Source organism: Paramormyrops kingsleyae, chromosome 16 (assembly GCF_048594095.1).
Source record: "Paramormyrops kingsleyae isolate MSU_618 chromosome 16, PKINGS_0.4, whole genome shotgun sequence".
NCBI classification, from domain to species: domain Eukaryota; kingdom Metazoa; phylum Chordata; class Actinopteri; order Osteoglossiformes; family Mormyridae; genus Paramormyrops; species Paramormyrops kingsleyae.
The window spans coordinates 6,887,121-6,959,209 of record NC_132812.1 but is presented as its reverse complement, the minus strand read 5'-3'; the positions used below and the strand labels follow the sequence as shown (position 1 = coordinate 6,959,209).

The window sequence follows — 72,089 nt, the reverse complement described above, 5'->3', positions numbered from 1 at the left end:
GGCCTCATCTGTCCAAGCCGGCCTGCCTTATATGCGACGTGCAGACGCCTTGGTCAGGGTGCCCACACACACAGAGTGCCGCTCGCAGGTGTGTGAGGTGGGTGAGGCCTGGCCAGCACCTCCCACCACCTTCACCTGTGTCTCTACGCTTCCTTTTAACCCTCCCAGCTGTCATTTTACTGCAGAGTCTACGCAACCAAAAGCATAAAAAGCATAACGGTCACCCAGAAGCCTTTGCAAAACTTGAAGGCCCCCTTCCCCTGTGCAAGACGTAGTCTTTAACCATCGGTAATGCAATTACCATAAATTATACATTAGAGCTGCAGTTTATTTACATTGAATGTTGTTATTGATGAAATTTCACAATGAATTATGAAGACGGTCACTTCGCCGTGGAATTACAGAGCCACTCTAGAAAGCGGGTAATCAGGCTCAAAAGGATTTTAAATAATAACCAGGCAAATTTCAGCACCATTTCAGTGAGCCTGACGAAAGGATTTCCATGGTCCTGCATGCTAACAGGCAAACAGCACTGAGTATTAGCCTATTCCAACAAAGTAGCATTGATAAGGATGATACTGCCGACGGTGGATTTTTGTACTTCACACATAATATCAATGTCATTTTGCATTTACTTTCCAACCATCCATCCATCTATCCATGCATACATACCTACATCCATCCATCCATCCATCCATCTTCTTGGTCAGGGTCACAGGGGGTGCAGACATGAGGAGAACATGCAAACCCCACCCATTCCGAGCAGAAGCAGGGAAAGTGAGAGCAACTGTGCATGGAGCGCAGGAGACAGCAGGACCTCTGCTGGGCTGCTGCTGGGGCGACGAGGACGACCACACACCTGCGCTCTGAGAATCGTGGCCACCAGCAGGAGCAGAGGCGGCGGCTCCAGCGGCAGCCTAAGTACATCTAAGCGATCTGGGCGCCTCCCACAAAAGCAGGAGGTCTCGCAGTTCACCTCCCCGGTGGGCTGAGGGCCAGATGGCGCGCTCTGAGACGAGGGCAGCCCAGGGTACCTGCTTCGCCCTTCCTGTCCCCGTCACCTTGGATTATTGACCCCCGTTTAGGGAACACAAGCAGGAGAGCCTCCAAAAGTGTCAAAAATATTAAAGGGATAAAGGTTAGTGCTTTTTTCCGCAGCTCTTCCCGGCACATCAGCGAGTTAAATATTCAGCAGCTGGAGCGGCGAGTCTCCTGTGATGGTGTCTGAGAAGCTTGTCAGACATTTGTCACCCCCATCACCCAACAAAGTGATTTATGGAGTGGGATTATTGTTCAGTAATGCACTGCTGAATTATTAAGACTGACCAGCATGACAGATGGATACAATAGTAACACATTTATGCGCATTAGATGGATAAAATATATAAATGTAAACGTGCAAACAGGAGCAAATCCCTTGATTTGTATTCAGTGGCTGGAGATTTCTGCTAAAGCTGACAAACATCTTGCTTCCTGAGCGTGAAAGCAGCACCTACCGGCACGCTTCATGCAGACTCTCAGTCGGTAGGGTCTGGGTTTCAGGATTCGATTCATGGCTCAAACATGGGACAGAAAAGAGCCCTTTTAGGAGCAATTTTCCTGATGTTCTTCTCTGAAGCCAGTCACACATAGGCTTTCTGACAAAGACAGGAGAGAAAAATAACAGCCAACAGTAAAGTGTGCCCCCCCCCACCCCCACACACAACCCCCAATCCCACCCTGGTTCCCAGGAGGTACGGGCTTGGCAAACATGTGCTTTGGCATTCTCCATCACCTTTTTGCACCATGTTGCACCACCTGTGATTCAAGCGGACAAATTTCGTCTCACGGCTCATTGAAAAATAGCAGCGGAACCGTATTCATCAGACAAGAACAGCTTGATAATTCATATGCACACTGACTTTGTTTGCCTGCCTGACACACAGTCACGAGTTTGGCCTACACTGGATGGCCATTGTTGCAGGAATGCATCGATCAAGCCTCAATTTCATAGCAGCTCCTGTAAGCCAGGCTTTGTGCATCTGTCTCTCATGAATGCTGAGATAAACTGTCCCCTCATCTCTGTGTCCTGGGACATCGTGCCTTTCCCATGAGTAATGAATGCCCTTCCATCTCTAATTATTTCATATAATAACAACTGTAAAATACTCAGATTTATAGAGCCCTGGTTTTGTTATATACCCTGTTTGGAAGAACTTCATGGAAATAAATGTCTCTGTCGGTTTAATAAAATTATATAACTTAAAAAAGTTATGATAATTATACTGTTTGCCCATCAAAAACACGGCACATATAAACCACGACGCCAAGCCTCAGAAAAGAGCTGGGTAATAAGATACAAAGTGGGCCACATTGATAGCATATGATGGTGTTACCCGAGGACAGCCCCCCCCACCCCGAACACCCCCCCCCCCCCCCCCCCCTCGATGAAGACAGACACAAAGAAATCAAAGGGGGTGGCGACCCCTTCCCACATGGCAACAATAAAAGCAAAACTGAATTAAAATCAAATCAATGAATGAGCTCAAATTAATGAAATGTGGAACGGCTAATGGCTCAGTGCTGCCGGTGCCGAGGAGTCCGGGCCCCCGTGGGAGAGACAGGGCCCCCGGCCCCCATGGGAGCGGCAGGGCCCCCCTGGGAGAGACAGGGCCCCCGGCCCCCATGGGAGCAACAGGGCCCCCGTGGGAGAGACGGGATCCATAACAGCGCCTCAAACTCCCCTCATTCATGTATGCATTTCTAATGCAAACACTGCTGTTAATGTCAGGCGTCATATCCACAGATACAGCTCTTGCTGACGGTGCACAGAGGTTCCCTGATTGGAGAACAGATTTTTACCGAATGAGATGACTTTACCAGTTCTTTACAGCAGGATTACTATTTGGGGGAGGGTGATGGGACGGGACATCCCGCCTGCAGAGAGGAGGGACGAGCGCAGGAGTGAGGCGGGCATGTCACTCACCATGGATCAAAGTGGCTTCACAGGTGACACTCCTACATGGCTCCTGCCTGTAGACCTTGGACACGCATAATGAAAGACTTTGGGGTCTGTGAAGGACCAACCAAAGGGCGCAACTCCAAGGATGAAGATCTGGGTCTTCCTGCAATCCCTCCCTGATTTAGTATCCCGAAGCCTAACTTCTCCTGGCACCACCCACTTCTACAGCCAACGCCGCCTTTAACCCTACGTTAAGGAGATTGTTCTGAACAAGAGATATTCTACATATGCGTTGCCCTCCACAATTATTGGAACCCATCGTAAAGATTTGTAAAAAGGGTTAGAAAAAATCCACCTTTTGTTGAAGTAGCTTCATCTCACACTGAACAATATCCAACGTTTCATTGAAATATTGGAATGGGTATTTAAAAATAGTTACTCACCTGAAAATGTCCATTTCTACTGTTAGGACAATAATAAGAAAGAGTACATGAACTGGAACTGTTACAGACATGCCTGGAAGAGAACCCAAGTTTATTTTGGCCCCACGTACAGTGAAGAGGATCGTAAAAGAGGCAAAAAAAAATCCCCAAGGAACAGTGTTGGAGAATTATGAGACAATGTAAAATCTTGGGGTTACCACGTCTCCGAAAAAACCACCTTCATGCTAACAGATTATTTGGAAGGTGTGCCAGAAAGAGACCTTGTCTGTCAGTTAACCACAAACTGTACTACAACTTTGACATGGTTTGACTGGAACCAAGTTCTATGGTCTGATGAAACTAAAAGGGAGTTTTTTGGCAATAAATATTCAAGGTGGGTTTAGTGTAAATGGAAGGGTGGCTGTAATGAAAAGAACCTTATCCCAACTGTAAAATATGGTGGAGGGTCTGTGATGCTGTGGGGTTGTTTTTCTTCCAAAGACACTGGAAACCTTGTTAGGGTACATGGTATTGTGGAGATTTTAAATCAGAATTTGGCTGCCTCTGCCAGGAAACAAAAACTGGGTCGTCATTGGATCTTCCAGCAGGACAGTGATCCTAAGCACATGTCCAAATCAACACAGAAATGATTTGTGGACCACAGAATGAAGCTTCTGCCGTGGTCATCTCAGTCCCCAGACCTGAACCCCACTGAAAACCTGTGGGCTGAGCTGAAGAGCAGAGTGTACAAGAGAGGGCTTAGGACCCTGGATGATGTGGAGAAATTCTGTAAAGAGGAATGGACTCAGATGCTCTGCTCTGTATTCTCCAACCTTATAAAATGAAAAGGAGAAGTGCTGTTATACTGGCAAAGGGAGGTTGTGCAAAGTATTAAATGTTTGCGTGCCAATAATTGTGGAACATGCATTTTTGTTGAAAATAATTATTTCTTGATGAAGGATTTCTTTTTCTTTTGAATAGATTTATTTCGATGAAAGGTTGGAGTTTTCTCATTTTTTCAGTGTGAGATGAAGCTACTTTACCGAAAGGTGGATTTTTTTTCTAACCATTTTTACAAATCTTTACTAAACGTTGTGGAGGGCGCTGTATGTACCACACGTCCCAGTTTTGTATGACACCCCAAGTAATGTGCAGCACAGCTGGAGAGAGGCCCCAGCCCCCCCACGATTCTGACCAGTATGAGAGATTAGAAGGCAGATGGATGGATGGATGGATGGATGGATGTTTTGCATGACAATCTCACTCTTTTGTGAGATCTGAGCATCTGGACGATCTGGCTTATTTGATATGTTATGCACAACTAAAATAAAAATGATATAATTTCCGACGTAGGTTTTCCTCTCCAGCTCCATCTTCATCTCCATCCAAATGACAAGTGGGTCCCCAACGTGAAGATGACACTTTGTTCTCTTATTGATGGTTTGTGCCTTTTGCAACAGCTGAGAAGCTTTTGATGAATCATTATCTTCAAAAAATTATAATGAAAGAAAGAATTAAGATGAAAACATGATCTGTTTTTCCCAGACTTTGTCCATGGTGAATTAGCATTAGCATGGTGATGTTGCTGTCGCAAGAGGAACCAACAAGAACCAGAGACAGCATTGAAGCCAGATCCCATGGCCGGGTCACAGATGCCGTACGGTGTCACCAAATGGAAGCTGAGGAACCTCTACTACAACTAGCCTGGTTTTCACTTGGGACTCGCAACAAAATTTACCCTGAAACCATGACCATCGATCATCGAATCAGTGTTACTCTTCCGCATTAATAATGTGTCAGTAGCAATGTGTTGTCAAGCATCTGTAATTCCAACTTTATCCAATGGCTTTGCTTTCCCCCGTCGAATATCGAGCAAAAAAGACCATGTTGTGGTATTTGCTATACATATATGTATTTATAGGGGGTCAATATGAGATCATCTATGCATCTGAGACAGGCTACAATTCATCACAACTCCCTCTGATCTAGGGTTGGGTAATATTAGCATGTCTAAAAGAAAAAATTCAGGTCAGTACTAAAAATCTGTTCTCAAAAGATGAAATTACTCATAAACGTCTTTCGTGTTTATTTTCTCATTTCTTTCTGATTAGGTCGAGCACATTTAAGGGATCAAGAGCAATATCAGACCTTCCACCTGGCAATTTTTTGCTCCCTTAGCATGATGGTGAGCATGCTAATTACAGTCAGAAGTCACTCACTGGAGCTGATGTCATACCACCTGCACAAGCGGCCACTAACCACCCCCCCCCCCCACTCTCCAAGCAGGCTCCGCCCCCTGCCTACGCTACCGGGCACAGCATGTCGAACACACATATCGATCATAATATCTATGGCACTCTGCTGAAGGTCAGGTTATGATCAATAGGAATTGACCATCTGCAGATAAATTTAAGTAACTTGTATCACGGCAGCGAGTAGCTCTGGTGATTAAGGTGGACTGGCTGTCAGGCAAAGCGAATCAAATGCAGAATCTTAACAGCAGAGACATTGCTAAGTAAAATATGGCAATATATATTTAAAAGAATGAACCCTTTATCTGATATGCAGTTTTGATTATAAAAATAAGCATTTTAAATTTTAGACAAATGCGGAAGAGTGATGTGAAATTTGAGAGCGAATGGTTACATCATGCAGAGACTGCACTTTGGCTTTGAAAAGACTGCCTGTGTGACCTTTCTGCCTGCGCACTACCCAAACAGCACCTGAGACCTACTGAGATGTTCAGAGAACCCAGAAACGATCACATGTGCCCTGGAGCCAAATACTGCAAACAGCTATTGGAAACATTTGCATTTCGAGGAAAAAAAATTACCCACATTAGACTAATATGGTTCTACAGAGGAGCACCAAACATAAAAAAGCATAAATACAGATGCTTATTTAAATTTATGCATCCGGCCTCATAAAAGGCGGCAAGCCCGGAAAAGAAGCTTTAGAATCACTCACCTGAATTTTAAAATGTAAAAAAAAAAGAATCATCATCATTATCCTTGTAAAAGCGTAACCAATGCATTTTCCCTCAACAGATCGGACAATTACAGGCATGTATTTATGCAATATTCATCCCCGCTTGCATAAGCGATAGCATAGCCGCTACAGCGGCGGCACAGCGGTCTCCACCTTAAATGTATTGAGTACAGTAGCCACAGCACTGGAAAAAAGGTGGTCAATGCAATTTGATTCTAGACCTGGGTTTATTGAACGTTCTGCAATTATACACGGGTCATGTCTGAACAATATGCGAGCCATCTGGTAGCATCTGTGCTCACTGGCGCTAAGAGAGAGGCCTGTGTTGCTCGAGGCTGCTTTGGGGAGCTGTAAGCGGGTCATGCCTAGTGTCCTTCAGCCATATTCAGGTCAGGCTTATCTCTTTGGACAGGGTGCTGCTTAAGCCAGCAATGGAGACATGGAAGAGACATAGAGGGGAACCCCCCCCCCCCCCCCAAAGAGATATTTAGTGCCACAGTAACATTACACTTGCTTGTCTGATTTTATTCCCAAAGGGGTTTGGGGGTGCAGGATGGGGAGGGAGGGGGCATGATGTATGTATCACATTTCAGTAGCTGGTAGTTAATGGAAGTCATACTGGATGGGCTTCTTGTAACACTTTAATAATCATGCAGACAGGCTAAGATGGCAATCCCATCTCTGCCCATCGATGACACTGGGAATACTAAGCAACTGGGGGGGGGGGGCAACAAGCAGGGATCCAAAATGATAATAACAGCTAGGGTCCAAAAAATAAACATAATGAAGCATATGGAGTCCTTGGGCCTTGACTCCTGCCCCCTGCCACACCCCACCATCTCAGCCCAGTAAGTGTAATTCATACAGCAGGACACGAAACAACAAAGCAAGCCACGATGCCTCAGGTAGTCAGTGGCACCAGGGAAGAGGCATTTATGAGCACAGGATGAGCTGCCCTGAGTCAGGCCACGTCTCAGAGCAGCGTACAGAAACTCCGACCCTCCGCTGCCGCGCTGCATGGTACCAGTCCGTCTCCCCATCAATCAAACACGACGTCAAAGTCTCGCACTGAATGATAGGACAAAGAATTATTAAGACTACCCACAAACTCACAAACTCAATATGTTGATCACCTTTATCGCTAAGGGGCTAATGATTAAACAGAGCCATGCTAAAGATATCAAATCACCAAGACACTACTGTGATGTCTGGCTGAACTTCTAGGAATCAGCGTGAGTAATTTAACTGCAAAATGTCATAAACAAAAGTGGACAAAGGAAGACAGAGAGAACAGCAAACAGCCGAACGGCTCCATGGAAGCAGCGCGTGGGATTTCACGGCGCTCGGAGTCGCTTTGATTAGTTTAGGTGCGGGGAAGGAATAGACGGGGGCGGGCGGAGGGCATTCGTCTAGGATCAGCAGAAGTTCTGAAGTCGCCAGCGTCTTGCTTATCTTAACAAGGACGTGGGAGCAGACAGCCCGCCGCTCTGAGGCTGCAGTCACATGACAGGCAAAGGAGAGCGGGTGCGTAATCGCCGCACAAAATCCTTCTAAAAGTTAGACTCGCTGCTGCCTTTATTAAGATTAGCGAAAGGCAGAAGCTGGAGTGCGCCGGGAGCGAAATGTGATACGTGCTGCTATCCGGGCCTCTTTGATGGATTCGCTCTATTTTCACAGTTTTAATGCCTTTCTTTCCCGTTTAAGCACAATGGGCCTCGGGTTCAACGTTAATCTGGAACACAATTAAATTCAAAGTTTGACCGAATCGAACACATACTCTGAAAGTTCAGCTGAGTGTACGCTAACTTCGTTAGAGGGCATGACCGCTGTTACGGTATCCCTACCCTTTTTATTTTGCTTATTACCCCTCTAGAAATATCCGGAATGTCGAGGGAGACTCTTTAGGATGTCGGGTCTGGAAAGCAAATCGATTCTCTGGTGTAATTAATAATAAATGCTAATTGACAGCCAGCAGACGTCGGTTACCATCCGTTTGTGGCCCAGCTGCGGAACATCCACGCGCTGTGTTTCCATGGTGATAGAAGCTAGACAACGCTCACCACTTTGAAACATTTTAGCAAGAAGCATCTCCCCCTGACTGGTAAACTAGAGAGAGAACTTGGTCCTGGGGGGGCGGAGACAGCACCCTCACACTCGCTCACAGCGCCACTCACTCTCACAAGTGCTTTTATGACTCTTTGCTAGAAAACTTAAGTGTTTATTTTTTAAAAATGTAGGCAACGGAGAGTCTGTTAAATTCTTTTGCCAATTGTCCCACAGGTGTCCCACAGACATGCCACAGGTGTGTCACACGTGTATCACAGGTGTGTCACAGGTGTCCCACAGAGCTCACACCCGCCCCGCGTGGGTTCGGCTCTTCCCCTTTCACATGGCATCATGCAGCTCATAAATTTCACACCGGGAAGGGCAATAAGACATATACTTTATGGGTCTCAGATTTGTTACATAAATAAATGTTGCTACAGCTCTTCTAGCCTCACAGGTCAGTGGGAGTGTGGGGTGACTCCCCTGCCACGTGGCATGAGGCATTTTAGAAGCACGACCACCCTGACCACACTAGGGTACCCCCTTCCTGCAGTCCGCACGTCATCACTGAACAGTTTAAGCGGCTTCAAGCTCTCAGAAAATGTCTAGGGCGATCCCGACTCTTTGTTCTTGAAAATGAAAATGGAGGGTGTCCCATAAATTGTTATAACTGGGGTAAGTGCTGGCCTAGGGAGTGCGCAAGCTAAACCCGAAGGCCTTGTTCTCCAAATCGACGGCACTGTCGAGCATGTGGACCCTGTGGATATTCAAAGGGAGTTTCCTTATTCCTGCACATCCTCGCTTTGTAGGCGAGGCAGCCTGACATCTGCACATCCTCGCTTTGTAGGCGAGGCAGCCTGACATCTGCACATCCTCGCTTTGTAGGCGAGGCAGCCTGACATCTGCACATCCTCGCTTTGTAGGCGAGGCAGCCTGACATCTGCACATCCTCGCTTTGTAGGCGAGGCAGCCTGACATCTGCACATCCTCGCTTTGTAGGCGAGGCAGCCTGACATCTGCACATCCTCGCTTTGTAGGCGAGGCAGCCTGACATCTGCACATCCTCGCTTTGTAGGCGAGGCAGCCTGACATCTGCGTGCCGCAAAACGTGCAAAACGTTCTACTTTGGGTTCCATTCAAATAAAACGCACAATGTGGTTTTTCCCTCCTACGCAAAGATGCTATATTATCACTGAACGAACAAATAAACAAACAGAGCCATGACCAGACAGAGTTTGCATTTCATGAAGAATTACAGGGCATTGTGTAAGTTCATAGAGTCACCATCTCAAAGGTTCCTGTCGGTATGTTTGTGGATGGACTCCCAGATTTGATCAGAGTTATTTGGAAGCCAGGAGATTTATACTCAACACCTGCCACTTGTTAGACTGCATAGATTTAGCCACGTTTAATCTGGGCCTGATAGTCAGATAACAGAGATCTGCTGGATAAAGGACAGATCAATCTAGGGATTAAAGTCTGGTTTTCAGACAAGCATTTGGCAGAGTACGTCTGATTGATTTAAATAGGTATGTCTTGACATGAGTTTTTCGTTTAAGATATTTAAAAAATTTTCTCCAAAATTGAATCTTAGATTTCATCAAATTAATTTTCTCTAATAGTCTGTAAACTTTTTATGTCTACTTGCCCCTCTGAAGTGTTATTAGAAAAAATAACTGGGTTTGGACAAATGTAAATATCAAATGTAAGTCAGCATATACTGTTGTAACTGGATAATTCAGTTTTCCAAATCAAAATAAACAAAATGAACCTCATACAGACTTTAATTCTTTATTGAGTGTTTATACCTCACTGTAGAGAGCTTTGATTTACTTGTCAAAATGAAATTCTAAAGGGTATAACTCCAAAAAGAAGTGTTTTGGAGTAACACTGTAGAGCAATAACTGCGAGATGTCTGGCAGAATTAATGAAGAGTTACTGACGGAATAAGAAATGATTGCCTTTGTGTGCTCAGCAGCAGCAGAGAGCCACGGTACCCCAGTAATGACACTTGATGAGAGCATTCATAAAAGAACCGATTAAAAGTTGCAGATGGAACTTCTGACATTTGTTTCCATTCTCTAAATCCCATTTAAGTTATCTTCAGTCCCACAGTGTCCCCATCCGTCCATCAACAGCTTAAACTGCAGCGTATTATGTTAAACAGATTCAAATAAATAAATATGTCAAGTGGATGTAGATAAACTGGTATCCAAAGACCATTAAAAGTTCCATTGGTCCCACAAAGGCTCGTTTCCACGAGTTGGGTGAGATGGGTGTGGCCTGCCCCAGCCCTGTGTGCGAGACGTCCAATCGAATTCCACACGCGAACTTCCATTGCAAAAACCCCGTGATAATGTAACGACGGGCTCCCAGGTCCCATTGACCTGTGGCACTGGGCTGAACATGCTTCTCCAGCTGAAAACCTCTTCAGCGCATGGGGCAGGTTTAGAAAAAGTCCCCCTGCTACACAGTCTGCAGTTATTTTTCCGTCGGTTACGTTGGGAGGAGGACAGAGGCTGGTGGAAGACCGGTTGAGTTGGATTCACTGCAGAGAAATGCGGAAACATGAGGCCTGTCCGCCATGGCTGCCACATTCCAGCTCCCTTTATCTCATCCTTTGTTACACATAATTCTCCGTGGATTAGAAAAACAATCAATCCAATCAAGGAAACATGGGAAATAATGAACATACTGGAGGGGAAACCTCTCCAGAAGCGTCTGGAATTTAGAGGAGGGAAAAGAGATCCTGGCCTAGCAGCCGAATATATATTAGTCATGAGTAATTCGTTTATGTCCTCAGAAGTATTTCAGAGGACACAGTCGTGGCGCCTTTGTTGTGCTTAAAGGCCTCTCCCCTCTCTGTGAGAGAGGCCAATAAGTGCTAATTACGAACGCCGGTTAATTACAAAAGGCAGCGGCTGTACAGGACTGGGCCAGGGAAGCCCCCCCCCCCCCCCATATGGACAAGTTAGTGAGGATCCCCCCCCCGCCACAGACCGCTAACCTGCAGCCGAGGTAAACGGGCTGCCTCTGCTTCGTGAGAGACGGATACACTTCAGATGCACAAAAGCAGAGTCCAAGTCTGCATTCCAAGTTTCAGCTGGGAACTGGAAAATTCTGGCCTTTTCCAAATTAGCATGCAAATTTTCCTGTAGCGTACATTAAACCCCCGACCCTGTGTCACTACTCACCTGCTATAATTCCCCCCCCCACACACACACACAAAAGATGCTGGGACAAACTCCTCAGGCCAGATTTGGCTCAGGGCTGTTCCCTGTTTCCCAGAATGCAACGGCGCCCCACCTGGGATGGCAGCAGAGAACGGGGGACAAAAGGTGACCTGGGCCCTGTGGAAGAAATGCAGACCACCCCCCCACAAAGAGCTCCGATCACTCCCAGCGGTGGAGAAGTGGACCCCCTTCAGTAAGCGCCTTTGTCCCACGGTGTCATGCTCAAATGCCGCCATCTGCATATGAAGAGAGCCAGGGGGTGGCCACAGCGCCCCCTAATTGACATTCATTCAATTATGCAAATGAGACGGCCCGTGTTCACGCCAGTCATTTTCACCACGGTGTCACCATCCTCTCACCATAATAATCACACGGCAAGCAAGCGAAACCATCTGAGGACGGACAAACTTGTGAGGGCAGCACAGGGATGGGGGTGTGACAGTGAGGACATTTGGGGGGGGCGGGGGGGTGAAGACCTCAGGCTTGCATTCTGAAAGACCACGACCTCACTGGTGTGGCACATGGGGGTATGCGGTGGGCGGAGGCGACCGAGATCCGGCCCAGATGCCGAGAGGCGGCACAGAGCGTATCACTGAGCATCCCGCTAGAGCTGCTGGCAGCCAAAGAAGTTTGGAACTTTAAGCTAATTAATGCACCTCAGAATGTGAAATATGGAGGCATGTAATAATTAGAGCAACAGCATGATGTACTAACGGGCTCTGCGGCTCAGACAGCCTCCCCCCCCCCCCGGTCAGAGGGTCAGGTTTTAATCAGTGTCTTTCAGAAGTGAGAGCTTTCAAGGGCTTTTAAAGAGCCCCCATTCAGAAGCCACCGAGAGGCCCGGAATCATCCGTGGGAGGCCAGAAGGCAAGGTAGAGCAGCACACTCCCTGCTGGCTAGGGGGCGGGACAGGGGCTCATGTGGGAGTGAGTGCCCGAGCTACTGGGGGGCAGAGCCGGGGAGGCCACACGGGACAATTTCTGCACCACACAAAACCACAACATTAACCAGTCACCCGCCATGAAGAAGTATGGCTGCCATGATCAACCATGTGACATCAACAGTGGGCGTGGAAGTCATGTGACATAGGGATGGGCTGGGAACAAGGCTAAATGATGTCGATATCAAAAAACCAGGCGGAGAAAAATCATGTATGACCCCTGTGAAGGAGTCCAGGCAAACGAGTGGCCTTCTGGAAAGAGATGCCAGGAAAGCTTAAGCCTTGCCTATTTAAGGGAGGAGGGAGGGAGGGCAGAGTGGTGTATGGGTACCTGTGCGAGTGGGGCATGGGGGGCAGTCCCAGGCCAACCGGAGTGGAGTAAAACATGAAGCCCCCGCGAAAAAAGCCACAAACAAACACTGATAAATATACAGCTGCACACGCACACACATCTTCAGCGGTGTCTCTGATTCAAAAAGCAAGGAATTCCTCAAACCATAAAGGAGGCAGATTATATCTAAGTGAAGACAGGGTGTGTCCTGGGGGGGGGTGATTTACCCGCTCCCCCATGTCTGGCGTCACGCCTCATTCAAGGCCGCCATAGCCGCCCCAGTGAGATAGCTCCGCCCACCGTGTCTTACATGGCTGATTCACAGCCTAATACCGAGCTAATGCCTTTAATTTAATGTCTGCAGTTGCTGTAATTGGTATAATATCACAGTGCAATATATTACAGGGGCGGCAACGTTAGGCACTAAATTGAAATTTTAAAGTGAACGGCAGAATGTGTGTGTGCACATGTGGGGCCGGGCGCCCTATTAATCGTGGTTTTCTAGTGGAGGGGGTCCTATTTGACACGGTTTTCCAGTGAGGGGAGCCCTATTGGACGCGGTTTTCCAGTGAGGGGAGCCCTATTGGACGCGGTTTTCCAGTGAGGGGAGCCCTATTGGACGCGGTTTTCCAGTGAGGGGAGCCCTATTGGACAGAGTTTTCCAGTGAGGGGAGGACAGGTCTTGAATGGACTGCAGGATCCCTTTGTAAAGATCTTATGTCCCACAGGTAGCGGGAGCACAGTGGGATTCCCTCATTGGCATTCGCCATCAGAGGCACGCTGAGTCACCCCTGTGGGTTATGGGGGAGGTGATGCACCAGCATTCCACACCCAAAGGGTCACAGTAGGTGCACAGGATAAATGGCTAACCCTTGGTCTGACACAAAGCTTTGCTCTCATCTATATGTATCTGTGTACGTCTTTAAAGGGAGAGCATGATGAGATATTTGAAAACTTACACATTTCAAAATACCTGTTCTTGTACTTGTATAAAATGTTAAAGTTTCATTTCATTTATAATCACACTGCCCGAAAAAGGAAGTCACACTTAAACATGACATTTCCTGCTCTAAGAAGCCAGCAGTCATTTCTGTGCTGATTATATAAATATCAAACATGTAGAGAGATGTAGAGCATTTGCCTTGTTATTGAGTTGTTGACTGTGAAAAAGATTAAAGCTGTACGTCAGCTGCGATGAACCGGCGAACATTTCGGGGGCCTCGTTCCAGACGGTTAGTTAATCTCTAACAAAATACACGCACAACTGTTGTGAAAACAGTAAATCCTGGACCCTTACAGCAGGTTTAAAGACTGAACGGGTGCGATTATTACCGTTATTATAATTGAATTATTTGGCAGATGCTGGTGTCCCAAGCAATAGGGCGTAAACATAATGGAATTATACAATTAGTAAATACACCCCCCCCCCCCCCCCCCCGTTTACACAGTGCAGAGAGGAGAATGGAATGAACGGCTCATTCTCAGCCCCCCGCCTCCCGTAACTCTGAGGGTGGGGCCCCCGCTTGCCTTCATTCGCAGTAAAGATGCTTTTCTGACAGTACACAGGATATCTTAGTGGTTACGTTTTGAAATTAATTTGTCTTTTGTGCAGGTACATATTACTGTGATTGCTTGCGCATAACCCATCATACTCTACTCTATAAGGCACTCACATACATTTAGAGGTGAGAGTGAGGGTTGAGGTCTGAGGGCAGGGGGTTAAGGGCCTTGCTGAAGGGCTCAACCGATTGGCGAACATGGGGTTCAAACGGTCGGCCCCCCAATGAAAGGCTCAGAGGCTTAGCCCCTACAGTGAGCCCTAGTGCTTTGAGGTAAGCAAGAGAGGTTCTCTGGTGCCCTAAATTCAGATTCATTCTCTGGTTTCTCGTAGTAATTGCTAGGTGGAAAAGACAGTAACGGGAGCTGGGGGGGTCACTCACGGTGTTGGGGGGCTGCCACCCCTCATTTGCCAGACGTCGAGGAGAACGCACCTGTCTCTACGGCCACAAGCTGCATTATCAGGGGAGGCGGAGGACCTGGCAAAGCAGACACCCCCACCGCCCCTCCATAGATCCTGGCGATGGCCATGCCGTCATGGAGGGGGGGGGGCATCGGGGCGGGGTCACACTGGCGGTGGGAGGGCAGGTGGGCGAGGAGGCCAAACAGGCGGGGCTAACCATTCACCGCACATGCGGATCTTTCTAGCGGAGCGCCGGAAAACAGATGGAAAACTCTCAGCCATGGCGTGCCTGTGGAATTCCGGTCCAGGGAAAGTGACATCAGAGCGTGACCGCCAACATGTCTGCAATGGCGCCCCCCAGAGCATGTGACGGTAACAGCAGCTGTTAGCGGGCAAAGGTACTCAGCCTAGCTGAGGTGTCCCCGATTCGCTGCATGAAGGACGAGATGCGTTTGGCAAGAGTAACAAACAGATTCACTGGAGAAGTGCAGGGAGGGTGGTGTCTTACCCCGGTAAAGACAGATCATGTGCTTTGCAAAGCTGCATCGTACTCAGCACACCTCAACAGGCACTGCATTAGCCTAGTTTGCAGAATTCATGTTCCATGCAGAAGAATTTTAATAAGTTGCCCTGCATTTTTTTTAAACCAAAGGTGGGGTCACTGTTTTGCTTGGGATAACTCGCTGGTTCTGAAGTCCCTTCCAGACATTCTGCATCTCACCAAGACACCCCCTTAATATTTTTACACCCCTTAAACCTCTGGAAATTTTTAACTGCTCCAGAAAGTGTCACACGTAACCGATAACTGTTGGATCTGACATGCCCTGCAGCAACTTTAAACAATAAATAAAATGTAAAAAAGACAAAGCATGAATTCAGTGTCCATTAATAACGGCCGGCACCAGCGACGCGGAGATCAAAACCAACTTTTCCCACATCTGCTCCGAGATCAGCAGCACACGTGTGGCGTCGCGGGGAAAATTCCAGCCTGGATGTACTTCACATGGAATTCCGCAGAGCCAAGAGCCCGACTGTGACACAATAACCCGGCCCGTTAAATGTTCCGGGGTTGGACTTTACCCGCTCCAGGCTGCATGAGCGAGAGCTTGGCCCCTATTGCTCTTAAGAAGAGAACAGGAATGAAGTCTTTCCTGCCTTGTGGTATAAGCACAGCAGAAGCGAGTATAGAGTATAAACTGCTATTTCAATGTACCGTGGTGGAAATCTAGGAAAATACTGGAAAGACTCAATCACTAGGTGGACTGTCACTAAAAATAAACAAAACATTTTTAAACAATAATAAAAAACTAAACATTTTGAGTCAATGTAATTACAAAAATAGGTTTGAATATTTTATTTGGAAAAGGAATACAAAACCTTTTTTAAGCATGCTTTCAGAACAATTCATTTATTACAATAACAGTGACAGTGATGTTCCGGGAACATTCTGGAAAGTTCGAGACGCAGGGGGTATGAGAATCAGGGCAGAGAGCCAGGGCGAGGTGCGTTGCCCAAACTGTGGCATCATCAGGGGCTCGTGGGACAATGGTAGCAATATTAGTCATGTGAACAATGCGCAGTGCTGCCTTGGTAACGGAGTCGCGCCACTCCTGTGCACTGGCGCGATCCCGCGGTAATGTGTCACAGCGACGGTGCCGTGCTGCCCCTACACAGAATCCCTAATTACAGATTAGAGACAACCAAAGCCTGCACTACAGCTTCCATGTGTCAGCTGACGCGGGGCACAGAGTGAACAAAGGGAGCGAGCCCCCCCCCCCATCTGCGAGAATGTAAAATGCATTAGATAGCGGCTGCGAGTAGGCAGGTGTGCCCGGGGCCACATCACAGCTGTGCTCTTGATTGAGTAGGAGGACAGTTTGAGATGCACCCAGAGGCCTGTGTAACCTCAGCAGAGCTATTAATACCAACTCCACACAAACAGCACCTACAAACAGCCAAAATGCCAAATCGCTCATTAACCATCTCCATCTACCCCTCCCCCCCCCGTATGTCAGTACATGCTGTGTGATATGTGTGTGTTTGTGTACACACTGTATGTGTGTACTCTGTGTGTAAGTGCTCTGTGTGTACACTCTGTATGACTATGTGTGTGAGGTTACTGTGAGTGTTTATGCTCTGTGTGTGTGTGTTTGTGTACACACTGTATGTGTGTACTCTGTGTGTAAGTGCTCTGTGTGTACACTCTGTATGACTATGTGTGTGAGGTTACTGTGAGTGTTTATGCTCTGTGTGTGTGTGTTTGTGTACACACTGTATGTCTGTACTCTGTGTGTAAGTGCTCTGTGTGTACACTCTGTATGACTATGTGTGTGAGGTTACTGTGAGTGTTTGTATGCTCTGTGTGTGTGTGTGTGTGTGTGTGTGTGTGTATACGATACAACAGGCGGGTCAGAGTAAGAGCCAGAGGGTGTAGTGACCAGGCCAACAGAGGCAATGGTGGTGGTGGGGGGGTACACAGTGCTGGGACGAGGGACTGGAAGGTTCCACTTATGAGATGCTGGGCCGCGATTCGCTTTGTTACTTCCCCCCCAAATCGGATCCTAAATTCCAACGTGGTGAGATCTCATTGTTCAAAACAAAATGGGACAGTGGAGTGGGGGGTGGGGGGCATGTTCAACCCCCCAGCAGCGAAGACGTCACAAGACACACAGGATGGTGCCCTCCTAAGGTGCCACTGTGACACACAGAGCAGCCAATTACAGCTCGCTGGCTGTCCCAGTCCTCCTCCGGTCTTTGCTGGTGGTGCAATGCATCCTGGGTGGGTACACACACACACGGCAGTTCCCATTTCAGCAGACAGGTGGCGCCGTGTTGCAGGGCCCTGAGCGGCTCTGAATTACAGCTGTTTATCTTCCAGCTTTCTTCAAGATTAATGAAATGCAAATGTGACACTGTGAATCATGGGAGTATCTGCCAGGCCCTTATTAATACCTCCGCTTAAACACCCCAGCACTGAAATGCATGGTGGGGGGCGGGGGCGGGGGGGACTGGGGATCACCTCACGCCTGGAAAACAATTCATGGATGACTGCCCAATTAGACCAGGAGCATGAGCTCTGGAGGACGCGGCAATAACCTGCCGACCCGGACGGCATGCAGGGAGGAGGGCCAGCCAATGGCATGCGTGTGAAGGCGGGGCCTGAGCCAGGGGGGTTGGGAGGGGGGGGGGGATTCCGGCAACGTCCTCCCCCAGTAAAGAGAAGAACAGCACGACGGAGCGGAAATTCAATGTGGCACTGCATATGGGAGGCATAAGAGCGGCTGAGCAGCGGCGTGTGAGGAGTTGGGCAGCCATCTTAAGGTCGGGGCATGTCTGCGTTTCATTTGCCCCGGGGGGGTGGGGGTACAGCCACAGGTTTGTGGCAGATGGTGCAGTGTCAGCTACATTTCCCTCCGATCCTCTCTTCCAATCCTCCCCCCCCCCCCCCCGACACCCGCCATACCCCCCTCCTCCCCCAGTTCCCTCTGATCAGGTAAATATGGCCATGCTCCGGAAAGTTATGTGGATTCCGTCTGGGGCTGGAAACTCGGCGACTCCCCAGCCCCCATCACTGATCTTTGCTGGTGGAGGCTGACAGGACAGAGATGAAGCTGGACCGGAGGCTGCTCCAGGAGAACTGACCAGTGTCCACCTGCGTGGGTGGGGCAGGAGAGTGAGGTCAGCAACACAGAGACAAACAAAACACACATATGACGCTCTTATTACTGTATGTATCTGCGAGAACCTCCATAAAAAGGTGAATGGCTCTGCACTGGCACATAGACTGATAGGCCGTTAAAGTAATTAATACGTTTACAGCAGACTCCTCCATACACACTTCACACAACCAAATAGAGAACAATGTTTTTTGTTTTTTTTTTTAATTAGACGTCGATTAGTAGGTATTTCTCAGGATAAGCTCTAGACACCCTTGAAAAACTCAAAGCTTTTGGCTAATGTGTGCAGCATCGAATCTATGCAGAGCTGGTGCTCTGTGTCCCTGTCGCTCTGCAATTACACCGACAAAGTGCAATTTGGCTGAGGGTGGGGGCATTCAAGTTTCGTTAAAACATTTTTTCTATGCAACAAATCCGAACCAATCAGAATCATCTTTGTCCTTGCTGTCTAGACGATAGACTGGTTTGTGGGAAATGTATTCATCTTGAACTCAACTTGAACTTTTTTTGCTTTAGAAATATCACAATATTTATCGCAAAGAAATCACGTCGCGATATCTGAAATTTTACAATATAATGCAGCCCGAGGCTGCATTATATTGTATTTTTTAACAGTGTGAATGGCAGCAACCGTGGCAAAAACAGCAGGCTTGAAATGAGGCAAACACAACTTGTCCCACACTAAAATTCCCACCAGCGGGAAACAAACAACAACAACATTGCTGGGGAGATGCGTGTCAGGCTATGGCGTAGGGTAGGTGGTTACTCTGTACCAACAGCGTGGATTCTACACAGAAGTACAAGTCAGCCTTTATGGACGGCTCTGTAACAGTGACTGGGACTGCGACACAATCAAAAGCTCCGGACGGTGTTCAGGTCGGTACAGACACCGCAGCTCACGACCGACGGGGTCCAGATCGGCGGCGGATGGGCAGCATGAGCTTGCAGCCGAGCATATGCAGAGAGTGTCTGCTCTCCCCGTGCCGTGTGGGTGATGTGAAGTTTCCCTGGGAGCTGGGAGCTGAATTCCTCGTAGGGAGCTGGGGAGGAACATAAGCCCTCACATGTGACTCTGAACGGCACCCCAGGGGCGACAGGGTCCCGCTGTGATGCGGGGAGGGGTGGGGAGGGGAGGAGCCAGCCAGCCGACCTACCAGGAGACGACCACCATCAAAGCCGGGAGGTGGCAAAGCAGGAATCTGCTTAAAATGGGGGAGGGGCATAAAGCTGACTCTTACTGATGTGGGGGGGGGGGGGGGCAGGGGCTGTAAAGCTGACTCTTACTGAGGGGGGAGGTTGTAAAGGTGACTCTTACCGAGAAGGGAGGCTGTAAAGCTGACTCTTACTGAGTGGGGGCAGTAATGCTGACTCTTACTGGAAGGCGGGGGGGGGGGGGCTTTAAACCTGACTCTTACTGGGGTGGGGTTATAAAGCTGACTCTTACTGAGTGGGGGACTGTAAATATGACTCTGACTCTTAAAGCTGTAAAGCTGACTCTTACTGGGAGGCGGGGGGGGCATAAAGCTGACTCTGCTTGAGGTGGGGGGGGGCTGTAAAGTTGACTCTTACTGGGAGGCGGGGGGGGCATAAAGCTGACTCTGCTTGAGGTGGGGGGGGGGCTGTAAAGCTGGCTCTTACTGGGTGAGGGGCTGTAAATCTGACTCTTACTGGATGGGGGGGCTGTAAAGCTGACTCTTACTGGGTCACTGGACCTCATTAAAGCAACGTTTCATGGGTGGAGATTAAGCTGACAGGATCCATAGGAAATACCTACAGTATGCAAGACGCCATATTCCCAGAGGAAAACAACACACCTTTCTGAGTCAAAAACATATATAACTAAATATACAGTTACCAATGATGGAAGCCGACAAGCTCTGTTGGAAGATATTTGGTTAACGAGGCTGTGATTGGCAATAGATTGAATTCACTGGAAACTAGACCTTGGTCAGTAGGAAGCGGCCTACAAAGCTACAGAATTCACTGGAAACTAGACCTTGGTCAGTAGGAAGCGGCCTACACAGCTACAGAATTCACTGGAAACTAGACCTTGTTCAGTAGGAAGCGGCCTACACAGCTACAGAATTCACTGGAAACTAGACCTTGGTCAGTAGGAAGCGGCCTACAAAGCTACAGAATTCACTGGAAACTAGACCTTGGTCAGTAGGAAGCGGCCTACACAGCTACAGAATTCACTGGAAACTAGACCTTGGTAAGTAGGAAGTGGCCTACACAACTTCAGAATTCACTGGAACCTGGATCTACGCCAGCAGGGAGTGGCCTGCTTAGCCTCAGAATTCACCGGAAAGCTCTCTTCGGTGTCCCTCATTGCCCGCTTTCAGGAGCACACACACCGGCGCCTTGCGTTCTTCTGGAAGCTGCAAGGTGGCGCTGGCCCAGCCCTGCGTTCGTTGTGACGCCATGAAGGGGCCCCCAGACCAGCCTGCTAAGGCACCACTGCGTACACAACAGAAATGGTGACACACCCAGGGCACGACTTCAACCGTCATACTTTTGACTATAATACTTCCTATCAGCTTAAATTAGATCTAACTTTTCGTTATGTATTTTACACACACACCGTGAATGCAAAGCTTTCAGCCCTCTGGCTACACATAGCTAAAAACAGACGTTCATTTACAATTGGCTGGGCAGCATAATGCGTGGGTCTGTCGCGGCCCTGCGCTCCCCCACAATACTATTGCGATTTGGCCTCATTTTGCAGCAGCAGCGGTGGCAGCAGCCAGGCTAAGATGCGATGAAGCACGCATTCCCCCCTCGCTGGCGTTTCTTCTACCTACTTCTCGAGAGCGATCAATTATTTAGCCATCAGCTGCTGACCCGCCCTTTTTCCCAGGCTCCTCCTCCTTACAGCCGTGCGCCGCCTACATGTGACTCGCCTCGAACCCGAGCAAAGCAAGCGGCCTGCTCCATTCGCCTGCCTGCTCCATTCGCCTGCCTGCATACGAAGCCAAGACTGTAATCACCAGGCTGAATCCTGACAAACTTTTCTGCATACACTAACCCTACGCCTATCTGCTCCTACATCTCTCTTCTACACTGAGTGAGGGTCACATGACAGCGACTTTTTAATGCGATGGGCGATTAACTTAGCAGGATGATTTTAGGAGATTAACGGCTGGTACTGCTAACAGTAACCGGTCACGATTTAACCTCAAGCCCTAAGCACGATACCGTAATAAAACACAGCGCACATATAAAGTCAGACACTATCAGCAGAAGCTGTGTCACTGTGGCAAAAGTCTTTAAGGGAAACTGCAAAGGCATCACTGCTTTGCTCTCGCTTTGATTTCACACTGTCAGCAAACTGTAAAACGCTAGTAAATTTAATTGTGCTTATTTCTTACGCCAATCCCCCTGAAAAAAGTCCTGGATCTGCCATTTACATACATTGCGTCCGTTTTATTTGAGTCTTCTGTTCTAATTAAGAATAAAGCCTTAAAAATTTACGATAATGTTTTAGATCAACCTGAAGTCACGTCAATGTAGCGATGGATCCAGTGGGGTTTTTTTTTTTTTGATGTCGACGCCCTTAACTCTCGGAAGGTCTTGTATGACAGCTCAGCGTACTCACCAAAGTGCCAAAGAGCTCTCAGACCATCCTATCTAACCATTTCCACGGAGTACAGAGGAGGGTTAGGCCTCCAACCAGACACCGGCCACATTAATACTGTGACCATCGGCACCTTTGTAAACAGCCAGACATTTCCACGTCCAGTCCAGGGATCGACATTTTAATTTAATACTCGAATCCCGACGCCATCTGAAGTCCGGCTGCGCGCCATCGACACACCCCCAACCACCGCCACCACCCACCGAAGGTCCGCATCCTCCTCCCTCAGAACGTTCCATTACAGTTAAATATTTTTGGACAATTCACCGCGGGATGGCTTCCAAACTCCTCATTCATTAGATCCGTATCCCCCGGACGGCGCCACGGAAGTAGGACGTGAGTCTCTGATGGAGAACTGCTCGCTGGTAAATGGGATCAGAGAATTACTAATCTGCCCCATAGCTAGTGCTTGAACCTCTAATCCTGAGCGGCTGACACAGGAGTCAGACCTGATTATTTGTTACGTGCTAATTGGAGGAATCCTCCTGTCTGCATTGAGCTCCTTAAAATGAAATCAAGCTTCTGAATATTCATACCTGAAATGCTACTGATGCCACATATAGCACTCAGAATGATATACCATCAAAATTTAAGAAAATGTTATATGATTTATTTTTTCCAAAAATGACTGGCAAAGAGGGATTCCATCAGCCCAATTTATCTTTTTCACTGACGTACCAGAAAAAAAGTCCTTTTCTTCTTTCCCTTATAATTCACTGTTGCTCCAGTCACATTCTCCAGTCGCGAATTGATCGCCGTGCCCCTCCATAATGGGTGTGGGGGCCATCTGGCAGTGGTGTGACACCCACCTTAACGCGATGTCTCCTCAGCCGGTCTGGCCTCCTGCAGAAGTCTCTCAGTCTCTTACGGAGCTGCTCAGGTGTGGAGTACAGATACTCAGCTAGAGAAAGAAGCAAAACACATACATATTTCATGAAACAAAAACCTCAAAGCTGAACCCAGATATTAGTCACTTCAGTAATTAAAAATGCATATTGCTCTGTGCCACGCTGTACATTATTAAAGCGTGATTTTTCCAAGTTACCTCACCTCAAAAGGATTTTTAATGTAAAACAGACTCTTCCCAGTGACTGCATGCACGCCCTCACCTCCTTGGGGTAAATTAACTATCTTGTACCAAATAAATACTAAACACTTATATATGCAGACTTACAGCGATTATAGTTCTTTTAGGCAACAGAACAGTGAAAGAGAAAAGTACCTGAAAACACCCAGAATTATTGAAGAAGCGGTAGTCATATTTGCCTTGGCTTTTTGCACTCTATTTCGAGTGCCGAAAATTTGGATCTTTCTACATAAACAAAAAGACACACTACGCTAGTGGACATGTTGATGACACGTATTACGGTATTTACCAGGGAATATCTCGGGATAGACCAGTGCTTTCGGGCATAGGGGATAGCACCCGCAGTGAACAGCTTCTAACCTGAAATGAGAGAGGTGGTTAGCGTTCCCTGCTAGCGGCATTTAAGGCGTCACAGGCCAATCCGGGGGGGCTGACCAGTAAACGGGGGCTACGCCAGCCGAGCCGTTTCACACACACATAAAAACAAGCGGAGCGCATCGTGGCAGCAGTCTCCCCTCACCTTCGCCGAGAAACTCCAACCAAAACGGACTGTGTGGGAGAAGCAAAGCCGCATTCTGGAAGAGCGCGTCCTGCCCGCGACGCGGCAACGATGTTTATGCAGAAGGAGGCGACACCAAAATCTGGTCTCCATTAACACCCGGGGCAAAAAAAAACACTAGACTGTAAAGGCCTTATTAAGAAAGCGGCATGTGTCATCTTTTGAGGATGTACAAAGACCGGATTTCTGCAGCTTCGAAACAATGTTAATGTTTTAAATAAAAGTATTTTATTTCACGCATTTTATGTTCATTCTGCTTTTCAAAATATTTTGACGTTGGTACAGTTGTCTGGACCAAATAATTCTTTAGTATGCAAAAATATGCAAAAATGTATGCAAAAATACAGTAGTAAATAGTAAGTTAAGTTGTCAAATTGCAGAATAACACAAGAATTGGGTATTAATAAATGGTTAAATTGCAACATAAAAATAGCATGTGACTTTGGAGTCAGCGAGCATCCAGAGTAGCTGGCCCATAGGGCTAACCGTGATCTGATGATTCTGCCGGCCGTGAGATTCGAACCGACGGACAGGGGCCTAGATCCTTAAGCCACAGGTCCACATGCCGCCTCCGAAAGCGACACTGGGCACATTATGGGACGTGCAGCACAGGTGCAGACCTACGGCAAAGGTAAGGTGCAGCAGTGTCCCCGCTGAGAACGCGTCCGCACCCTCGGTCTGCAGCCAGTTTACTCGGAGAACATCTCCAAAGCAGAAGAGACAGAGGCAGCCTCATTAAAAACACTACAAAAATAGCCTGTGACACATCATTTTCTTTATTTCTGGGGGGATTCAAACTAACTTCAGTACCTACACACACCCCATTTTCAAGGCTCCTTTTAGGCTGTTAATTATACGGCGCATAAAACCCCCCGAATGAATATGCAGCCGGTGCAGGCGGGCATCTCTCATGCTAAAACACAAATTAGTGGAGAGAACTGCAAGACGGGGCCACATTTCGCTACATTTCTAATTATTTGTGGATGCAGACGAGCAGACAAAACGACCGCCACTGGGATGTAGCCGAATTGTTCTCTGCGATAAAAAGGCTGACTGCGCTCTGTACGGCTTACTTCCACAGGAAACCTTCTCCTCGTCTTTTTTGTGCAATTACTCTCAGAAAAACAGCGTACCTCACATGATCCATTAAATCCCAAATAGGATTCTAATTGATCTCCAGTCAAAACGGCCAGACAATGTCTGCTCCTCTCAACTTAATACATTGTTGCCGGGATCTATGAAGCTTAATATCAAGTCCTATTCACTTCAAGGGCCATAAATTGTGTGTGTGCGTGTGTGTGCACGCGCGTGTGCATGCGCAAATAGTTATGGGGCTTTTGATTCTAAATATAATTAGCTGATAATTTTGTTTGGCTGAGTTACTATCACCGGAGGGCTTTGAGAGAGGCCCCGCTCACATTATTCAGCAATAATGAATCAGACAGGTTAAATTCTGCCGTAATGAGCCTCAGGTCCGACTGCGACACCTCAGCCCGCTTCTCCAGGCACCCCCACTCTTAGGGGCGAAAGCACAGCTCGGAAAATTAAAAAAAAAAGGAAAAAGGTGGAGTGTGACCGCAAGCAGTAACGAAGAAGAGCCACTACAAAGAGGTGATTAAAATAGGGCCCCCTTAAATCAGCCGCTAATTAAATGGGTATGCTAATGCTGTCATGCTTAGCAGACAGAATTAAAATTACTTACTGTAAAATGCACACCACGCTTTTATTAACATGACGTATTAAGTATTTACATCCAATTGTGCTTCTGCACTCATACTCCAGTGATGTGTGTTTCATGACGCCGTCCTGTCAGAACTTCATATCACAATATTCTAGAATATTCTAAGGGACGCCAGTCACGGGGGTCCGTTTCCTGTCATCTTTGGCCTGACCCCCCCAGGAATCATATCCCCTCGGCAGGGTGGGTGGGCGAGCCACTGTCGTCTGGGCAGCAGGGCGGTGGGGATCAAAGGCGGATCGTGGCTGGTGAGCACTTGGCAAGCAGATGCCCCCCCTTCACCCTGGCCCACCCCTCAGACTTCTCAGAAGGACGCCATATTCCCCACGCAGGAGCGCACACACCTCAGCCGGGGGCCCGCCTCTGTCTGCCAAGGCGGGGCCAATCAAGCCAATTAAAGCCACTTTTCACTTTCATTAGTTAGACTCTCAGCCCAGAAGATGACCACCTGCCCCCCCAGGACGGTAATGACACCAGAATTCAGACTGCAGCTTCTGCCCTCAAGAAAAGCAGAGTGCTAAAACTCTGCAGTTCCTGCTGCGTGGTGCTCAGGTGGAGGTGGAGCAGACATGCAGGGGGCGCTAGATCCGGATGTGGAGCCGGTGTGTCAACAAACCAGTCACGCATAAGGCGCCCTTTTCTGGGACAGTGTGTGACCTGGAGGTTTAATGCTCCCGTAAGCCATCATTTACCCCACCGCCCGGCTTTGTATGCGTAAAGCATCTGGGCACTCGAACCCATGACCTTGTGGTTGTCATGGGGAATAGTGTGACGTAACCTGAGTCTGACCCAGAACTCAACCCGTGTCCTTGCTGGTATCAGAGGGAATGGCATGGCGTACCCTGAGTCCGACCCAGGACTGAAACTAGAGACCTTGCGGGTATCAGAGGGAATGGCATGGCGTACCCTGAATCCGACCCAGGACTCAAACCCGTGACCTTGCGGGTATCAGAGGGAATGGCATGGGGTACCCTGAGTCTGACCTAGGACTGAAGCCCGTGACCTTGCGGGTATCAGAGGGAATGGCATGGCGTACTCTGAGTTTGACCCAGGACTCAAACCTGTGACCATGTGGGTGTCACAGGGAATGACATAGTGTACCCTGAGTCTGACCTGGGATTCGAACCCATGACCTTGCGATCATCTTCCCTCGCTGGCACCTGCTGCCCCAGCGTCCATGGGGGGGGGCACAGCGGCTCCCCAGCCCATTGTGTAAAGCAGCTAATTACGCCACATTGTGAGGTGGGGCTCCAGCTGGGGGCCCACAGGGACACTCGCATACAGAGGAATCCAGTTCCCATTATCCCATGACCTGGATTCAGCCTCAAAGCCAGCGGGTGACAGAGGGAGGGGCCACGGAGGGGGGGACTCAAGACCTTGCTGGTGAACACCGCAACGTACACCTAGATCAGACATGCACCCCCGCACCCCCGCACGCACACACTCATGCACGCATACGCGCACACACACCATCGCCCCGGAGCCTCGAGAGCTGCTGCGTCTGGGGAGGGAGGCTTTGCAGCCTCCCCAGTAATTAAACGCTGAGAGGAGCCATGGAGAGGGAATGCTGGGTAAGTCGCCAGGGAGCGTAATCCTGCGGAGGCGCCAGAGCAGAGTGACACCGCCCTGCCACCGGGGGCGCCAAGAGGCACAAGAGGCCCCTAAGGCAGCCTGGTGCCTTCTCCGGATTAGCCTACACGCCTGTGCACTGCGGGACGGTGAGGAGAACAACCACAAAACATGTAGAAGGGATCACTAACAGTGGGTGGACACCAGGGAAAACTAGACATCTTATCAGCCGACAGACCAGGGTTCTTCAACTCTGGACCTCGATTCCAAATCCAGGCCGTGTTTTCAGTCCTCCCAGGTAGTTGTTTAATAATTACTGATTCTGATTGGTCAGAGGCTTCACACCTGACTGACAGGTAAAGGAAGGCTGGAAAACCAGCAGTGCTCGGACCTCGAGGACCGCGAGTTGAAGAACCCTGCGATAGACCATCATTAAGCAAGAAGGCTGGAGGGGCGTCTGGCAGGGCGGGAACCGGCGAGCGGGAGGGACTCACATGGCCACGCCAAAGAACTCGTGCCGGGCGGTGGAGACGACGACATCGGCCTGGCAGAGAACCTCCAGGTACTGCTCTCTGCTGGACAGGAAGCCCCAGTGCAACACGCGGGCGGCCAGCTCCTCCCTGGCACCGGAGAAGACATCTGGGGGGGGAAAGATGGGGGGAGAGCAAGCGAGTGAGTGAGGGATGGGCAGACAGACAGGCAGAGGAGGGGAACGGCCAGCGATCCGTCGTGGCGCCAGGACGGCCCTCGGAAGTTCAGCTTTATTAGCCGCCGCTCATTTCTTAACGAACTTTATGCCATCGTTTGCTTGTATAATCAGGGCGAAGGAGCAGAACGGTGAACGGAGATGCGGAAATGCGCTGACAGAGCCGCCACCGCCGCTCCCCGCCCAAACGGCCAACCGCGCGCAGGAACCGGCCAGCCAGAGCCCGTTTCATAAAAGTCGCTTAGCAGACACTGGGACAAAATGGACTGTAAAGTTCGTTAGATGAAAATATTAAAAAAGAATTAAGCTAATGGAGATGGAATTAAAAGAAATGAGGCAACAAACACATCACGCCAAAAATGGCATCGGCGTGACAGCCGCGATTCCTTAATGACGGAATACGCCGGGAAAAATTAAATGGCATTCCGCGCTTAAATTTCTTTGAAAAGTAATGATCTGTGAACGATGTTCACTCCAGGCGGGGGTGGGGGGGGGGGGTTGAGAGTGTCAGGGAATAACCAAGGGAGGGGTCCCATTGGAATAGAGGGGTCCTGGAGACTCCCTCATCCGAGGGGCAGGGAGGAGGAGAACGGACAACAAGGCGGCCCCCCGCGGAGCGAAAGAGCCGCCCTGAAAGAGGCCCCGTACCCAGCAGCTACACAGGGTGTATACACCGGCAAGAGGAAATCAATACCGTGCACCTATTAAGAAAATCAAACTAGATTAAAATGGTTTAAATGTAATTACCTTTCGAGTAATCTTAACTGTAATTCTTAAATATGACTTAAATTTACGGCCGCACTTCCTACAAGTTTATGCTGCTATAAAACTCAATATTCCAATATACGAGAGTACACTTCCTGGGCGGGGTACGGATGCAGACAGTGGCCGGGCCGGGCGGTATTAATTAATGAATGCGGCGTCAGAGATATCCGTGTGCACCCGGAGACATTATAATATCATCAACCACTCTAATGGGGGGTGTATTTTATAAAAAAACATAAAATTTGTCCTTAGCACTGAGCGTATTGGTCTGCCAGGTGAACCCAACCTCTACAACTTATTAATATAGAAGGAATTTACTAAATTATATGTCACTCTACTCATCATTACTGCTGCATACTGGTGTAAATATATTTGAGTTATTAAAACCCCTAAAAATGAATAAATGTCTGTCGGCTGTACGGGCAGCTTTTTCGGGGATCGTCTCAGAGAGAGAACTCGGTGTATCGGAACAGACTCTGTAAGATGCCGATTGTGGAAAATGAGCAGGATCCGGGATTGAAGGAGGCCCTTTCCGTGCTGGGAATCCGCCTCTTCGGGGGAGAATGTCAGGCGACAGAGGAGGCGCTCTGCCAATAATTGGGTCCAACAGGCTTCACTCGGTGGAAAACAGGCACTGGTTTCTCACCGCCGTCTTTAAGAACCATCCATTATTTCCACGCGGTGTAACAACCAGCCTCCCAGAACATTAGAAACCCCAAAACGCTCAATTAAAAATAAATTTAAAGCATACGCCCCTCGCGCTCGAACCCCTCGTACCTGGGACCTCGGTGAATGTCTCGCCGAGGACGGACACTTGAAAGCTCAGTCCCTCCTCCTTCAGCTTCAGGAGCGTCGTGAGGAAGAGCTCGGGGTCTTTGTCGTGCTCCCTTGGAACAAAACAAATAGAATTTGGCTCTTTTGATTGGGTGGCCCCGACGCACGGCGGCAGTGGGCGGGCAGCAGCGGCGTCCTACGAGCCGGCGAGGCAGCCGACTCCACTGTCAAAGTCGGCTTCTCCAACTCTGCATTGAAGTAGCTAAACATCTGAGAGAAGCCGGGCCTTAAGAGGATCCAGCCCAACTTTCCCCCACGACGTCGTTACTTACGCTGAAGATTTTACGGAATAATTCATCATACCCCTTACCCATAACCCCCCCACCGCCTCTCAATTACTATTTTATGGCAGGTGCCGTGTTACACTGCACTGCTGGTATCATTATTGACGTGACATTCCTGTCATTCCTGCACACAGCGACCAGCACCTGCTGCATGTTCCTTGTCCATCACGTCAACACCCGGAGCTCTCTGAGTGCATAGTGGAAACCTTGCTGCCCCCCCCCCCCCATTCCTTTCTCCAGTGGCCGGAGGGAAGACAAGACCACTGGCTTGTACTCGTCCATTGTTGCCTGCGAATGTGTCTCCGCAAAGCCGTGTCCGTTTTCTCTCCTCGCGTTCCCATGTAAACGCCGTGATGGCTTCATCGTCTGCAGGCCTCCTCTCTGGCCTGTCAGCGTCCATCCCGCCAGAGTGTCGCTGTGGATCAGGACCAATCGCGGTGCTGCTGCTGAAGTCCGCGGCCAATCATGGATGGCGACACCCACGTTATTTACTGCTTTCACCTAGAGTTCATATGACAACGGCTTGCTTTAGGCTCGAATCCTGCGGCTAGCTTTGCCCACGGCACAGAAACGAGCAGGAGTAAACTCATCCCGGATTGGACATAGACTTCACCAGCAGTGATGCAATTGGTCCTGGTTCACAGTCTTGGCCTAAGATAACTCATAACCCATCTCCCACACACTTGCTTAAAACTTTCCATCACTATTGTCTTCATTCTTTAAAATTAGGACTGACGAGGACACGGTTGCCCTGTAAAGGCTGGATCTCTGCCATCTCGAGTTCCAGGGTAGCTTCAAGTCCACATTTCTGCAGCAGCCTTCCCTACAAAGCCGACCCACACCCCGTAAAGGTCGGGCAACAAAAACAGATGTACCGGCAGTTAAAGTTATATAGGCACATAATAAACACAACCAGTTTTAATTAGCATATGTACAATACTTTCCATCTTTACCGCCTAACCAGTGATGAAATTAATTGGAGACTTTACCGCAACAGCCATTTAAGAATCTAATTAGAGTTCCCAAATTATTGACTTAATTTCAAGGTGATCTAGGGATATGAATCACCAAGAAAGAGACATGATCCAGTTATTTCAACCTTAAACTACAAAGACAACAGCTAAGGTCTTGTGCCGACGTTACAAAGCCATGCTGCTTCCCAAACCTCGCGCTGGATTTTAAAAAACGGCCTCAACCAAAAGGTCTTCACAGATTTGAAATTCAAAATCAGTTTTGACTGATAAATTAGTGTCTCTAGAGATATTAAACGAAAGATGGGGAAGAAAGAGTATTGTAATATGAGCTGCAGTATGTATGACGTTTCCATAAAATCATCACCCATGAACCGTGTTGGAGCAGCCATTTTATTTACCACTATGTATGTGATGTATCGCCAGTTCAAGGCATCTCTGTGATGGGAGCCCGTGGTGAACTGATAATCAGTCAATGAAATTTCTTTTTTCGTTTACTCTGATGGCTCCAATTAGCAGCGAGCTAAAGTCCTCGGCAGACTGGGGAGGGCTAGAGGGAAGGGTGGGCAAACATGAGCACCTTCAAGGGGCGGACTCTCGTGGCCATGTCGGCCGGCGGAACCGCGACCCTCACGCTCAAGAAACATTGCCATTGTTTATGGATCGGTGTTTTCCATTAAATAAAGAAGAAAAGCACAAGATCCCTCACGGAGAAACGTAACGATAAAACGATCCCCCTTGTTCCAGAAGAGCCGACGGCTGAACTATCGCATTAGGATATCAAGACAGAAAGATAATATGTTAGATTAAATATGTATGGGGAAATTAGGATATCTCAAGCATTATATCATTTGAATTCAAATCACTCCATCAGAGGACAATGTCTCATTACAGGGCAAGGGAAATTAGTAGATTAAAAACACTATCACACTTGCAGATGATATAGATAATTTGGTTCTTGAATTTTAAAGTTCTTAACACAGTATTAAAAAGGCGGCGATACAGTACCTAACAGTGCACTAAATTAGGTGCAGAATATGTAAGATAATAAAAGATCCCATCGTTCTGTAATGGTGGGGGCACATTAAGCTTTTGTACAAGATCTAAGACGCCTGTCAGCCAGTGTGTTCAATCACTAAAGATTTGTTACCTCATTTATTTACGTAATTATGTCTCCATGTATGCATTTTAATAAACGTAATAAACGGTTTTCTCACTGCTTAAGCCGCAGTGGTGGTGATGGCGGGCGGGGGGGGGGACCACACTGCTCCTGCCCCCCCTCCCCCCACTAATGAGGATCCATGGGCAGGATTTACCTTTGCCTGAATGATGAGTGGTAAACGGTTGGATTTTAACCGGCAAGGCCAATTATCTGCTCCCCCTGCACTGCTTAGGGGTGTTTCAATGGGCAAACGCATGGCTGGAAAGGGCTAGGGGGTAACTGGGAAAGCGGGAAGGTTACAAAGGTCATGCAGAAGCGATACTCCAATACTCAGCTGGTTCTCAGCCGAAGGGGGCAAGGAAGTAACTGGGAGAGCGGGAACATTACAAAGGTCATGCAGAAGCGATACTCCAATACTCAGCTGATTCTCAGCCGAAGGGGGCGAGGAAGTAACTGGGAGAGTGGGAACGTTACAAAGGTCATGCAAAAGCTATACTCCAATACTCAGCTGATTCTCAGCCGAAGGGGGCGAGGAAGTAACTGGGAGAGTGGGAACGTTACAAAGGTCATGCAAAAGCTATACTCCAATACTCAGCTGATTCTCAGCCGAAGGGGCGAGGAAGTAACTGGGAGAGTGGGAACGTTACAAAGGTCATGCAGAAGCTATACTCCAATACTCAGCTGATTCTCAGCCGAAGGGGGCGAGGAAGTAACTGGGAGAGTGGGAACGTTACAAAGGTCAAGCAAAAGCTATACTCCAATACTCAGCTGATTCTCAGCCGAAGGGGCGAGGAAGTAACTGGGAGAGCGGGAACATTACAAAGGTCATGCAAAAGCTATACTGCAATACTCAGCTGATACTCAGCTGAAGGGGGCGAGGAAGTAACTGGGAGAGTGGGAACGTTACAAAGGTCAAGCAAAAGCTATACTGCAATACTCAGCTGATTCTCAGCTGAAGGGGGCGAGGGGGATAACTGGGAGAGCAGGAAGGTTACAAAGGTCATGCAAAAGCTATACTGCAATACTCAGCTGATTCTCAGCTGAAGGGGGCGAGGGGGATAACTGGGAGAGTGGGAACGTTACAAAGGTCAAGCAAAAGCTATACTCCAATACTCAGCTGATTCTCAGCTGAAGGGGGCGAGGGGGATAACTGGGAGAGCAGGAACGTTACAAAGGTCATGTAGAAGCTATAAACAGAGATACTTAGGGGGGGGGGGGGGGTACAGCTTGCTCCCCCATTTAAAGTTGAATTCCCCTGTAGGGGTTGGTTTTCCGGGCCTTTCCACCATGTGTACTTTGCTAACATTCCCTTGTCTTTGTTGTCTTTCAGAGAGTCGCTCCCGTCGAATAGGACGCATATTATATCCTGGTGAAATGCACGGATTTTTCGGCTGAAGGTCAAAGCCCTGCATGACGGCTTAATAACACTGTGGAGCAGGGCAGGGCCCGGCCCGGACGCATCACCCTGTCCACGCAGAGAGTGTGCTGCATAGGTGAGGCATTAGCTAAGATTATATATTTCCATTTCCGCGGCTCTTATTCGCCTGTTTCCCTGTGGAAAAGCAGATTTCTGATCTCATGATTCCCTTCTTAATTTTGATACCCTTCTCGCTCATCATCCAGGCGTTAGGATGTCCTCCCCCTCCCTGAAATAATAGACCCCCCGCCCAGGAAGACAAGGCGACCACAGGGATGACAGTAAACCAGCTTCTTTTCCTTGCGATTAATTGGAGTATGGCCATGTGAGTACGTGATAACACACTCTTTTTTTCCTCCGACGAGAAAAAGGGAGGTTAATTAATGTAAGAGCTGCGTTCATTGGAGATGCAGAATTTACTGTGCCCCCCACCCGTCTCCCTCCTAACAGCGCCCCCCCCCCCCACCCCAATCCTGCCTTAACAGCCTTGATTCCGCACTAACGACCCAGTTCTTTTAATGAGCGGCATTAACCCCTGGCTACAGTCGCCCAGGCCCTAATTGTCAAAGCGGGCAGGAGACACCAGCAGGTACGGCCACCATTAGCATGTGTCACGCTAATAAACAACCATCTGTATGGGGTCCCAGGCACCTCCCAGTCCTTTTGTAAAATCGCTCTTGTTATTATTATTATTATTATTATTATTAATATTATTTTTTATGAAATGTCTCCCAGCTTGCATATGGGTGCTGTGGCCCCACCCAGCGGGCCACACTGCAGAGGGCGCGCCGCCCCAGCCAAATAAAACAATAATTAGAAAACGAATCTGCTCTGGAATCTGAGAACTCATTAGAATACATTTTTAAAGCAAGAGACGCTGGATCCTTTTACTGCGAAAGAAGAAAAAAAAAACTATGATTAAAAATTCCCCTTTATGTTTCACCCAAGAGGTGTGTTTTAAAATTCAAACACTATTTACGATAAAGTACAACATACTACATTTAATAACAAGATTCGAAAGTATAGACACATAATTAAAAAGACAGTAAATCCCAGGAAAAGCTGCTGGGTTTAATAACCAAAGCCCAAATAGGACGGAACTGGACAGCTCAAATTAAAGAAAAGAAGGGGAAAAAAAGTCACTGCTCTGAGAGCGTGGAAGGCTGTTTAAAGGGTAACGGGAGATTCTAACAAGGTCACGATGGCAGCCACAGAGAAGTCAGCGTCCAGTTAACATGAACGGAGCGGCGGCAAAGCGAGAAGACAGAGAGGGACGCCCCATACGCATTACTGGGGGAGAACAGCCTTCGGGGGCGGGGGGGCTGCCCAAGTGTTCTATAAACCAGGCAAACTGGGTTTTGAAGTACAGCTCGGCGGCACATTCCAGAGGTAGCTCGGGATGGGGGGGGGGGGGGGGGGCGCCGCAGTAGACATGACAGAGGATCAGGGTTGGGGGGTGTCACTCTCGCCGCCATAGGCTGGGCCACACGTCAGAGCCCAACAGGTGTGCCCTTTGCAAACACTCACAGCTTCAGGGCAGCTGGAAACCCCCCCCCCCCCCCCCCAAAAGAAAAAATAAAATACCCCTCGCAGTGAACCATTAAGGTGTTCACACTCACACACCGTGCGGGGACAGACATGCAGAGCAGCGGAGTGGCGAGCGGCACGACTGCAGCCTACTGGGGAAAAACTAGCAGGAAGCATCGGGCAGCTTTTCTGCAGAGTAACATTTCACACGTGACGTGACCAAACACGCAGTGCGTTAAGTGCCATGAACCCACACTGTCCAGCCCCATCAAACAAGGTCCATATTCATCACAGCCAATAAAATACACCCTAACACACACACCTCTCAGTAAAACAAAAAACAAAACAAAAACTGAACAGCTTTGTTAACCCCTTTGGCACTGCGATTTTATGTAGTGCAGGGATCATGCTTGTAACCCCCCCACGCCGCTGCCCGCCTATCTGCCGTCTGCACAGGTTACAGGCAGTAATCCCAGCCGCCTGCGAAGGGGGGGGGCTTCACCAACATGGTGTGGAACACCCGGTATTGCCGCTAATCTTCCCGCATCTCCAGGCTAGCCGTGACAGATGGTTACAGGCACACAATAGCATTAAGAGTCTGTCCCCCCTGCTTCCCCCCCACCTTTTCACGGTGACTGCGTTCCACGTTCAGCTATCAAATGCGGTGAGTGCCCCCCCCCAAGGTAGTGCCAGCACAGCCACCCCCCCCCCCCCCCCCGCCGAGGTAAACTGCATTAACCTTGACGACAGTTATTAAAAAGATATATTTACAGGGCCTGCCGCCCCGCGACCCCCACAGCACCTCATCGTCCTCCGCTCTTTATTCTCGCTCTCTGGAGTATCCGCCACGCACAGAGCAAACTAACGCCGACCCCAACATAAATGTTTTTTTTTTATGTCGTGTGTCACATTGCCGGCTGAGGGCTCACAGATGATGCATGCCGGTAAATAAGGCAGCGGTTGGGGGTGGGGGGTTGTTCAGTTCCCACCTTCAGGCTTCCTGAAAATTGACTGCATGCTAGATTCTCAAAATGAGCCCCTAATGTTAGCATGACAAATGGTGCCCCCGGAATGCTGCCCTGTGTCACCAGGAAGGATTAATTACCACCCCACCCCCCACCAGCCATGGTAAGAATCGGATAAAAACATAAACAATTCCATTCCACCTGTTTTTCCTGCTCTATGCAGGACTAAATTAATGTCAAAATATGTAATGTGAGTCCTGGGCAATTATTGAATTGTTGAATTAATTTGCATCGATGGATATACATTTTCAAGTGTCCCCTGCTTTGCAAACGTGTCCTTTTCTCCACTTCACTCTTACAAAAGACCCACAATAGCACCACTGTTCACTAACCGAAAAATGAAAAAAAGCAGAAATAGCATTTGTTTATCAACAAGCTAATTCTAGCTATACAATCATACATCACATAACAATGTTTTGGATACAGATCACCTACATGATGGTGGTCCCATAAGCCTAGCGATGTCGTAGCAGTCGTGATGTCATAGCCCAGTGCATTACTCACGTGTTTGTGGTGATACTGGTGTAAACAAACTATGACACTGCTTTATGTATTTACTATACTGTACATTTTATTGTCATTTAGGCTAGACCCTATAGCCTAGGTGTGTAGTAGACTATCCCATTTAAGTTTTATGTACTATTTGGTATGATTTGATAAGTTTTTTTTAGAACTCTGGGAACACAATATTTCCCCATGTAAATGAATGGTAATTGGTTCTTTTCTTTACACCAGCAGCGGCCAATCTTATCTGCAAAGGCCCAGTGCATATGCATATACATATGTGTGTGTGTATATATGTATATATATATGGATATGTGTGTGTGTATGTATGTATATATATATATATATATATATATATATATATATATATATATATATATATATATATATATATACACACACACACACACACAGCTATAACATACATATACAGCTATAATGCACACATACGTACTCGTGCGACGGGCAGCTTCAACTAGAAGCTTTTCTTTTGCCAAATGGCCCCAAATAGGATTTATTGAAAGCAGTACTGAATAAAAGCAGAAAAGAAGGGAAAAGAATCATCTGCAAGCTTTGATTCTGCAGAACTGACGCATCATTAAGCTGACAGAGGAGCTGGCTCTCTTCTTCTATGCTACATGGAAGGTTCCGGAAGGTACCGGTCGCACAGATAAATAAATGAACGCGTGCCTGTCTTTTTTTGAGGGTGGTGAACTGTTTCAATGGGAGCTAATAAACACACAGAGCAGGCTCTGGCGGGCTCACATGTGTTGGCCCTGGCGAAGGGGTGTGGGGGCCAATGAGCAATGGCTGACTGTGGCTCCCCCATCTGCAAAGTAGCAACGTGGTCAAAACGTGGCCCCCCATCACTCCCTAAATTTATGCTCGGCACCCAGCTCAATCAAGTGAAGTGTGCAGTGGGGACAAGGGAGAGGCTTGGGATTAGCAAGCAGAGCGCTAACCTGCATATGCTAACCGCTCTGGGAAATGATGAGGGGGGCAAGCCTTAATCTGTGTCATTAAGGGGAAGGACACACTTCCAGACTCCAGCATGTGACCACAACAAAACCAGCACTGCTGCTCCCAGCTGGGATTTCGGGATTTAAGGCATGGGCTGCTTAGCTGTTTACACCCAGGCTAACATCGCTATGGCTAACATTGCCTTAGTCTTAGCTAAACGCGTCTTAGCGCAATGCTAACTTCACGTCATGAATACTCATTGCTAGATGTGTCTTGGCACAATACTAACTCAACGCGATGCGCAAAGGACAGAAGAAATAGCCAGTGTATGTTTCATGCTCCCATTTTACATATAATTCTATGAATCTTATGTATAACATGCGGAACGCCAAGGCCGCGTACCTTGCGGGTACCTACATGCCTCCACTGCCTATTACTTATTTGGATTTTTAAAATTAAATGTAAAAATCCCTTTAGACAACAGCTGCATCCCATCAGCCTCTAGGGCTCACAGAGGTCTAATGTGGTGTTGGAAATGGACGGCCTACAAAGGCCATTCGCGGACGTCCCTGTGTCATGCTGTCACCTGGACTGCCCCCCGACTCCCCTCGAACAGAGCTGCTTGCCGCTCTGCCACCCAGCCAGACCCTAAAGTAATGTAGGGGATGAATTTGACCTCAGGAAAGGCAAGAAGGGATGGGGGGAGGGGGGGGCTTTAAATGTCGGCTCCCGTGAGACAGGAGATTATCAGACGGCGTAAATCCCAGAATACCTTCAGAACAAGGCCTGAGTTTACAAGGACGTTGGCAGCAATAATCCTGCCATGTTCCGGTGCAGTTTTGCGGTGATTACAAGGTGGCGCTGTTACAGGTACCGCAGTGCGGTACTACCCCAGACGCCGGTTCAAGGACACGGCACAGAAGAGGTTCTGTCGAGAAACAGCCAGCGGGATACTTCATACCTGCCGCCAAGCCCAGAGACCATGCATCCTCTTCATGACACACTGGCACACTGGCAGGAATGTATAAACGAGTCAGATGACAAACGCAGATGATGTGCTCAGGACGGCCAGGTGCAGGTGGACGGTCACGCTATTCCGGGAGGTTCTCTGACACCTTTTATCAGGTGTTTATGTGACACACTCCTCTGTCTGGTACTGACTTTCAGAGGATCTGCAGTAACTTCAGGAGGCCTGTATGCCTGTAAGTGAGCGAATTAGACATTTCCAGGATGTTCTCATTAGACGGCAGAGCTGTAACATCGTTTTCCTATCAATGCGACCCGACAGCCTTTCCTCAGCGGCGAGGAGGCATACCAGCCTGATAAATCGGCGAGCGCTTCTCTGCCAACGCCCGGGTTGCGAATTCCCAGGGTCTTATTGACACAAGAAGGAACCTGCCACATAATTAGCGGCAGGCAGCTTTAGCGCATGTCTCCTTGAGAGTTTGACCCTATTTGTTTGCTCAGAGGTAATTTCATTTCACAGTCGATTCCCGGGAGTTTTCCGAGCTAATGCTAAACGTTCACATGAGACGGGATGAGCGCTTGGCAGAGGATCCCAGATTAAAAATAGAGCTGATGATGTTCAACTCACGTTGGGAAAATGTCACACAGGCGTGCAGGGGTCGGACGTGCGCTACTCACCACCTGTGGGGCCAAACGATGTGCAGGGGTCTTTGCTGGCTGGCGGTGTCATCACACTCCTCCTCGACCTGGCAGTGTGAGGTGTTGCTCTGCTTCCCTCCCCCCTCTGTAGGGGGCGCTACACTTTCTCGTCTCTGGTAATTTTCTTCTGGGGACTGGGGCACGCCGGTATGTTGTGGACTTGGGGCCCCATGCTCAGAATCAGGTCCAGGGGATGCTCTCGGCATCGTGTTCTGGGCTAGTCCCTCGGCAGAATGGGGGCAATCTCCAGGGGGCCCCAGTTCCTGGGGGCCGACGGGGCCCACCACTCCTGCGCAGCGAGCACGCTTATGCTCGGGAAGCAACCTGGAAAATGGAGAAACCAGGAGAGCTGAGCTGCGGGCTACGGAACGGCATCCCACTCTGACCGGAGACAAAACGGGCAATGCCGGGGGGCGAGTAGAGTACTAATGAGAATGCCCAAACAGTCCATGTAGCGTCGAGCTCCTTCATCCATTATTGGCTTTAAAGAGTCTTCATTAAAGAGGCTGGGAATGTTACCTATAAGTGCTGTTATGACAGGCTTTTAAAAGTCTAATTTCCCAGAATAATTACTGGATTTCTCTTTGTCACTCACTTGGCTGATGATAATTTCACTCCCACCACTTCACCGAGGCCGTCATACAACAATACGCCCTCACTTCCCCGTGATATTAAAATTTCAATTTCTGATATTTTGGTCACTCTGTCATTTGAAATAATAACATCCGGGTGAAGTGGCAGTTAGTCCCTTTATTATTTGGATATTACCATCCACGGCGGCGGCCCTTTCACCCACATGAAATCTCAACGACAGGAGAGGGAACGAGAAATAAGAGCCGGCGTGACGCCGTGCTTAACGTTTCCTGTAAAAACACATAGAGACTGTCAAACCCCATGTGACCCGCCGGCACCGAAGCTCGTGCTAATGAAGGCCATGCTGATGACCATCAGAACGCCAGCGGGGAGCTGTTAGACCTTCCAGAACAATCTAGAATGTTCTGGATATAAAAGTGACACGACGTTAGCACAGACACAGTGAGGTTAGCCAAGGTCCTGTATCAGCTGAGTCAGGCCTGAAGGTGGCGTAGCGGTTAAATCATTAACTAAGTGAGCAGACAAAATCATGACAGCATTTTAATTGCCACGCAATAGGTCTGCAAGCTGCTGTGGGGGCGAGTATGTAAATCTCTGTCCTCGTTCCCCGTCAGCCGTCACCTGTGGCATGATACCTTAGGTTAGGTTGTAGGATGCACCCAAACTGATTCCCAGATACACAGTTTCTTTCCATCGAAAACCATTTAAAAACCATCACGAGACGGCACCGCGATAAGAGAGGGGGCTGCTGTACTTACTCCGCCGGCCCTTATCAGAATGTCATCTGCTCTAACGGTAAGAGCGGAGAGGCCCAGCAAACCTTTTTCCATCGCATCTGAGGTGAAAAAACGAAGAAAAGAAACGGCCAGAACGAAGCGTATCCCAGTGCTTTTTAGCTTTAAGTATTTTACAAGAAAAATGCTTCCAAATGTCTGTATGAAGGTTTCCAAGCCGCACCAAAGGAGCGCCGTGGTAATGTTATGCTTCTTCGCCCAGTCTCCATCGTGATAGCCTCACTTCACTGCAATTGCATCAGAAACTTGGTTTTAAGTCTCACTATGACATAGTGGGCTATTTAGAGTGCCCGCCCAAGCTGAATGTATTTTTACGTTGGAGGAAAAACGTATTTGCAGTCATTTTTCCAGGTCTGTTTTATGGTGACTTCAGGGCAAACTCAACACCTCTCAGCCCCACGTGAGCACATACAAGTGAACCAGGCACAAGAGAGTAATTGTGATTACCAGCTCTCGTTTTTTTTTCCGTTACCTGAGGAAAACTTAACAGGTCGGCTTTGGGGAAGCTGGAAATGTGTGGGCTTGATTCAAGGCCCTCCACAGGTGAACGGTTGTTTCTACACATTGATAAAATCCGTTTACATAATTCCATTGCGTATGGTAGTGAGATAAGGCTTTGTTTTCCATAGTTAAAGGCAAAGAGTTTAATTTACAATCAGGCAGATACCACAGACAGCCCATCAAGAGCCGCAAATCACCAGAATGACAATACCGACTTTGACAGGCTACCCCCAGTCTGTCTGGCTGCATCATCTACTGGAGATTAAAAATTACTATCATAAAACACACATTCCCTGAAAGTAATCCCCCTGCCCCCCCCCCTCAGAAAAGAAGGAGAAAAATATATCTTCACCAAAGCTGTGCTTCTAGTTATGTCAGACAGTATTTTAAATAGTTCTAATCATATACCTTTGTGGACACTTAATTAAAATTACAAAACCAATTTTAATTTGTAGTCCAATTAATATGCAAATATATGCAAATGCGGTAAAACAAGGTGGTGATTAAGTTAAGGACACTCCATTTCATATCTCCTTTAAGTGTGAAAACAAACTATCTTTTCACTCCGCCGTTGCCCTGATGGATTGTGGTGTTTATGGGAGATCTCCGCTTCTGCGGATGGTGAGTGGCGTCCAGGTGACGGGCACGGTGGTGCGGCCAGGCCTTCCCGGCACACGCACGTCCGTGGCAAAGCCGGCTAAGGTCACCGCAAAGTGAAATCTGCCGGGTTGCCATTTAGAGGCTGTTTAAAATGCAAGGCTTACTTTGGCAGGCTTGAGGTGAGAGTGACAATTGTAAAGAGAAGGGCCATTTCTAATTAGGCCTTGGAGATAGCCTTTCAATGTCATCTCTGCAAGGAGGCCCGCCCCGGCCCAACCGCAGCAGGTAATGATTAAGATTGAAATCAAATAACTTTTGGTTGCGGGGAGAAGAAAAAGCAAATTACCAAGAAAGAAAAAACACTTTATAAAGATCAAAATGAATGGAGCCCATTCTGGCTGGTATTTAAAAAACTCCTGATTATTTCATACTTTAATCACCACATTCCAGCCGCCACGTCCATTTCCCGCCGATGTGGACGCGCTGCAGATTTTACGAGAGTTAAACACAGGCACCGCATACGGTACGTCTCCAGTTCTAAACGGACAGTTCCAGAAAAAGAGCTTAATTAGATAAATTGCTGTCAGAGCTGCCAAAACAATTCACCGTGCACAGAGACGTACGGAGGCCGGTCCGGAGCGGCTAATCAGGCCCCGCAGCCGCTCGCCGCTGCCACACGCTCAGCCCCGCCCCCTCCGAGGCCGCTGAGGTGCTGTAATTGCAGGCCCACGCGGTGGATCCCACCCAATTAGCTTCGCCGGACCCAGGATCCATGCTTGCTTACTTATTCCTATTATTTTTCTCAGCAGACCATAACAAAGGCAAACGTTCAAAACAGGGCATCACGTCTTAAAACTTACCAACCGCATCCCAGAGCATTCTACTGGGGGGGGGGGGGGGGTGATGGCTTTTCCATGCCGCTCCTGAGCGGGGGCGCCGGCGGCCCGTCGGACCGTAATCGGGTCCGGAGCTGGGTTTTTTGAGATCTCACCTCTCCATAATACGCCGGGGGGCAAGGGGAGGGGGGGGCGCTCAGCGGGGCTTCTGAAGTCACAGAAGAGGCTGCGTTTATTGGTGTTCTGGTCGCCGTGGGAACGTCTAGGCTGTGACAGACCCCCGCCCCATGGCTAAAGCCCCCACCAGACCACACAGCCCGCTAATGCTGTGGGGTTTGGGGGGGGGGGGGGGTGGGGAGTCCAGGTGGCCAGCACCCACTGGCACAGAAGGGCTCAGACTGAGCGGGACCACAGAGGTGTGACTCGGATTTACAGGAATAACAGGAGTGGAATACGCACCGCAGTCGGGGGGGGGGGGGCGGGGGGTCCGTAAAAAGAAAGGAAGAGGATCCCAGATGGCAGCCGCGTTCTCTTCAGAAGTCGGCAAGCCAAAATATCCGGGAGTTCAGACGTGCAGAACGCAGGCTATCGGAAGTTGCCAGAACTCCGGTTGTGTGAAAGACGAGTGTTTGGGGAGTCACAGCTGACAGATTATGGGAGTTCACACGACACACATGCCGACAGCGCTCTGGTGGAGAGAGAAGCCATGAAATTTGCCGAAAAGACACCGGCCGACGGAAACGGCTCCACCAGCAAACCACCCCAGTAACCAGCGGCAGCTCTCTGCAAGGCTGAGTGCGGCACACAGACGACGAGCACCAGGCCGGATCCGACGGTTCAGCTGGCACCCTATAATCGCATCGCCACATTTTTCTGGAAAGTTCCGCTGCTCTCTCTCCCTCCCCCGACAGCAGGAGCGAGCACAGATGGACGCTAACTCACAATCGCGCAAGCGCGCATACGCCATGTGGCCCGGCGGCAGCGAGTGACGCGGGGGGTGACAGCCCGCTGGGGGGGGAGCAGGGAAGAGGGCCCGGTTGGGAGGATGATGCAGGGGATAGGGGCCGGGGGTCCATGGGTGGGAGGGTCCCTAGGGGAGGGCGAGGTTCAGGGTAAGCAGTCCCCCACGGATTCACTGTGACTCCAGATGATCACAGAGACTGCCGCAGTCTGTACGTGACTCAGGTCCGTCCAGGACAATAAGCAAATGCAGGCAGCTTTCGATTGACATACATAATCGTTACACAAACCCTTTACATAAGTCAAATTTTATGTAAGCCAGAATTAACCTGCCCATGCAATTCAAGACACCTTACAGCGAAAAAAACACAGAAGTCAAGTATATACTCATAACACACAGTACTGAACACATAAAATAAATCAAATTATAAAGTAAATGTTCTTATGTCGCCTTTTTGCATTAGCACTTCTGTAACTTCTGTGTATCGCGGATGTTCTTGCATAAGTGCCAATTTACTTTATCAGTTGAGAACTATGTAGAGCAGGTGAGACCCACAAAAGTTAGCCTGCGGCGATTCTAGGATACGACCCTTAGGGAGCTCAGCCCGCTGATGGACTATGGGACGCCCCCCCACCATAAAATTTTAGCAGCAAGGGTGGGGGTGCCTGACGATAAATTTTCCTGAGCTGGGATACTATGAAAAATACGGGACAAATCGCTAAATGGTTTGAGTAAAATTATTTTTAGAGGGGCTGACACCTGAGAGCCACCTTTTTTAATAATGCTCAATAAGAACAGCGTTGGATACAGGAGAGGAGTATTCAGGAGTGTAGATGTGCGCGCGGCCCGGCGAGGCGGCGTCAACGGCAGCAAGGCCAGCGACTCGGCTTAGGCGGAGCTGTGATTGGTGAGATATTCTCTAAGGAGGCCCGTGATGACGAATCAGGCGGGGCCTGGACAGCGGCTGCCTGCGAGCACTCGCGGCCGCCCAGGAAGTGCCTCGTCCAGAGGTATTAGTGACGGCCCCTCCAAAGGGGACGGCCATTCAATAGGCAATTTTAAAATTGAATGAGGAGGTTTGACTAAGCAATAAAAAGCGGCACTGCTCGCCAGCAAAAGGTACTTAGGAGCAAAGCCACCAATTATCTTATTTATAAATCAACGGCAATTTCACTGATGACTTTATCTTAAATTTGATTAAACACAAAAATTCAAAGTCAAAAATCATTGGGTCTAATTCACTTTATTGGTCATAATCACCGCCTATCCCTCCCCCCTCCCCGCAGCCCCCACTAATCAAAAATTCCATCGATTTCCAGCGGGTGGGGCAGGCCAAGGCCAGAACAAGGGAAAGGGAGGTATGAACATGGGGTGGGGGTGTCTGCGGCAAAGCACGCCAGCCCCTGGCTGCCACAGCCCACAACACAGAAGATATCGCCTGATTTCTTAATTGTGATGAGTCGGTGCTGCGATGCTCTGTCACGATTGGTGCAAAAAAGGTAGTATACCGAAATGGGCGTGTGAGGCTGTCCAATCAGAGGGGCAGTTGACACCAGGGTCACTCTCACCTCTATATGTGTATCTGTCTTTAAAAGAAAGGAGAGCATGATGGGATATGTGAATGCTAACACACTGCAATGTGTCTGTACAAAAGGCAAATAAAACAGTTTCAGTTTTCTTTGCATAGTCATCAGGGTAGATTAAAATCCACATTAGAGACACTATGGGATCAAGCAGTATCCTGTGGGCAAACTGCAGAAGCTGGACCCGCCGAAAGGGACAGACCCGACCAGGCGGGACCACAAACCCCAATCAAGCTCAAATTCACTTTCAGCACGTGACAAAACAGAGATTCTCAGGAATGCACGCTGTGACAAAGGACAGGCCTTCTCGCTTTTAACTCCCATAATCACCCCAAAATTACACTTTCTTTTGCTTCTTCCCTCTCTGGAGCTCAGAAAAAAATCTTGAGATTAAAGATTATGCAGAGAATATTTTAAATTTAAATAAGTCGCTGGAATAACAAAGTTAAAAATAAAAATAATGAACATCAGCGCGGGGCTGTACCATAACCGCATAAGCCTTTACGTCTTGGACATATAGGACATTTATAATGGCAAATGCAGCTACAAAATAAAACCCAGACCTATAATTGTGACTCGCTGCTATTGTCTCTGTTTCTTTAATCCTGCGGTAGAAAAAAAAAAATCTCCTCAGCTGCTTGTGGGGCTTTTTTCCTCACTAAACAAAAGCACATACATACATATCTCTGACTGAAGTTTGAGAAGTAATTAAATTCTGTGCAGAAGTTTCTGCAGACCAGAAAACTATGAGCTCATAAAGCTGAAAGGACAGACAGACAGACGGATGGGGGGGGGGGGGGGCATTCCTCTCCAGACACCCAGGCCTTGTTCCTGTGCCATATTTACATGATTATAAACCCCACCAGGTCTGTCATTCATTTTTAAAATGAATCATAGTCATTCCACTGGGAGCGGAATGACCAGCGTAATCGACGCACATCGATTACACATCAAAACACTGGCGACACAGACTGATACGATGCTGTTTTTGGATACCCACCTCCGTCATGCTGTTAATACCTAATTCAGTTACATTTCAGAGAAGAGGTGATTTGATTCTGTGATTCCATCACTGCAATCATATTGTGCAGAGTCACAGGCGACTCTGTGAATGTTGATTTTACAAAAGGAATGTGTGTAATACAGTGGAAGTACATAAAGCAGTGTTTCCCAATCCGGTCCTCCGATCCGGGATGTGCAGACAGGCCGTGTTTTTGCTCCCTGCCAGAATGTGGACTGTCTGCCAGGGAGCTGGGAGGGAGCAAAAACGCGGATAGTCTGTGGGTCTCTGAGGACCGGGTTGGAAAATACTGACATAAATGATAAAATGACAAGAGCAGCATCTGTGAGAGAGTCAGGTCAGTGCAGGCACACTTAACCTATGAGAATGAAAAACTAACTGTGAGTGAGGTCTGAAGTCCCGGCTACGCGTGAATGAATTACTCAGAAATTGCTACCAATCAAGTCACGATGTCTTGGTTCTGCGAGACGGTAAGGGCTCGACTGCAGCGTATGGATGCAACTCGCAGAAGAGACGGGGGCGGGGGGGGTTATAAAACAAAGTGGAAAGGGTCTGTTTACAGCCGTTTTCCATGCAGTCCTCCGGTGCTTCAGTCACATGGGGTTGCTCAGCGCGGGGGGCACGCGAGCGACGGGCCGTCGAGGACAACAAAGCGAGCCTCAGATTGGCAGCCGGGAAGCCAGTAACGCCCCGGATGACGGGCCAGCTGACACGGTTCGGCTATTTCAGAACCGAGTTAGAGCCCCAGTGCTGCATGTAGCAGGTACGTGCCGCTTACAAGGCACACCCCCCCGCACCGGGGCTTTCAGGTTACAATCCCACTTAGGGAGGGGCACCGTGTTTAAAAACACCTCTGGGTCTGGCCCCACCTGCCCCAATTCGGCCTAGTGGACATCGCGTGAAAAGCCCCAGCTCTGGTGAGAGCCACGGGCCCGACAGAGATGAATGACTACAGGGGCTTGGAGCTGCACCGCTCTGTGCCCCATGCGGGATGTTCTACTGCCTGCAGGACGCACACACGTTTGTCACTTTCACACCCTCCTAAACCCCTGGGCCACATTACCGGACCGGACTCATGCGCTTCCAAGTTACTGGATCTTTATCACAATCGTGTCAGACAATCTGCAGGAGAGGTGGCAGGAACCTTTGGAACAAGCAGCCTTCTGGTGTGAATGTGAGCTTGCTTTATTCAGGCTGCGTGCTCGCCCTTCCCTCACAGAAGGCTCTGGAAAGGCTTCGCTCCATGTCTTGCAACATATCTAGGGACCTGTCATCTTCAACACACTGCCTGGCTCAGAGGCCTGTTCACACTTGACGAAATAAAAAAAATAACGGAACATTATCAATCATGCACGATGCTGACACTCCCAGAGTTCGAGTGGCACATGGCACGCACACGATACGCATACTGTACGCACACGGTACGCATACTGTACACACACACGATACACATACGGTACACGCACGGTACACATACTGTATGCGCACGGTTCACATGCTGTATGCACACAGTTCACATACTGTTCACATACTGTACACATATGGTACGCACACGGTACACACACGCATCACACGCAGTAATGTAATGATGCAGATGACACATTCACAATAGCCAAAGCAATACAGGAGTGATCAGAAAAAAGTCAATATCCACATCAGAATCCCACCTGGAAACTGGCTTTCTCTGAAAATTCAGTCAACAAGCGACATCCAAGCAACCTGACCTAAAGAACCAGGAGCAAGTTTACCATGAAAAATGGACCAAATCACTCCAGTATAGTGAAAAAAAACCTGGTAGCTACTTACCCCAGAATGCTGCAGCAAATGGTGGCTCTACCAAACACTAATATATAGGGCTGGAACACTTATGCAAGCAGCAAATTTAAATTTTTGATTTTGTTTAAAAGTTTTGCTAACAATCAACTTTCCCATGAGAGGGAATTTCCCATGAGAGATGGTGAGTTTGCAAAGAAAATCCTGACAGGAAGAGTATGTGTATGTATCATGTATAATTCAGAAATATCTGATCATTATAAAGGGGCTCCATGCAAGCTGCTGCATTTCACCATAAGCTCTGTGACACGATGACATCCCTCCCAGTCTATCCTGTGACCTCCGGGACCTCACTGCTGCTCCCAGTAATTCCTATACCTGCGTTATCCGTGTCTGGCCCTGACTTGAAATCTCCGGAGCTCCTCGGTGATAAACGGACATGCAGTCTATGCCCGCAGCTCCTGGCTGCCCCAGTCAAACCCGATTAAATTACGACTCGTCAATGTCTCGCTCATCGATTGATAAACGAGCTATCCGAAGCCGAGGGCTCCTTCTCGAAGAGTAAGTGTAGAACATCAACACCATCGAAGAAACACGTTTACGGATGTGACACGACGAGATGGCAAAGCACTAAATTACTGTTTAAGCAGTTTTAATGCGGCCCCTCTTGTGCAAATATTACAGTCTTTTCAAAAAATATTCTCTAGTCCCCTGGTGAAATGGAGCATTTCAGAAAAATGATACTAGTTCTGGGTGGGTTTGAACTTTCTAAGTGTGCCGTAGATTGAAAAGCTAATGCTGCCGTTTTATTAACCCTAATGGGCTTGATGTTCCCAATCAATAACCTGTATTCAGGCACCATTAAGTTTCACCAACTTACCAGCATGTGCTTTTGATCATGTCACATGGCTGTCCCGGCCTGGACTTATTTATGCACGCAGACAACACTTTAGATACGTATCTGTCTAGCCGGAAGTATAGGGAGAGCAGAGGAACGTCACAGTCGCTGAACCTAATGAGTTCGCGATTGTAGCCACTCAGCCACTGTACCGGCGACTGTGCACTGCACTGACCCTGCAGTGTGCCTGCAGTGTGCCGGCAGTCCATCAGAAAATCCATCTCAGGCCGTCTCCAGCTTACACACATTACACAGAAAGGAAGCATTTTCAGAACGGCTACCGGTGCATGTGCATTCGGGAAGCGGCACTCGTAATCATCTTTATCCTAAAACGGCGACAACCTACTAACTGTCCCTTAGTTTCTGTCATACCGTTTACACGTAATTTTCTTTACATAACCGTCAAACAAAAAATGCTAAAAGATGGAGGCGGGTGACAACTGTCACGTCCACATGAGCGTTTGGGAAAGCGAGCGACAGATGAATGCAAACTTCAAAGTGACGAAAATTATTAATAACCTCGTTTTTTTTTGCCTTTGGTCCATTTTTTTTCCTCCTACAGACTGGACAAACGGGAGAGCTTTTTTTTTTCCAAATTCCGTAGGCATGTTAAATGATTGTCTGCCGTGCAAATGATCACTTACTTACACTCTGTGAGTTTGCCTTGGATAAGGCACGTTACTGATTGAAAGTGAGCCTGGGATCACTGCAGGCAGGGCTCTTACATCTCGAACCTGAACTAGCGTCCTTACAGGGAGCGTGCACACACACAAACTCTCCCAAGCCAGCGAGTCTGGGCACTATTTCCAGTAAGTACCTTCAATCGAAATCTTCACTGAGTACCGACTACAACCCACAGCTTCCCTCTTGATCTTACCAAGTTTTCATCCAGGCCATAAACATTAGATACCAACTTCACTATCAGACATCCAGCACGAATTTCACAGAAGCAGACGCAAATCTGCAGAGATTCACAAACCAGAGCAGCCAGAATGGTGAAATATTTATGACACAGTGACAGTCGGCAAAAATGGATGAAATGAGTGAAGTGAAGGAGTCTAAGTTAGTTGCGTTTCCAGAGACAGACATTGGAAGGTATGAACTGTAAAGAGCAAGGATTTCTTTAAATGTTAAAAAGGTGAAAATGTAAAAAAAAAAAAAAAAAAAAAAAAACAACAACTGGTGGGAAAAATGTGTCAAATTCAAACCGATACCATCTTTTCATTCCTCTCCTTGCAAATAGTTTCACACAGTGGTTCAGCTATGAGATGGAAATAATTTATTCAGTTCACTACTGATGCTGTGGTGTCATCAGGTTGGAGGAAATTGTGGCGTCTGTTTGTAATATGATACGGAAGCATAGAAAAGTTCCCAGGGCGCTTCTAAGGGCGAGACAAGCGTCACCAAACGAAGACAGTGAAGCCTGCTTTCGTCTGCTCCTTTTTTATTACTGGGAAAATAAAACCAAAACCGATTTTTCGAGTGACATAAGCATTGCGACGACAGAATCTCCACTGGACTTTTTCCAAGTACATTGCTCAAAACGTGTGCGAGACAAAAACTAACATTAGAGAAAACTGACGTTTACAGTGAACCTCAAATAATAAAAAAAAACTAATTCAGGCCTTGCAAACACAAGTCAGGAACATGTACGGGACTCTGAAACACAGCATCCGTACAAACGACAGGAAGAGCTTTGAACATTACATTTATACAAAACAACATACATTTTTCAAGGAAGCAGGAACAACTGGGCATTAAGCGCCTTGTTCAGGGACCTCTTCAAGTGAGTCTGCTGACCGAGGGATCTGAACCGCTGCCCTTCTGATCACAGACAGGGCATCCTAACAATCAATGTGGGGTCTGTCTACCGCTGCCATGATGAAGGACCAACCTGCTGACGTCAGGGAAGCGGAGGGGGAAGTAGTAGATGCGGCACTTTCGGCGAATGAGCGCATCCAGGCCTGCGGGCCGGTGGTCGGGCATCAGCTTCAGGAATGTGGGGATGGAGCTGAGGAAGGACTCCATGTTGAAGGACGAGTTAAAGAGCACGACGTCTGCCACCAGGCTGCAGGAACGGGGGGGAGAACCAGAGCACAGGATTAACGGCACAAAAGCACGGCAAGCTAATCTGGGCAAATTAAACATGCGATACAAAATGCCAACATGGCGCCCGCTACAGCCCCACGCTGGCGTTTATCAGGGTTTTCAGCAGGGAAACGCACAACGCGGCACGGCGTATTTATAAAAACAGACGTCTAAAACAGATTTAGCCGCGGAGCCACGGAGCGCCTGCAAAGCCGTTCTGCGGAAGCTTCCGGTTTTTCAATTATAAACTACAGAGCGGCATTCAAAGATTGGGGGCTCATTAAGACAGAGAAGTTTGGTCTTTGATGAGCGTAATTAGCTGGGCTTGGCAGAGCAGAACTGCCTCAGTAGCCCCACCCCGGGGCTCTGTTCACCTTCTCAGGACAGGTGACGAGGTTTTACCCTGGGGTGGATTAAGCACTGAAATAACAGCAAGCGACCTGGAACAAATAATAATTATAATTCTGACAACAAGGAGGACGTTGCTGCTAAGATTCGTTTATTCATTTGGGTACTCTTTTAGAAATATTACATTTACATATTCAGCAGATGCTTTTGTCCAATGTGCCGTACGTGTGAGGACAGCTCAGTGTTAGGGAGCAGGGTGAGGAAGTTTCCGGAACCCTGGGAACAGCACGGCAGGCGGGCCTTGCTGAAGGGCACAAAGGTGAGGGCATTACTCTGCCAGTCGCTGGATTCGAACCCACAACCATCCGGATATAAATCCCCTACACATCACCCCACATTAATTCAGGCTAGTGAAGTATACCCGGTAGTTTGGCATCCGGTAGGTCATGGTGCCAGGATGATGTCAGAGGGAATATAAACACCACAGCCAGCAGGGTATAGGGGGCCACTAAGGGGCACGCTGTGGAATCCCCACACACACCCGTGGTACTATGTCTGTGATCAGAAGGTCAGTAGTTCAAATCCCAGGGTTGGCAGAGTGACTTCACCATTGGGCCCCTGAACGAGGCCCTTAATACCAAACTGCTCCAAAAAGTATGATGATTTGGATAGAAGCACCTACTAAACAGATGTTAATAGTGTGTGATTACTGACAACCTCAAAACAGACACTTTTTGCTACCCTCATAGCATCAAGCTAATTAGAATGACCTAGTGCCCTTGCGGCATGCAGTATCCTCCATAGTGGAGACCCACTCACTACATTTTAAAAATGTCCATCTTTAATTACAGATAAATAAAGATTTGAGCGAAGAAACATTTTGCAAATTTAGCCAGCAAAACACTTCTAAAGTTTCATCCATAAGGGCAACTTTAATTTGGAAAATCTGAATTGCTCACGTAAACACTAATAAACAATCACATTTTAAAGTGGCCGTCTCCTTGTACATTTGTTTCCGATCGTCGTGATTAATTACGGCGCGTTGTGGAAGAACGCAGCCGGACGAGCTGCCCTGGGAATACACACCTCTATGAGGTGGGGCCCTCACCATCTTAAAGCCATTCATTCATTTACAAGCATTTCCGCCTGGGCCGTCGCATAGCAGGGGGGAGGACGACGAGAAAAGCTATAAAGCTACACCTCTGAAAAGGGATGTCAGAGAACAGCTTAACCTGCGATACAGATGTCTGCAACACAATCCAAGGAAAACACTGCATCCGGAACATTCTGCTCCTTCGATTCTGAGCTCATATAGGAGTACATGCAAAAGCTGCCTGAATGACACAATTAACCCCAATCATACACCTTTAAACAAACATGAACAGTGTAGGCGACCATAGAAAGCATTGTGCACGATGAATGGAAATCGCTCACCTGTTACACGTGGCGCAAGTGAAGGGACTAGACCAAAGGTTATGATGGATTTACATTTATGTAGCATGTGTTGTATCAAAAGTGATATACAATTGAATAAGCAGGGGCAGTTCCTGGAGCAACTGGGGTAAAGGGTCTCGGTCAGGAGCCCAGTGGTGACATCACTGTGTCGACTCTGAGATCTGACCCAGTAACATTCCGGTGTAGCAGCCTAACCTGCTGAACCATGCACTGTTGTGATCCGGACGTGTTAATGTTTTATATATTCAGAGTGTTAGTCGTGAGGTGGCCAGCGGCAGCGGTACCATGAGAGGATCTGGTTATAGCCAAACTGGAAGTCACGCTCCTGGCACTTCCGGACCGGGTAGACCAGCTGGTTCTCGTGGAAGTACAGCACCTTCCGCAGAGGGGCAAGGTCGGGTCGCAGGGCGATCAGCTCGGCCAAGTTGAGCACGGAGCTGGAGAAGATCACTCTGAGGAAACAGAAGGGCCAGTACAGACAGCCTCCCAGAACTCCCAAAGACCAGCACCCCCCCCACAGAAGAGGGCCAGTGTAGACAGCCTCCTGAGACACCCCCAGACCAACACCCCCTAGCACAGGATCTGGGCTCGCTGTGGTTTGATGTCAGTAACGGGCCCCAGCCTGTGTTTGGGGCCTCACTGTTTCTCAGACCCTTCAGGGGCCCCTCGGTGTGCAGGCCTTCCTTCCCACATCAAAGGAAGAATGTGCGTCCCCCCACCCCTCCTGGAAAGTAAAACACACGTACATTCCCGCTGCAATGAAAGATTTGAGGAACAATTACGAGTTTAAACAGACAGAAGCCTCACAGCACCACCAGTGAGATGTAACGTGAACGCTCGGGATGTTAGGGCCTTCAGCCGAGGGGCATAGGTGTACATAGGTGCGTGCAGATCACCAAGGTGGGTGGGTTAACTGACAGGTCACCAAGGTGGGTGGGTTAACTGACAGGTCACGAGAAAGAACATTCGGCTGCCAAACTGTGGTGGGGTGGCTGAATGGAATTTTCAGACTAAAGTGAGACATGACAGAATAGCATTGAGGTGTTTGTGAGAAAACGTCTTGCACGGGAGTATTTGGGCCCTGACTTGGACCCCGCTGCCTTGGTACTGAGGCTCTGACTCGCCTCCACGCTACCTGGGTGTCGGGGCTCTGACTCGCCTCCCCGCTACCTGGGTGTCGGGGCTCTGACTCGCCTCCCCACTGCCTGGGTGTCAGGTCCCTGATTCAGTTCCCACTGCCTGGGTGTCGGGGCTCTGTGCATCGTATCTGACATCTCAAACGTCCCCCACAGTGAGATGGCCGACTCTGGGAGAACCTCTTTGGTTCGTCGACCCCAGAAACAAATTCAGAAGCTTTATTGTCACATGAACAGAGTACAATTTGACGAATTATTCCTTGCATAACTTCTTTGTAGACCACAATTTACAGATAAATGTGAAACACATCTGATTAAGGAGAAGGCACATTTCAGAACCCAGCAATGTCAGAGTCCGTGTCACTGCTTCAGTGACGCTGACACTCAGGCTGACCGTGTGTGGCTGAGCTGTCCCAGATCCCGCCACACCCCCGAAACCGGAACAAGCAATGGGGCGAAGGCTGAGAGTTTGTTGACGATCCGCCTTTGACTGACTAAGGTCATACCTAATTAACAGAATATCTCCTGTGTAAAAATAGCATACCATTAATTTTTTTTTCTTCATAAGTCTTAAAAAGGTTGACCTGATTTATAACGTTAAACTATACGAAGACATTTAAGGAAGAGATAAGAGCATTAAGGCGGGCTTCGGGAAGTACACGGCGCTACATTTAGCATGCCACGGTCAGTGTGAGCGATCCGAGTGTCACCGCGGAAACCCGGAATCAATGACAATCAATTACCAGGTAATGACCCCTTTGCCACCCCTCAGGGGAACGACAACGACGACGCCAACAGCACGGCTTAACAAGCTTAGCGCTGTGCTAACACCACGGTCAACATGCAAAAATATAAACAGATACTAATTATTTTGTCATAAAAAGGGTTTAAGATTCGTCAACTCTTTTGCATTACGACAATAAAACGGCGACTTTCAAACATTATCATTACAAGCACATTAGATGGGCATTAATGCCTGTGGTGGTGGTGAGGGAGGGGGGCTATTAACACCCGTCCCCACCAGTAAAGGGGCAGGAACCAGCCAAAGCAGATTATGTCCTCAAATCAAGCCAGAACGGATGATAAAGTCCCTCCACAGAGTCAATTACTGCATTTTCATTAAGGCACAGCATATTTTACTGTGTGTTAGTACAATAATATGGAACAGTGAATCTGGATTGACAAAGATTTATGCTGAATTGTGTTCTGGGCCGGAGCCAATCACATTCAAACCTTCAGAAGTCTTCAAAAGCCAAGTGGAAGTCTGTTTTGGAGACATCATTACAGTTAAATCATAATTTTCTGAAAGGGGACGTGAGTGAGAGACAGCTTTATATTTTTAGCATGTAGCGGAATGATGGGCACTATTTACATCATAATAATATGCTAATCGCCCTCTGAAACGCGGGTGAACTTTTGTGTCACAAAGGATGAAAATGGAGCATTAAAAGCCCAAATAATGCTAAGATAATTGAGTGTTTTCATGTTCTGCTCCGTTATTTTAAGAGTATTACCACGAGCGGGAAGGAATGCCAGAATATTCCTCCCGCGGCTGAAGTTTGCGGAATCCTGTAAACAATAATATAAATCTTCCCCTGAACGGCACGACAGCTTGGGTCTGGTCAGGACAGTCGCAATCCGGGATACCTGAGTCCGGCAATTTCCGCGTTCTCCTTAGCATTTTTAGCATTGTTAGCGAGGTAAGTTTTTGAGCAGCAGGTTAATAACATTCTGGCTCGTTCTGTCTCTGTCACGCTGCTTAATTAGAAGCAGCGTGACCTCAGCGGCCCTGGGGAGTCCACCCCCTGTTTCCCAGGTACTGCCTGTCGTATGATCCTCGAGATGGTTTTAACAGTTCACCTCACCTCTGCCGCTACACGGCGGCTCCATGGCATCGCTGAAAGCCACACGGCCCGCTAATAAAACACACACCCCCGTGCCTGTGAAGTGGGAGAGGCGGGGGGAGGGGATTCGTGAGGCTTTGAAGACACCCCCCCAGCCCTGCTCATCCATTGCCGCCCCAACGCCTTTAATGTGGCCAGCCCACCCAGCCGCGGCCCCCTGCACAATCACGCCGCTGTCCGCCCGCCCGCCCGCCCGCCTGCCCAGAGGAGCACGCTCGCCCTCCCCGCCTGCGGGACCGTGAACAAAGACGCCAACCCCCCCCCGAGCCAAACGGTGCTTTGACTCGAACCAGATGGAGGTTCTCTATTTTTACCTTTCCTTGCCAAGAATAGTCTTAGGGACATCCTGTGCAGCTCGGGTGTGGAGCAGCTGGGAGCGCTCTGCACGCCGCTACGCTAAGGTCTGACTTCAAGGAGCGCTTGGACCTGAAGACATGAACGGCTCACGCAGACTCCCCACCCTCCTGCAGGCCGTGGGAGTCTAAACTCTGGCCAAATGGTGGAGGTGGCCCATCAGTGCCGGTCAGAGCCCATGTAGAGCCCTGGTAAGCTTCACCGCTGGTGCTACACTGTCAGGAGATTGCCTGAGACAAAGTGAACCCAGCACCCCCTGAGAAGATGGGCTCTAGGAGGCGCTGATGACCCCTAATGGGTTGACTCGTGCTATGGACCGTCAATAAGCTTTAAGCGCCGCAATCTTAGATGTGTGCCGTCCCTGGCGGCTCTGCGGCTGCTCAGCTCTGCCCCAGAGACCCCACACCTGTGAGCTTTCAGGGGACGGCCTTTTTAAGTGCTTCCAAGTGGGTAACAACCGAACCCCCCCTCCTTCCCTGGCAAATGAAAAGCAGATCAATGCCGCGTGAACAGAGCTGATAGCCATCAGCGTTCGTGATTTTAATCTGATTAAAGCCACGGCCCTGGGAGAACGCCGCGAAAAGAAAATCAAAAAAGATGTTTCTGTGGCTCGTCTGATACGAGAGCCTGACGTCTCTGAGATCTCCGGCCCGGCCGATTGTTGAGAACAAAGGCTGTACCTCCGAGCGCACAGAGATGGGGAAATGGCTGAATGGGAGACACGGGAGAGGAGTTTATGCTGGTTGCTTTAAAGTCTTTCACAGCAAGACAAAAATAAAACTCAACCGTTTAAGCAACACTGCCAGCAACAGAAGGCACAAATACAGGGATACTCTGCTCCATCAGAAGCGGTAAAATCTGATAAGAAAGCCTCCAAAAAACGTCCCAAAACCCCCTCCTGCCACGCCGGCCTCCAGCTCATCCCTCTTTGCAGAATCATCGGGATCCGCCAGCACTTGCAGGACTGGCATCCCGAGCCAGACCCATATCTTTCTGCTTCCGAAGATGCTCCCTCTCCTGCCAGAAGTCCATGGGCACCCTGCGTGTCAGGGGGCTGGGGTGGGGATGCTGGAAACACTGCGTGCGACCTCCAGGGCGGCGCCATTCAGAGGGAGCGGCGTGCCACCAAGACAAGTCTAGCAAGTGAAAGATCGAGGGAGGATGACTTAGCGACCGTTACATTGCATGACGTGAAGACAGAGAGCGGTGCGGTGCCATTTCAGCGATGGCGAACATTTAAAATTGATTAACTGGGGCAATGTGTCACAGGAAAGATAAAAGAATTAAGAGTCAGGAGGCAGGCAACATCACACCCACGCCACTGCAATTTCTGTACTGTGCAGCCTCACAGCACCATTTTACAAAGGAGCCGGCCTGTGACCTCAAACTTCCATGCTGCTCTCCCCCCGCAGTGTGCCGCCATCTGACCTGCCCCATTTAGGCCCTGTTGCTTGCAGTGCCAAGCTGCTAAGTCATCATCCTCTGATCTTTCACCCGCCACTCTTATTTTGGTGCTTATAAACGGCGCCACCCTGCAGGTCGTGAGCGGTATCTCCAGTGCTCTGCCCCAGAAAGCTAGGCTCTCAGAGTGTCCCCCACCCCAGCCCCTGGCACGTACGATGCCCACTGGCTCCTTTCCTCCAACCGGGTCGATCAGCTGGTCCCTGGATTCGTACACACCAGCGGGAAATTGAGATTAATTCATTGTACTTAATTCTAACCTTTTCTATAAGTCAAGAAGTGTTCTGGGTTATTTCTAATTTAAAACTGGAGCTATACCAGCCATTAACACTCGGATCCTTATTAACGACATTTCAGGGCAAGCCATAGCCAAGGGGCATGGTTTAAATATATATAATTTAGTATCATTTGCAAAGGAAATCTGGGTTTTAGAGAGAAAAAAAAATAAAAAGTTACACTAATTCAGTCTTGGCCACCATGGATTTCAAACATGCACAGAAAATCAGCAATGTTTGTAAATCCTACCTTACTACAGGATATAGAATGTTTCCATCAGAAAGCCTCGAAGTGACTTGTGACCCCCGGACCTGTTCCCCTAAACCGTTACACTGAAATTTACCAACCTGTTCCCTGGTGAAGGTTTTAATTTCCATGAGCAGGGTGCTGGCTTCTGGGACATTGCATGTTAATGATAAATGATTTGCTCCAAAAATGCACAAAATGACGATACCTTAAGCTGAAATGTTACTCCTTGATCTAGGAAATACTATAACGAAAGCCCTTAACACACTAATCCGGACTGGTGCTCAGAGGACATTGGCACCGGACACGCAGCCTACATCCCGGACCAGCATCCCGATTTATTTAGGGCAGCAGTGTGTGACAGATTGCTGGGAGTATCCCACAACCGGGGAGGGCGCATCCCACTCCACGTTCCCACGTGGAGAAGCTTCTGGAACAGATAGGACAAACAAGCGCGAGCGATTCCCGCGTGGCTCGACAGGGGTAAACATGGCACCGGCGCGGAGAGTCCCCGGTAAACACGCCAGCGTGTTGACATGATACGGGTGGATTTGTGCGCGGTAATTATCGCCCGCTGGCTTTGGGGGGCAGCGGCGAAGATCTGAGGCAGACGTGTGGGTACAGAAACGGCCGCCACTGGCGAGCCAGCGCCGCATGTGGGAGGCTGGCTCTCTGGGCCTCGTCTATTCCCCGGGTTCCTGTAAGCGGCCCACACCCAGAAAGGAAGGCGGGATGCTGCCTTAAGCGAGATGCTCTCGACCGCGGCTTTCTAGGTCAGCACTACCTCCGCGTTGGACTAAATCCGCGTGCAGGTCTCCCCACGCCTCACTGAAATAATGTGCGGGTTTCCCCCGCCATCCTTGCTCCTCTAGAAACGCTCCTTCATCAGACCGCCAATCCAGAACTTCACAAACAGCATTTCCTATAAACTGCTACGGGTTTATTCATCCGATTGCATTTCCCTCCATGTAAAGAAGGAATTAACAGCTTTGAGTGAAACATACAACTAAACAACAACAACAACAACAACAACAACAAAAACTTCTTTACGCCCCGTAGCAGGTCTTTCAGTAAATGCCCACTGACAGTCAGTGTGGTACGGGGTGCCCCAGTGGGACAGGCACGGGGAGACCTCCATATACAATGTTCCCGCCACTCCATTTCGTCTAACGCCGTGCTTATATTTATAGCGACCGGCCAATTTACTATAGCTAACGATCGCAGGCAGTTCGGAAACAAATGAACATAGACTTTTTGTCTTGTGCGTGTTTTTGTCCAGGTTTGGCTCAGAAGGAAGCAGATTTGCCCACAAGGCAGGTAAAAGAGCGACAGGGGGCAAGGGGGGGCTACGATACGAGTGGCGATGCCGCGATCCTCGCCGGCGGCGCCGCACAGCCAGCGCCCTGCTCTCGACTACGGGATGTTTCCCCTGACATTTGCGGTAATGCTGGCTCTCGACGGCTGCTGCGCATCTGCAGTTGTCACCGCAGTGATCAGAATATAACTGAGAGTTCTCAGTTTTCGTGTCTCGGAGGTGATATAGTGCTTCTGTTTTCCATTTTAACACACTTTGCGACGAAATTCAAACGTCTGAATTTTCCCCTTGCGCTATTATTTGTCTCGGATGATGAGAAAGGAAAGCCTCCCCCCTCCGCTCCGTGGGACTGCAGCCCTAGTGCCCGCTTGCCTGTCGATGAAAGTTTACCGTGTCATGCGCAACCGGCTCTCCCACTCGGGAATACCGAGAAGAGCTGGCAAGCGCGCCGGATGACAGGTGCTGGAAGGTGCGTGAATGCCGGACGCGACATGAATATGCTTCATTAGGCTTTGATGAGTTTTAGGAATTTTCAGAGAAAAGCGCACAATCCTTTGAAAGGCCACATCCCAACATCTGCGGCTTGCAATGCTGTCGACCGTTATCTGGCTGCAGGGGGCGCTCTGTTCGGATAGCTGAGCGGGTGAGGGCACGCAAATGTTAATTCGGTGCAGAGCCACATCCATGCATAGCCGACAACTCTCTGCCTGTGCAGGATAGTGGCAGGGCAGCCTCAAAGAGGTGCAGGGCTTTACACCGACACATCAGAGAATGAAACGCAGAAATGTTCCCAGTGTAGAAGCACTTTCACAGACTCCACAGGCATGTAACTATCATGCTGTCCGTGAGCAAATATTTAAAACACTCGCAATAAAAATCAGGCCAAAGTCACTCTATTTACTTCACAGAAATAAACTCCAGAATTCGCCATAACATAATCCCAGGGGAACCTTCCTGATGAGTTTATCACTCACAAATTTTTATTTTTAATAATTTTTTTTTTTTTTACTTTAATTCCACTTGGTGTGTTTCTCCGAATGCTAAAGAGCTTCAGGGAAAACCAAATTGGTCTCACTGGTTTTTCTTTTTTATTTTAATAACAATGATGGGGGGTGGAGGGGGGGTCTCACAGGGAACAGGAGTGGGGGGGTGGATAAAGTGGGGGGTGGCACACAGACCATCTTTATTACCATCCAGCAGGGTGGCGTCTCTGTGCAAGCATCGTGACCTCATTCCGGTTACACTGCAAGGATCTGAGGAGTTGGGACAGGTGGATGGTCTCGGAGCCACTCACACCAAACGAGGGTCGAGGCTCACTGCACTCCCCTAAAAGGATGGAGCATGGCAGTGATGGGCGCAGAGAGAGTGTGTGTGTATGGCGTATGGTGTGCAAGGAGCTTCACCCATGATCAATAACCAGCAGAGTGAAAACACTTATCAGACAGACAGCAACATGACAAATAAGGATGGCTGAGTCAGAGCCTCGCGGTCACCGGGGTTTCCCCGCATTTGCCAAAGCTTCAGCTTCACCCGCTGTTTCTCGGTAATCGAGCAAAGGCATCTTGCCGTGGGCCGGCTGACGGCAGGGAAGGCCGCATCAGTGGGCGATTGGCGTTGGATTGGCACGCTCACCTGTATGCGGTGCTGGCCGGGATGGCCTGCATGAAATGCACCGCTGCCGTCCTCGCGCGCCAGTGCCACTTCTTGGCAGGCAGCGTGTGCAGGACGCAATCGGCCAGCTCTTCCTGCAGGAGGTCGACCAGCTGCTTGTGGGAGCCCCCATAGAAGGGCTCCACCAGGAGGATGCTCATGGTGGATCTTCAGCCGTGGCTCAGAGAATCTGAAGCTTGGGCTCCGATCTCAAGGGCGGGTCAGATCTGAGAAGGAAGATGGGAAGTTAAGGGACCGGGCCTGTGAACAGGAGGTAACAGGGTTAAGTCCTAGGTAGTGGCCTTGAGAAAGAAAGCTGACCATCATAGAGGGTGGCGTGTGACTCAGCCAGTTAGAGCACTGTGCTGGTCATCTGAAGGTCACCGGTTCAAATCTGTGGATCGCCAGAGCGATTTCTGCGTCAAGCCTCTGAGTAAGGCCCTTAACCCAATTTCTCCAGGCATTGGCTAATCTTGCTTTCTCAAAAAGGCAGAGAGCGGAATGCAGATAAAAGGAGAAGGACGACAACCCCCACTCTGCTATATGCTGGCAAAATTACAGCTAAAAGAAGAAGCAGGGATCACAGTGTTAAACCCTCACAAACTGTCATCGGCAAGGTTAGTTCCTCTATCGAGGCATTTTACTTAACTGGGGACTAAGTTAGCAAATGAGTAGATATATCAAGCCGCTTTGACTGTAGGCATAATCAATAATTCTTGTACTGATGCCTTTGCACCATTTTTACGTCATTTGCAAGACACATTCCTTTCTTACTGAATTGATAATCAGTGAGTCAACAAGTGCAGGCATACAGATGAGCTCAAACTCACCACATGCCTACTGTGCCACCAAATGCAGTTTCTACATTTTTTTTTTTAAAAGCAGCTTCTAAAGCAATCAAAGTAAAAACAAAAGTACCACCTCTTCAGATGGTCTTTGCCAAAGTACAAATTGTATTGTTAAACTGATCAAATGTTTATGGGGATTTACTCTTGCTTTTAAGCACTTTAAAACCCAGTTATACTCTTGAGAAAATGGTCTAGATGCTGCATGTGAATGGGAAGCTGATTTTTGTGATATGTGATACACATGCACCCTAACAACTGTCGTCTACAGGAAACCAGCAAGGAGTTTTTATAAAGTTACAGCCAAACTAAGGTGGGGTACAAGAACGGACACAACTGAACAGCGATGCTGCTTAAAATAGCCTTAAAATAACAAAAGAAAACATAAAATCAACCGCAAACCAAAAATACCCAGCTCTGTTCAAAAGATTGCCAAATCATCGCTGCCCTTTAAGGTCTCTCAGAAAATATTATGTCAACAGGCAGTTTGCATTCGATATTTTAGGAAAGTATGGCAGCCGTGGGAACTCCCCCACGCATCAGCACCAGTGATGCAGAAGCAGGCGACTCGAACAACCCCCACTGTATCATCCGAGAGCAGATCTTCAGCTCGTCGATACTGTACGGCTCTGAAAGCGGAGGCGGGGGAGAAGGTCACAGTGACAGCACTCTCCCACGCTCCGGGGATCCCCGCCACATGGGAGTCGTCAAGAAACAGGCATGTGACAGCCGCAGGTAGCAAAGCACCCTGAAGCCAGAGGACCTTCAGTGGCGGATCGGGCTCGGCACGGACTGAAGAATTTACCCGAGGGGAGTGCTCAACCAACAGGGAAGCGGCACAAGGAAAAAGGGTGGGAATTCACCCACGGCAAGCTCGCATCCATGACCCGCCATGCTTTTTATCTGCCGTTTGTATAAATAAAGGTACATTGGAATGTATTTGTTTTCACATTTCCCATCGTGCTCTGTGACAGAAAAGAACAAAACTTGGGGTCAGAGCACAGGGTCAGCCATTTATCCATAACCCCAGGAGAACATTTTTTTTTTGGGGGGGGGGGGGGTTAAGGGGCCTTACTCAAGGGCCCAATGGAGATGCTACAGTGACCATGGGATTCAAAGCAACAACCTTCCGATCACAGGTGCAGAGCAACCATACCAATATTGGTGTCGTGTCCGTGATGAGGGACGTCTTTCACTAGCAAAAGACTTCCTGGCAGGGCAGTGCAGATGATGTCACTTCCTTCACGCATCATGTCTCAGCCATCACCAAACCTGTCTGCTGCCAGCTGCAGATCAGCCTTTGGGATAAAATGAAAAATGGACTTATTACATCACTTTTATTTAGTTAACGCTTTTATCCAAAGCAGGGTCAGGCAGTTCCTTGGGTAATTGGAGGATAAAGGCCTTGCTCAGGGGCCTAATGGTAAAACCATTCAACTGACCCTGGGATTTGATCCAGCAACCTACTGATCAAAGGCACTGAGTCCTAACCTGCTGAAACTCGCACAATCCCCATGAATACCATAATGAGGCCATAAAAGGGTTAATCCCATAAGGGCTAATGATAGGGTCTTTCTTAAGGGTAAATAGGTTTGAAACAGGTGAGACACAGTCTTTAGAATCAACCAAATTCAACATCTCTTTTCTTGTACCGGACAATGGCTGTAGGTTTACCATAACTTCCATTTCAGAATTATCACAGAAAACAAATGACATTCAGGACTGAATGATGATGTAATGCATCCAATGATACATCTTCACTTCAGCTCACAGGAAGACTGGGCCTGAGGTACTGCGAGAACACTTTACAGAGTAAGCCATGTTTACCGTAAGTATCATAATAGTGTAACAGTGCTGTTTTACCAGACTGCTGGTTTAGTTTGCTGCCCATTCCTGTTCTGGCTGCTGTCAGTTTTCCATGTGTAACTGTAATCCGTAATATATTCCAACCTCGCATGAATATTCCTATGGCACTGGTTTGGTAATTACAGTTCAGTGACCTTTGGACAAGTGTCACAAACAGCATTAATAATCCAGATGAGAGCATTTCTTATGAATATTCCACGGCTCTTTATAATGGCATGCGTTTTTCAGATGGAATGTTTGAACTTTGTTTTATTTTTTCCACTGTTTGATTTCTATAAAATATCGCATCACCATAAATAATTCATGTCAATTAGCTTTTCATCTTCTAAGACACAAACTCATGTGATCCTTTTAACAACTATTTATTTCACACTAAAACAGAAATCTCCCCCAAGCACATCCCTATCGCCCGAGGACATATTTCTTAAATAAAAGCAGCAGATCTCTGCATACCTAAAATTAGCATATTAAAGGAATGAGAATTAGGCATCGCAGCCTAATCACTGCCTACCTCTACTGGAACCCCAGCCTCTTTAGGGTCTCCCCTCTGAGCGGGCCGCCACACTCTGGGCATTAGTGACGCATATCTTCCCTGCTTCATTATCCTCAAAACTATTCAGCCACTCAACTAACTCTCTCGGCTGATTTGGTTTCTTCGACAGCCTCCCCCAGATTCAGCTCTGACAGCTCAATCAGTGGGTGGGTGGGGGACTTAAAACATTCCTCACCTTTTCGAAATATGCTAAATGATTCCCGAGGTCCTTCAAACGGGCCGCGACTCTGTGTTGTTGGGGGCTTGGGGGGTGTGCCCGCCGAAGAACTCAGAGTTTAGTGACACCCGTCATCCCTACTGCCCATGACAGATGTCTGCCATGCGCTACAGGACGAGGTTGATGCACGTCTGAGGAGCCTCCAGACGGGTACGATGACTGGAATCCTTGATCCCTCTAGCATTGCCCGTTTACTGATATTCACTATTCATTTGTTTATTTATTTGATTAACTATCTACCCTCTATCCCTTCCCATGCTGCTTCTGACCTTCAGTAAACAGGCTATTGTTAAAGGTACGTGTAAAATTTTCATGCATACATACTTGTAAATCATCTTGCACATTACATGTTATATCGAGACACAGCCAGCAAGACAGATCCCTTGTATGCTTAATTTGCTTGCCACATAGACCTTCCTGACTGAGCAGTGGTTTGGTATAAGGGGCGGCGGTCAGTAACCTCTGATAGCATGATTAGCGCTCTGAAAGACCACGTGCTTGCACACCTTGACAAAACACAGGGCGTCAGACAATTTTGACAGGGGGAACACAAGGAAGGGTATCCTCTAACAGCATCAATGTGTCGTGTTTCATTGCTGGAGTGGTGAAGCTCGTATCATGTCTGTCGGTGCCTGAAGAACGTGACAATGATCTTTTGCAGGCATAATCTAAATTTATTGCATCTGTGCTGCCACTCTGACCACACTCACACCGGTCAGGCATGTAGGGGCCCCCATGACAAGGCACCGGCCCCTTCAGTTGGAACAGACACAGACATCATGCTTCTTCTGGGGCGCTACTCAGAAAGTCACTTTAGTCCCCCAAAAGTGTTGTGACTGTCTGTGGCCAACGGAGGGCCCCAAGCAAATACATAGTATGAGTGATCATAAACATTGCTGTTTCTGCCCTATACGACATATGTCTCTTTCAGAATGTTGAGCAAAGCTCATTTGATTTCTCTCTCGCATCGCCCCCTACAGGCGAGCTGTGGTGCAACACAACCCTGGGGCTAATTAATGGCCCCCATTGGCTGAGGACAGACAGGACTGTGGCCATAGCGATGACTTCCAGAACAAGCCGTTTGAACTGCACAGAATTGCTGGGCTCTCGCAGGATTCAATTCCAGAGCCGAGGCAAGGAAAAACACGAAAAACTCACAGTTGTTTCCATTTTAAGTTTATATTTACACACTTCAAACTAATGCTGGAGAGGAATCAGATTTGCAATTATATTCATATTCACAACTTGTGATTACCTTGTTTTTAAGCTACCTATAAAAAAGGTTTTTCTTATGCATTGTATCTGAAATCTAACTCCATTCAATTTTACTTTGTTTTGAACCTTTGGAATCAAACCATTTTTTTTATTACACTTCACGTGAATCTCACTTGAAAAAACTAAGTTGGGTAAATCAGAAAAAGAGGGTTTTTATATTAGAACTTGTAAAGCTGAAAGTGCTTTTAAATCCACTCGTGTAAGACGAGAGAGCCACACATTGAGTCTTCCTCATATAACAAGATCGTTCCCGACAAGTCTTCCTCATGAGACAGGACCACTCACTGCAAATCGTCCTCACATGACAGAACCACTTCCAGTGAGTCTTCCTCACACAACAGGACAGATTCCACCAGGTCATACTAATGCATCCTCATCCATCACTCCCAGCAGGTCTTCCTCACGACAGGACCACTCCTGGAAAGTTTTCATCACGTAACAGGACCACTTCCAAGGAGTCTTCCTCATGTATCAGGACTGATGCCATAGAGTCTTCCACATGTATCAGGATCGCCCCCATAGAGTCTTCCTCATGTATCAGGACTGATGCCAGAGTCTTCCTCATGTATCAGGATCGCACCTGAAAAGTCTTCCACATGTATCAGGACCGCTCCCATAGAGTCTTCCTCATGTATCAGGATCGCCCCCAAGACATCTCCTGGCAAGTCTTCCTCATGTGACAGGACTGCTCCCGTCAAAGGCTTTAAAGGAATACCACCCGCCCCCCTCCCCATAGAACTACGATACGTCATCGTACCTCAGATTCTACATAAGGGGGGTACTGAGAGGGCCTAATGATGAACCTAGCACATGGCGGGTGGGTGGGCTGTGGACTTCCTGTGTGGCAGGAGTTATTAGAAATGTTTGCTTCCCTACAGCCAACCCACTTGTGGCAATCGCACCGACCTGCCTTGGAACAGGACGATATGTATTCAGGACGATACTTGTGGAACACATGGTGTTAAATCCAATTACAGGTGATGTTCCTGCAGTGAACTTAATGATGGATGTGTTTGCTAGCATCTTACAGACAAACATTTAAGCGAATGGCTGATATCGCCTAAACAGTGCAAATGTATTCGTCCACAGCAGAAATGCATTTCTGGATTACCAAACGCCACATGACCAAAAGCTTCCCAGCATGCATTTCCTGGGAGGGCAGATGGGGAAATTGACAGCGGTGTGGCCTCGTCACGTGGCTGCTGTCCCACACGCAGACATGGCAGATCTGGCCGATCCTGCCAGGACCAGAGCCAGATCCACACCCGCAGCCCGCCACTGCCAGGCTTAACAGTTTAAAACAGACCCAAACAACCAGAATACAGGCCTTCCTGGGCAACCATGGGGACTGGGGCATAGGGAATGGTTATCTTTTTATTTACTAGCCTTTGTAATGGTTTATTTTTGCCTGTCAAGACAGAAAATATTCCTCAGAAAGGGTGCTCAGGTTAGAGTAGACTAGCATCCTGATGAAAAAGCTAAGTCTGGGTCTCGGCAAGACAGCATGTCACAAAACGTCCAGACGCAGCATGTGGAACCTCAGAAAAGGACGTGAGCTGCGGGAGAGAGAGAGAGAAATCCAAACGAAATTGTGAGCGCCTGACACGGGTCCCCGCGGCTCCCGCACCGGGCTGGCCCTCTGTAAACCCTAACAAAGTTATTACTCCAATCAGGGCCATCTGGCTTCCTTCACTTCAGGCCATTTTGGGTGTTTTCCCTTCAGACCGATCAGCTTTCTGCAGGTCCCTCTGCCAGCTAAGGTGCCAGTACTGTACGGCATTTTCTGGAATGATGTCTGTGACCCGCATGGGTGCATGAACAGCGAAGGTTAAAGCTAAAGAACACCTGCAGCACACACTCCGTAACAGCATGCGTGCATGCATGCCTGAGCGTTATCATGCAATTCATGGGGAAAATATTTCCCACGCACCAATCAAATAGAAACTGATATTCAAAGTGAAAATGCAGCCTGGATGTACAAATACTTTAATGTGAAGCATGATGTCAGCTTTCACAAAAGGCTTCTGTGACATGAGCTCCGTGGGTGTCCTCAACTTTGTTTCTGCACGGCGGCCTAACAGAAATCCTGCCCCACCAATGCCAGCGGTCTAAGAGCTGTGACCCAGGGTATCACCATCGGCCTTTTTGCTAAGTAATGCAGTCATGAAATCTTTCTGACTTGTCAGTTTTTTGATACAGACCCCATCTCCATAGATTTTATCTATTAGCCGCAAGGCAAAGTGAACATTTCTGCTGTTATGATTAAACTGAATGACAATGACTAAAATGTAACAGTAAGCAAGAGTCACCCAAGAGGACAAACTACCACAAATGTCAAAAAAACCTTAGAAAGTTGCCAGTCCCAGAACTATCATGTAGTCATTTCGTTTCATATGACTTGATATGTGCCATCCAAGCCTGTTTTATCAAGCATATTAACTAGAAAAAGAACAAATTAATACTCATTCAAAGAAATACAAAATATACCTTGCCATATTTATCAGAAATGTAAAAATGCATTGCGATGCTCAAAAATAACTAACATGCAGCAGAATTCATCACGGAGTATTTCAAATTTTAGTGTTTTCTGTGAAATTGCTTCTCTGAAAAATTAATAGGAATTATAATGCTACATATTTTACAGAAAAAGCCAACATTAAGTGCATGCACTGTAAAGCGTAATTTATAGATTTTAAAGCAAAGTTTAAAAGTATTGCGCTGGATGCAAAAAACTCGGCATGTGGAATGACATGCAAATCAGCTGCCATACCATTCAGGCAGAGCATGAGCTGGTTAGCGGAGCCCTGAAAAGCACCTTTTTGTGAGAGAACATTAACGCTTTAACAAAGCTATTTCCACTGGCTTCACGTAACACACAGAGAGTGATACTGCCCTGAAAAGCCTTTGATCTCATATTAAGAGGGGAGGGGGGGACTTGAAATTTCTCCAGATTAAGGTTTCAAAGCAGTGGAATGACTGAGAACTGACTCTGTTAATTGAGCAAGTCGAGTGCCATCATACTTCACAAGTATTTGTTTTATATTAAAGCTGATCATTAAAAAAAAAAAAAAAAAAAACCTGACTAATTATGAGAGCTGGAATGGGCATTAATCCTGCAGGGGCCAACGCACGTAACTAAAACCACACATGACTTGCTGAAGGTCTTTCTGAAGCTGTGAAAGACAGGAGTGTGAGGGGCTATTTTACGAAAGCATAAGCCCCGGTCTGGAAGCTTCTCCGTCAGAATGAGATGATGCCTTTAGACAGCCCCCAGTCAAGGGAGGGGGTGCCACAGTGATCTGCCACAGCTCCCCATTTGTTACGGTACTGAATGGTGAAACAAAAGGCCCCATCCACAACAGGCACTGGCAGACAGCTCCCCTCACTGCATCACAGTCAGATCAGCGACGGCACCATCGAAGGCCAGCCCTACGTCACTGGCAGGGCCTTCTTACTGGGCCGGTCCCACACCCAGCGACTAGGCCGAGCGGCATATACTGTAAATGGCCGCGCCAGCAACAGTCGCTAAAAGCCCATATGCGGTGCGTCTCCTGTTTGTCAAACTCTTCCATGCGGCGTTCCAGTTGTGCAAGCAGGAGGCTTGCAGCAGGCCCAAGTCCGCCACATGGGGTCACGACAGGTCACACAGGGTCATGCCCGAAAGTGCTTCTCCACAGCGCTCCCTTTTCATGCTTATAAACGGAGTGAGACATCCTGCAGCCCAGCGTCCAGTGCAGAGATAAATGCACATTTTACATCTTATTTGTTCCCCCCCCTTTATCTCTCCTGATACTGTCATCTGTTGCATAATTACATTTTACATTAAAAGACACCTTAAGTATAATTCGCAGTTCATGAACTTTTCTCCCTCTAAATTACACTCCATATAATTAACTTTCACCGTTAAGATTAATCCCTGTAGAATATACATACATGTGTTTCTACGGAGAGGTCTGACAGTGCGATGATTGCATTTGTAACAATGCCATGGCTGTAACGACTGAATTTGGCCCAAACAAATTCGACACATACTTTTCCCACTGGGTCTCTGGTCTGCTCCACATGCGAAAATACTTTACATATTTACCACAGCGCAACTGCCGTGTCTCTCAAAGCGAGGTTCAGCAAAAAACGATTTGAAACTTAATATTCAAATCAATATGCAAACATAATGACCTTTTTGAAAATTTACACATCATTTTCAGTTTTATATAAAAGCCAAAAATTTAGGCAATGACAGCATCATAAATATTTATAATAGCACTTAAAATTATGGTTAAAATTCTAAATGGTGGAAAAAGCTGTAATACTAAAAATGTGAATAGATTCTTCAGTAATATCAAAAGGCACGTGCTACATGACCACAGTGGCTGCACTTAACTGTTTTGCTGCCTTTCTGGAATTTTCCTAAATATTTATAACCATCCAAGAAGCCATTCTGACTTTCACAGAAATTTTACAAGAATGTATCACTGAACTCCAAGTCAAAGAAGTCTTTCTCCATTCATAAAAATCACTAATTCTGCAGGCAGTCAATACACAAAGAAGCACTATTAACAAAGCCGTGACGAACCAAGGTGGCACCCTCTCCAAAGGTCTGCCCAGAAATGCTCTCCTTGGGCGTATCACCAGGGACCATCTCCACCCTTGTGACCTACACAGAACAGATTCATGAACACGCTTATTGAAAAGCTGCCATCTTGTTTCCTGGCCTGATTTCTGCCTTAATCACATCTGGAACATCCTACAGCACAGACTCGCTTCCGTGAAGGCCGGATGTCAATTCAAACGGCTGGGGCCACACCTTTTCCGGTCTGCCGGTGAATTAACCTCCCCCAGAGATGCATGCTGAGTGCCCTTACTCGCTGCCTAAAAAACGGCATCATAAAGAGGGGGGGTCAGCACTGGACACCCATCCAGAAGCGGCCCACTTCTGAAGAGCCTGAGCGTCCGCCATGCTGCCGTACTGCAGTGCAGTAAATGTAAATGCATTTGTGCAACGTTTCGACCCAGCCCAAACCGTCCAGTGAGCCTCTAACATCAGTTTGGGCTTCACAATTAAAGCTCTCAGCACCTGGGTAGGGTACTTTAATATGACCAGACTAACTCAGAATATGGTTATACTCGATGATCAGAGGAAATCTAGGCAGAGACTATGGAATGGTGACTTATTAAACATCACAAACAACCTTCCCACAGTAAGGCTTGCTTCAGTGTTTTAAGAGAAGATAAAACTTCATTGATCCCAAGGGGAAATTCATGTGCAGCAAGGCACATGGAACACAAGCAAACATACACATAATGGAAATAATAGTAAATGCAGAGACAGTACAATCTGCACAGTGTCGTCGGGGATTGGCTCAGATGACTAAGGACAGAGAAGAATTTAACCTCCTTCTACTGCCATCCACTCTGCTTCGACAGGGCAGGGAGAGGGCGAGACACACAGAACTTTTTTTTTTCCCACTAAAAGTGAAATGGCTGAGATAGGCATCATGTGCCAGTTAAAGTGTCATGCCTTTCTGCAGCAATGCACGTAGAAAAGACCACTGCGGATCTGGATATGTGATGCTACAAATGAAGGGAGTACACACCTGTCGGAATGCCTACACCGGATCGGGGTGTGCGATGCCGCAGGTGAACGGGACACAGACGTGTCGCCTCTGCCAACATACGCACACGTGAGACCCCACACCACATATACGACCATGCAGAAAGCGTGCAGATCTGCGGCTGCAGGGAGTAAATGTAACGCGATTTAATTCGGAAACACGTACTCGGTAACTTTCACGGTTTTTAGGCAGCTAACTCTGTCGATTTAGTTTGAACGTTGCATCCACGTTTTGCTTCTGAAGTAAAAATGACGAAAGCCCATGCTAGACACAGGCTGTTTACTCCTCAGTATGCATCTATCTGCTTGTACAGAAAATAAACAATCACTAATGACAGAAAAGCTTTACACTCATCTAATGATGCTAAATAGCCATGTGCGATGGACAGTAGAAATGAAATGTTTCGGGTTCCTTTTGCAGCGGGCTTCCCACACGAACAAAGTCATATGTAAAACAATACAGAATCTGATGTATTAGTCACACATAAATGGTATTATACCTTTCGTTTAGAAAAGACGAAATGCTACTTGACAATTTGGAGGCTAGTCTATCGCTGCTCCACCACTTAAGTTTATTTTTTCTTTTTGCCTCATTGCATTACTTAAAATAAAACGATATAAAACAAAAGAGAGACGCTGGCAGCACGGTCGCAACACGCCGGACAAGTCGCGCTACTCAGCCAACGGCCGCTTAAGGAAGGGACTCACCTCTCCCCGAACGTGGACGGTCGCGACGCGACGCGACGCTGCGTGATGACGTACACCCGGCGTGTCACGCGGCTTGGGCTCGCGTACAGCTCGAGCGGAGGGTGCGCGGCAGGGTTGTAGCACGCGTTGGGGGGAACAAAGGCATGTTTTAAAATCTCTGTGTGTGATCGGGCTTGACAGTAACAGTAATGTATCTCTACAATAAATATTATCGATATGCTTAACTTCATGACATATAAAAATTGCATTATTTTACTCATGTCATATTATATTTA

At 48.2% G+C, this 72,089-nt stretch overlaps 1 protein-coding gene and 1 long non-coding RNA gene across 14 annotated transcripts; one reads left to right on the top strand and one right to left on the bottom strand.

The window, feature by feature from the left end:
• Nucleotides 1-18,305: 18,305 nt before the first annotated feature.
• On the bottom strand, nucleotides 18,306-62,881 carry gtdc1 (glycosyltransferase-like domain containing 1). 4 transcript variants are annotated; one of them, XM_023815976.2, is made up of 10 exons: nucleotides 62,741-62,881; nucleotides 60,722-60,966; nucleotides 52,682-52,849; nucleotides 50,401-50,574; nucleotides 38,925-39,269; nucleotides 29,374-29,483; nucleotides 27,620-27,764; nucleotides 23,549-23,619; nucleotides 22,982-23,073; nucleotides 18,306-18,513 (listed from the first exon to the last, which is right to left on the bottom strand). In XM_023815976.2, the coding sequence occupies exons 2-10, from the start codon at nucleotides 60,898-60,900 to the stop codon at nucleotides 18,430-18,432; spliced, it is 1,368 nt and encodes a 455-aa protein (XP_023671744.1). In that variant the 5' UTR covers nucleotides 60,901-60,966; nucleotides 62,741-62,881; the 3' UTR covers nucleotides 18,306-18,429. The 4 variants fall into 4 exon arrangements, with proteins under 4 accessions (XP_023671744.1, XP_023671742.1, XP_023671748.1 ...); XM_023815974.2 differs by lacking the exons at nucleotides 60,722-60,966; nucleotides 62,741-62,881 and adding an exon at nucleotides 59,480-59,912; XM_023815980.2 differs by lacking the exons at nucleotides 60,722-60,966; nucleotides 62,741-62,881 and adding an exon at nucleotides 57,876-58,219.
• On the top strand, nucleotides 58,254-66,496 carry LOC111846102 (uncharacterized). 10 transcript variants are annotated; one of them, XR_011982862.1, is made up of 9 exons: nucleotides 58,254-58,547; nucleotides 59,054-59,558; nucleotides 61,229-61,356; nucleotides 61,856-61,897; nucleotides 62,090-63,412; nucleotides 64,314-64,370; nucleotides 64,496-64,515; nucleotides 65,201-65,353; nucleotides 65,889-66,496. It is a non-coding gene; the product is annotated as an uncharacterized lncRNA (long non-coding RNA). The 10 variants fall into 10 exon arrangements; XR_011982866.1 differs by lacking the exon at nucleotides 58,254-58,547 and having other exon boundaries at nucleotides 58,894-59,215; nucleotides 59,411-59,558; XR_011982864.1 differs by lacking the exon at nucleotides 58,254-58,547 and having other exon boundaries at nucleotides 58,894-59,308; nucleotides 59,407-59,558.
• Nucleotides 66,497-72,089: the final 5,593 nt, after the last annotated feature.

Excerpts from the sequence above, each read along its gene's own strand:
- gtdc1 (XM_023815974.2), bottom strand. The coding sequence starts at position 59,775 with ATGGATGTGGCTCTGCACCGAATTAACATTTGCGTGCCCTCACCCGCT. Across the intron at positions 52,850-59,479 it reads AGCCGGTTGCGCATGACACG|AGTGATCTTCTCCAGCTCCG; the intron begins GTAAACTTTCAT and ends CTGTTTCCTCAG. Across the intron at positions 29,484-38,924 it reads ATCGTTTGGCCCCACAGGTG|GGAGCACGACAAAGACCCCG; the intron begins GTGAGTAGCGCA and ends TTTTGTTCCAAG.